Source organism: Pleurodeles waltl, chromosome 2_2 (assembly GCF_031143425.1).
Source record: "Pleurodeles waltl isolate 20211129_DDA chromosome 2_2, aPleWal1.hap1.20221129, whole genome shotgun sequence".
Taxonomy (NCBI): domain Eukaryota; kingdom Metazoa; phylum Chordata; class Amphibia; order Caudata; family Salamandridae; genus Pleurodeles; species Pleurodeles waltl.
Window position 1 is genome coordinate 1,101,211,697 of NC_090439.1, and position 72,089 is coordinate 1,101,283,785.

The following is a 72,089-nucleotide window of genomic DNA, read 5'->3' on the forward strand; positions in this document are numbered from 1 at the left end:
GTGCTCACATCTGCACGCGAGACCTACGCACTTAAGATGTCAAGGTCATCAGCAGAGATACAGTCCCTTTTAAGTACTAACTTTCCGAGACACTTTGGTGAGCTCGTGGGACGAATATTTAATGCATCCAGTGCTACTGGAATCACAAATTTCTTTAAGGCTGTTGGTTCTGGTTTCATTAACACCTTCTCCTCTATGTTCGGTTTAATACCATCAGCCATCCACTCAATATTTTCCAGTATTTTCGGGGGATTTCCAATAACTTTGGCTATGAAAGGTGGCATTTTGCTATTGCTACTTTTTCTGCACAATGGCTGTCCCGCCGCAAAAAGGATAAATGAAAGCGCTCCCACCAGCACAGCTGTGTCGTGAACCCATGATGCAGTACTTCGGAGCAACACTCCTGGAGCAAATGGAGTGTGACTGGTCTCTGTCATTCAGACCGGTTTTGCATTGAGTGCAGCCCGTGTTTCGGTTTGTCTGGTGTCCTTCGAACATGCACTGAAAGTTTGTCTTTCTACGCAGTGCTTGCTTTCATTAGACGCTGATCTGTTGATGTTCTCGCTGAGGGTTCTTTACCGGACATGCGCGTTGAAGGTGCATTTGCTACGGGAAGCTGCTTATGAGTTGCCTTTCCTGGAGGATGCAGCTCTGAACTCATTATTGGGCACACCATGGAATGCTGCTGCCTTGGCTGAAGCTCAGGCTGTGGAACATGAATGCTCCTTGGTCCTTCTTGGCGATGAGCTTCCTACTTTATCACCTGCCGAAGTGGAAGATTTCCTGTCTTTAATTATCCCGGATTCTATTGGCAACTTCCAAAACGACTCTGACTCTTGAAATTCATCCTTTTTACGCCACAAGTTAACATTTTTAAATTGCCCTTTTATTTATGCTCAGGTGTCCTCTTTGAACTTGTCATTATTGACATGTTTATATATATATCTTAGATTGCATTTTATTAGCTTTTATACATAATTATACTTTGAACCACCTTCAACCGGCAAGGGGAGGGTGTTTTGTAGCCCTTTTAGTTACAGCTCCATGCACGTTATTTTAGCACACTAGGCCTGCCACTGCGCACTTTAACCTAGATGAACGAGTTACTTACCTTCGGTAACGACTTTTCTGGTGGATAAATTAGCTACCTGTGGATTCCTCACCTAATGAATACTCCCATTGCGCCAGCATTCAACGGAAATCTTCTTCCTAGCTTCTGCACGTCGACGAGGACGTCACAATTGCCCACACGATGCCGTCTGACTTCATACAGACAATAAGAGGTCCTCGCCGACGTGCCGACGTCAGTACCAACATTTTTTTACGTGCCTGAGAATAATAGGCCATTGAAATGAAAGAACAAATATCAACATTTAATGATATTCCAAATAAATACATCATTCTAATAACTCAATTCTTCTTTTTTTTTAAACAAATAAACAAATATATGAACAATATATATCAACATGAATATATATACAGAATATATACAAGTCCTCAAAACCAAGAGGAGCACACTCAAGAATTACTTGGCTAGACCAGACAGGCAACGGGGAGGCGGGTGGGACCGTGAGGAATCCACAGGTAGCTAATGTATCCACCAGAAAAGTCGTTACCGAAGGTAAGTAACTCGTTCTTCTGATGGATACAACTACCTGTGGAATCCTCACCTAATGAATAGAGTCCCAAAGCAGTACCGCACTCGGTGGAGGGTGCCTGAATGGTCAAACCAAGAAATCCTGCAGCACCGACCGTGCAAAATGGCCATCCCTTCTGACCTCAGAGTCCAAGCAGTAATGCTTCGCAAAAGTATGAAGGGATGACCAAGTTGCGGCCTTGCAGATGTCAACCACAGAAACACCCCTAGCCAAGGCCGAAGAGGCCGACTTAGCTCTGGTGGAATGAGCTCTTATACCATCAGGGGTTCTTTCTTTGCTAAAGAGTAACACATTTTAATGCAAAGAACAACCCACCTGGAGAGTGTTCTCTTGTGGACTGCCTTTCCTTTCCTCTTTCCCACGTACCCGATGAAGAGCTGATCCTCCAGCCTGAAATCCTTCGTTCTGTCTATATAAAAGCTTAGCGCCCTCCTTGGATCTCAGCAGTGAAGTCTCTCTTCTTCCTTTGAAGGATGAGGCGGAGGATAAAACGTAGAAAGAGTAATCGTCTGGGACATATGAAAGGGTGAAACAACCTTTGGTAGGAAAGCAGCCTTGGTCCTCAACACCACCTTATCCCCATAAAAAGATGTATAAAGGGGTTTTACAGATAGAGCTTGCAACTCACTCACTCTCCTTGCAGAAGTAATTGCAACCAGAAAGACCGTCTTTAGGACCAATAATCTCATGGGGCAAGAGTGCATAGGCTCAAAAGGGGACCCCATAAGGAAAGTTAGAACCAAATTCAAATCCCACTGAGGCATAACGAAAGGAGAAGGAGGGAATTTAATAATAAGACCCTTCAAGAACCTAAGTACCATAGGGGATTTAAACAAAGAAGGCTGGTCTGGAAGACAAAGAAAGGCTGAAAGGCCAGACAAGTATCCCTTAACCGTAGCCACTGTACAACCCATCTGTGCTAGAGACAATGCAAAAGATAAAACATCCGACAAGTGAGCATGTAAGGGATCAATCTGCCTCTCTCCACACCAAACCACAAATTTAGACCACCTATTAGCGTAGATAGATTTAGTGGAGTGTCGCCTGGCCGCTAAGATAACATCCACTACATCAGGCGGGAGAGAGAAAGAACTCAGGTTGCCCCGTTCAATCTCCAGGCATGAAGGTGCAGGCTCTGGAGGTGGGGGTGTAAAACCTGCACCTGCGACTGCGAGAGGAGGTCTGCCCTGAGAGGGAGACGGAGCGGAGGGCACAGTGAGAGTTGGAGAAGCTCTGTGTACCATACCCTCCTTGGCCAATCCGGAGCTATTAAGATGACTTGGGCCCATCTTGGCGTATTTTCCTCAATACTCGAGGAATCAAGGGTAATGGGGGAAACGCGTAAAGCAACTGGTCGCACCAGGTCATCTGAAAGGCATCCCCCAACGCTCCTTGTACCGGATACTGGAGGCTGCAGAATAACGGGCAGTGCGAGTTCTCCCGGGTGGCAAACAGATCTATCCGAGGAAACCCCCACATCTGGAAGATTAGACGGACTTGATCTGGATGGAGCCGCCACTCGTGATCGGCCGAGAAATGGCAACTGAGATTGTCCGCACGTACGTTCAAGACTCCGGCCAGATGATTTGCTACCAAGCAAATCTGATGGTCCTTTGCCCAGGACCGTAGCCGAAGAGCTTCTCTGTAGAGAAGGTACGACTCTACCCCTCCCTGTTTGTTTATATACCACATCGCGGTAGTATTGTCCGTCAGGACCTGAACCGACTGACCGTGAAGGGATGGGAGGAAGGCCTTGAGAGCCAGACGTACAGCACGTAACTCCAACAGATTGATATGAAACATCTGATCTACTGGAGACCAAAGACCTTTGATTTCCAGGTCCCCCAGATGAGCTCCCCACCCTAGAGTGGAAGCATCCGTTATTACTGTGGCCACCGGTGGAGCTTGCGAGAACGGCCTTCCTCGGGAAAGATTGCCGTCCGCAATCCACCACTTCAAATCTGTGGCAGCATCTCTGGAGATCCTCACCAAGCCTTCGAGATCGCCTTTGTGTTGAGACCACTGCCTTCGGAGGCACCACTGAAGAGCCCTCATGTGCCAGCGAGCATGCGTGACCAACAGTATGCAAGAAGCAAACAGACCGAGCAGACGTAGGACCTTGAGGACCGGAATAACCGCTCCAATTCGAAACATTGGAACCAACGCCTGAATGTCCTGAATCCGCTGATGCGGAGGAAAGGCTCGATTCAATGTTGTATCCAGTACTGCCCCTATGAACAAGAGGCGCTGAGAGGGCTCTAGGTGAGATTTGGGCACGTTCACTGAAAAACCCAGGTCGAACAACAACTGGGTTGTCGACTGCAGGTGATGCAACACGAGCTCCGGAGACTTGGCTTTGATCAACCAGTCGTCCAGATAAGGAAATACTGCTATCCCCTTCCTTCTCAGCTCCGCTGCAACCACCGACATCACCTTCATGAAGACTCGAGGTGCTGAAGTAAGACCAAACGGGAGGACCGCAAACTGATAGTGCTGCGACCCCACCACAAACCGGAGATACTTCCTGTGCGGCTTGAGTATCGGGATATGAAAGTAAGCATCCTGCAAGTCGACAGACACCATCCAATCTCCATTGTTCAGCGCCAAAAGCACCTGAGCTAGGGTCAGCATCTTGAACTTCTCCTGTTTGAGGAACCAATTCAAGATCCTCAGGTCCAGGATTGGTCTCAACCGACCATCCTTCTTGGGAATCAGGAAGTATCTTGAGTAACAACCTTGACCCCTTTCCTGCTCTGGAACCACCTCCACCGCGCCCTTTGAAAGGAGGACTTTGCCTGAATGGTCAAACCAAGAAATCCTGCAGCACCGACCGTGCAAAATGGCCATCCCTTCTGACCTCAGAGTCCAAGCAGTAATGCTTCGCAAAAGTATGAAGGGATGACCAAGTTGCGGCCTTGCAGATGTCAACCACAGAAACACCCCTAGCCAAGGCCGAAGAGGCCGACTTAGCTCTGGTGGAATGAGCTCTTATACCATCAGGGGTTCTTTCTTTGCTAAAGAGTAACACATTTTAATGCAAAGAACAACCCACCTGGAGAGTGTTCTCTTGTGGACTGCCTTTCCTTTCCTCTTTCCCACGTACCCGATGAAGAGCTGATCCTCCAGCCTGAAATCCTTCGTTCTGTCTATATAAAAGCTTAGCGCCCTCCTTGGATCTCAGCAGTGAAGTCTCTCTTCTTCCTTTGAAGGATGAGGCGGAGGATAAAACGTAGAAAGAGTAATCGTCTGGGACATATGAAAGGGTGAAACAACCTTTGGTAGGAAAGCAGCCTTGGTCCTCAACACCACCTTATCCCCATAAAAAGATGTATAAAGGGGTTTTACAGATAGAGCTTGCAACTCACTCACTCTCCTTGCAGAAGTAATTGCAACCAGAAAGACCGTCTTTAGGACCAATAATCTCATGGGGCAAGAGTGCATAGGCTCAAAAGGGGACCCCATAAGGAAAGTTAGAACCAAATTCAAATCCCACTGAGGCATAACGAAAGGAGAAGGAGGGAATTTAATAATAAGACCCTTCAAGAACCTAAGTACCATAGGGGATTTAAACAAAGAAGGCTGGTCTGGAAGACAAAGAAAAGCTGAAAGGGCAGACAAGTATCCCTTAACCGTAGCCACTGTACAACCCATCTGTGCTAGAGACAATGCAAAAGATAAAACATCCGACAAGTGAGCATGTAAGGGATCAATCTGCCTCTCTCCACACCAAACCACAAATTTAGACCACCTATTAGCGTAGATAGATTTAGTGGAGTGTCGCCTGGCCGCTAAGATAACATCCACTACATCAGGCGGGAGAGAGAAAGAACTCAGGTTGCCCCGTTCAATCTCCAGGCATGAAGGTGCAGGCTCTGGAGGTGGGGGTGTAAAACCTGCACCTGCGACTGCGAGAGGAGGTCTGCCCTGAGAGGGAGACGGAGCGGAGGGCACAGTGAGAGTTGGAGAAGCTCTGTGTACCATACCCTCCTTGGCCAATCCGGAGCTATTAAGATGACTTGGGCCCATCTTGGCGTATTTTCCTCAATACTCGAGGAATCAAGGGTAATGGGGGAAACGCGTAAAGCAACTGGTCGCACCAGGTCATCTGAAAGGCATCCCCCAACGCTCCTTGTACCGGATACTGGAGGCTGCAGAATAACGGGCAGTGCGAGTTCTCCCGGGTGGCAAACAGATCTATCCGAGGAAACCCCCACATCTGGAAGATTAGACGGACTTGATCTGGATGGAGCCGCCACTCGTGATCGGCCGAGAAATGGCAACTGAGATTGTCCGCACGTACGTTCAAGACTCCGGCCAGATGATTTGCTACCAAGCAAATCTGATGGTCCTTTGCCCAGGACCGTAGCCGAAGAGCTTCTCTGTAGAGAAGGTACGACTCTACCCCTCCCTGTTTGTTTATATACCACATCGCGGTAGTATTGTCCGTCAGGACCTGAACCGACTGACCGTGAAGGGATGGGAGGAAGGCCTTGAGAGCCAGACGTACAGCACGTAACTCCAACAGATTGATATGAAACATCTGATCTACTGGAGACCAAAGACCTTTGATTTCCAGGTCCCCCAGATGAGCTCCCCACCCTAGAGTGGAAGCATCCGTTATTACTGTGGCCACCGGTGGAGCTTGCGAGAACGGCCTTCCTCGGGAAAGATTGCCGTCCGCAATCCACCACTTCAAATCTGTGGCAGCATCTCTGGAGATCCTCACCAAGCCTTCGAGATCGCCTTTGTGTTGAGACCACTGCCTTCGGAGGCACCACTGAAGAGCCCTCATGTGCCAGCGAGCATGCGTGACCAACAGTATGCAAGAAGCAAACAGACCGAGCAGACGTAGGACCTTGAGGACCGGAATAACCGCTCCAATTCGAAACATTGGAACCAACGCCTGAATGTCCTGAATCCGCTGAGGCGGAGGAAAGGCTCGATTCAATGTTGTATCCAGTACTGCCCCTATGAACAAGAGGCGCTGAGAGGGCTCTAGGTGAGATTTGGGCACGTTCACTGAAAAACCCAGGTCGAACAACAACTGGGTTGTCGACTGCAGGTGATGCAACACGAGCTCCGGAGACTTGGCTTTGATCAACCAGTCGTCCAGATAAGGAAATACTGCTATCCCCTTCCTTCTCAGCTCCGCTGCAACCACCGACATCACCTTCGTGAAGACTCGAGGTGCTGAAGTAAGACCAAACGGGAGGACCGCAAACTGATAGTGCTGCGACCCCACCACAAACCGGAGATACTTCCTGTGCGGCTTGAGTATCGGGATATGAAAGTAAGCATCCTGCAAGTCGACAGACACCATCCAATCTCCATTGTTCAGCGCCAAAAGCACCTGAGCTAGGGTCAGCATCTTGAACTTCTCCTGTTTGAGGAACCAATTCAAGATCCTCAGGTCCAGGATTGGTCTCAACCGACCATCCTTCTTGGGAATCAGGAAGTATCTTGAGTAACAACCTTGACCCCTTTCCTGCTCTGGAACCACCTCCACCGCGCCCTTTGAAAGGAGGACTTTGCCTGAATGGTCAAACCAAGAAATCCTGCAGCACCGACCGTGCAAAATGGCCATCCCTTCTGACCTCAGAGTCCAAGCAGTAATGCTTCGCAAAAGTATGAAGGGATGACCAAGTTGCGGCCTTGCAGATGTCAACCACAGAAACACCCCTAGCCAAGGCCGAAGAGGCCGACTTAGCTCTGGTGGAATGAGCTCTTATACCATCAGGGGTTCTTTCTTTGCTAAAGAGTAACACATTTTAATGCAAAGAACAACCCACCTGGAGAGTGTTCTCTTGTGGACTGCCTTTCCTTTCCTCTTTCCCACGTACCCGATGAAGAGCTGATCCTCCAGCCTGAAATCCTTTGTTCTGTCTATATAAAAGCTTAGCGCCCTCCTTGGATCTCAGCAGTGAAGTCTCTCTTCTTCCTTTGAAGGATGAGGCGGAGGATAAAACGTAGAAAGAGTAATCGTCTGGGACATATGAAAGGGTGAAACAACCTTTGGTAGGAAAGCAGCCTTGGTCCTCAACACCACCTTATCCCCATAAAAAGATGTATAAAGGGGTTTTACAGATAGAGCTTGCAACTCACTCACTCTCCTTGCAGAAGTAATTGCAACCAGAAAGACCGTCTTTAGGACCAATAATCTCATGGGGCAAGAGTGCATAGGCTCAAAAGGGGACCCCATAAGGAAAGTTAGAACCAAATTCAAATCCCACTGAGGCATAACGAAAGGAGAAGGAGGGAATTTAATAATAAGACCCTTCAAGAACCTAAGTACCATAGGGGATTTAAACAAAGAAGGCTGGTCTGGAAGACAAAGAAAGGCTGAAAGGGCAGACAAGTATCCCTTAACCGTAGCCACTGTACAACCCATCTGTGCTAGAGACAATGCAAAAGATAAAACATCCGACAAGTGAGCATGTAAGGGATCAATCTGCCTCTCTCCACACCAAACCACAAATTTAGACCACCTATTAGCGTAGATAGATTTAGAGGAGTGTCGCCTGGCCGCTAAGATAACATCCACTACATCAGGCGGGAGAGAGAAAGAACTCAGGTTGCCCCGTTCAATCTCCAGGCATGAAGGTGCAGGCTCTGGAGGTGGGGGTGTAAAACCTGCACCTGCGACTGCGAGAGGAGGTCTGCCCTGAGAGGGAGACGGAGCGGAGGGCACAGTGAGAGTTGGAGAAGCTCTGTGTACCATACCCTCCTTGGCCAATCCGGAGCTATTAAGATGACTTGGGCCCATCTTGGCGTATTTTCCTCAATACTCGAGGAATCAAGGGTAATGGGGGAAACGCGTAAAGCAACTGGTCGCACCAGGTCATCTGAAAGGCATCCCCCAACGCTCCTTGTACCGGATACTGGAGGCTGCAGAATAACGGGCAGTGCGAGTTCTCCCGGGTGGCAAACAGATCTATCCGAGGAAACCCCCACATCTGGAAGATTAGACGGACTTGATCTGGATGGAGCCGCCACTCGTGATCGGCCGAGAAATGGCAACTGAGATTGTCCGCACGTACGTTCAAGACTCCGGCCAGATGATTTGCTACCAAGCAAATCTGATGGTCCTTTGCCCAGGACCGTAGCCGAAGAGCTTCTCTGTAGAGAAGGTACGACTCTACCCCTCCCTGTTTGTTTATATACCACATCGCGGTAGTATTGTCCGTCAGGACCTGAACCGACTGACCGTGAAGGGATGGGAGGAAGGCCTTGAGAGCCAGACGTACAGCACGTAACTCCAACAGATTGATATGAAACATCTGATCTACTGGAGACCAAAGACCTTTGATTTCCAGGTCCCCCAGATGAGCTCCCCACCCTAGAGTGGAAGCATCCGTTATTACTGTGGCCACCGGTGGAGCTTGCGAGAACGGCCTTCCTCGGGAAAGATTGCCGTCCGCAATCCACCACTTCAAATCTGTGGCAGCATCTCTGGAGATCCTCACCAAGCCTTTGAGATCGCCTTTGTGTTGAGACCACTGCCTTCGGAGGCACCACTGAAGAGCCCTCATGTGCCAGCGAGCATGCGTGACCAACAGTATGCAAGAAGCAAACAGACCGAGCAGACGTAGGACCTTGAGGACCGGAATAACCGCTCCAATTCGAAACATTGGAACCAACGCCTGAATGTCCTGAATCCGCTGAGGCGGAGGAAAGGCTCGATTCAATGTTGTATCCAGTACTGCCCCTATGAACAAGAGGCGCTGAGAGGGCTCTAGGTGAGATTTGGGCACGTTCACTGAAAAACCCAGGTCGAACAACAACTGGGTTGTCGACTGCAGGTGATGCAACACGAGCTCCGGAGACTTGGCTTTGATCAACCAGTCGTCCAGATAAGGAAATATTGCTATCCCCTTCCTTCTCAGCTCCGCTGCAACCACCGACATCACCTTCGTGAAGACTCGAGGTGCTGAAGTAAGACCAAACGGGAGGACCGCAAACTGATAGTGCTGCGACCCCACCACAAACCGGAGATACTTCCTGTGCGGCTTGAGTATCGGGATATGAAAGTAAGCATCCTGCAAGTCGACAGACACCATCCAATCTCCATTGTTCAGCGCCAAAAGCACCTGAGCTAGGGTCAGCATCTTGAACTTCTCCTGTTTGAGGAACCAATTCAAGATCCTCAGGTCCAGGATTGGTCTCAACCGACCATCCTTCTTGGGAATCAGGAAGTATCTTGAGTAACAACCTTGACCCCTTTCCTGCTCTGGAACCACCTCCACCGCGCCCTTTGAAAGGAGGACTTTGCCTGAATGGTCAAACCAAGAAATCCTGCAGCACCGACCGTGCAAACTGGCCATCCCTTCTGACCTCAGAGTCCAAGCAGTAATGCTTCGCAAAAGTATGAAGGGATGACCAAGTTGCGGCCTTGCAGATGTCAACCACAGAAACACCCCTAGCCAAGGCCGAAGAGGCCGACTTAGCTCTGGTGGAATGAGCTCTTATACCATCAGGGGTTCTTTCTTTGCTAAAGAGTAACACATTTTAATGCAAAGAACAACCCACCTGGAGAGTGTTCTCTTGAGGACTGCCTTTCCTTTCCTCTTTCCCACGTACCCGATGAAGAGCTGATCCTCCAGCCTGAAATCCTTCGTTCTGTCTATATAAAAGCTTAGCGCCCTCCTTGGATCTAAGCGGTGAAGTCTCTCTTCTTCCTTTGAAGGATGAGGCGGAGGATAAAACGTGGAAAGAGTAATCGTCTGGGACATATGAAAGGGTGAAACAACCTTTGGTAGGAAAGCAGCCTTGGTCCTCAACACCACCTTATCCCCATAAAAAGATGTATAAAGGGGTTTTACAGATAGAGCTTGCAACTCACTCACTCTCCTTGCAGAAGTAATTGCAACCAGAAAGACCGTCTTTAGGACCAATAATCTCATGGGGCAAGAGTGCATAGGCTCAAAAGGGGACCCCATAAGGAAAGTTAGAACCAAATTCAAATCCCACTGAGGCATAACGAAAGGAGTAGGAGGGAATTTAATAATAAGACCCTTCAAGAACCTAAGTACTATAGGGGATTTAAACAAAGAAGGCTGGTCTGGAAGACAAAGAAAGGCTGAAAGGGCAGACAAGTATCCCTTAACCGTAGCCACTGTACAACCCATCTGTGCTAGAGACAATGCAAAAGATAAAACATCCGACAAGTGAGCATGTAAGGGATCAATCTGCCTCTCTCCACACCAAACCACAAATTTAGACCACCTATTAGCGTAGATAGATTTAGTGGAGTGTCGTCTGGCCGCTAAGATAACATCCACTACATCAGGCGGGAGAGAGAAAGAACTCAGGTTGCCCCGTTCAATCTCCAGGCATTCAAGAAAGGAGGACTTGAACCTCCTGTTCTAACAACAGGAGGTGTTCTTCTGAACAATAAGATGGGCGGGGCGGAAAGGGGGGCAGAAACTCCCGAAAAGGTAGGGTCTAGCCTTTTCTCACAATGCTGGTAATCCAGGAGTCTGATGTTATGACCTCCCACTTGTGGAGAAAATTCAGTAACCTCCCCCCTACAGGAGTGGAGTGAGAGGGAATTGGTGGAAGCCTAAGGCTGCTTCCCCTGCTGCACCCCTCCAGAGGATGAGGAAGAGGCAGAGTGCTGCTGAGTGGCTCCCCTGGTACAGACCCTACCCCTCCCCCTGAAAGATCTATAGGAGAGAGCAGAGGTGGGTTGCTGGAATTTCCCTCGAAAGGAGGAGGAGGAGGAACCACGACCAAATCCTCGAAACCTCCTAAAAAATCTGGAGGAAGTAGAAGAAGTGGCTTGCAAGCCCAGCGACTTGGCCGTGGCCCTACTCTCTTTGAACCTTTCTAAGGCCGAATCTGCCTTGGCACCAAACAGCTTGTCACCATCAAAAGGAAGGTCCAATACGGTCGACTGCACATCAGAGGAAAATCCAGAGCTACGAAGCCAGGCCTGCCTCCCCATAACCACAGCAGTGCCCATTGCTCTAGCAACCGAGTCAGATGTATCCAACCCAGACTGAATAACCTGGGTTGCAGCTGCCTGAGCGTCAGAGACCAGGCTCAATAATTCCCGAGGAACCTCTGTGTGCGTCGATTTAATCTCGTCCATCAGGGCATAAATGTATCTTCCTAAAATGCATGTAGCATTGGTGGACTTCAACGCCATGCTACATGACGAGAACACCTTTTTGGATGACATGTCCATCTTCTTAGAGTCCCTATCCGAGGGTACAGCTGGAAAGGACCCAGGAGCAGATCTTGCTGAGCACCAAGCCTGGACCACCAGGCTTTCAGGTGTTGGATGCCTGGAAAGAAAACCTGGGTCAGCCGGTGCAACCTGATACCTCCGAGCCACAGATCTATTGACGGCTGAAAAAGACACTGGCTTCTTCCAGACCTCCATAATGGGGTCCAGTAGTGCTTCATTGAAAGGCAAAAGTGGCTCTGCAGATGTAGAGGCAGGGTGCAACACTTCCGTCAAGATGTTCTGCTTGGCCTCAGTCACTGGCAAAGGGAGGTCCAGAAAGTCAGCTGCCTTTCTGATGACAGAATGAAAAGTGGCCGCCTCCTCTGTGTACTCCCCAGGTGATGACAAGTCCCATTCAGGGGAGGTATCCAGGCCACTAGCAGTGTCAAGTCCATGGAGACCCTCACGAGAGTCCTCGATCTCCCCATCCTCCAAGGCTTGCCTCTGGTATTCCTGCTCTTCAAGGAGGCGAAGAGCAAGCCTCCTCGAGTGCAGCCTCGCCTCTATCCTCGGCGTCGACATGGCGTCAGCGGACATCGAACAATGACGCCGATCCTTGGATCCGTCAGTCGCCGGGTCTACAGGCACCAACAGATCCACGAATGGGAAATTCATCCCCAAATACTAAAAACTTACTTCCAAACATGGGGAACACTGCAAATAGACCTATTTGCAACAAAAGAAAACGCAAAATGCCAAAACTTCGCATCCAGGTACCCACAGGCTCACTCTCAAGGCAATGCGTTATGGATGAGTTGGTCAGGGATATTTGCATACACTTTTCCCCCTCTCCCACTCCTTCCGTATCTAGTAAACAAATTGAGTCAAAACAAACTCAAACTCATACTGATAGCACCAACTTGGGCACGACAACCTTGGTACACAACACTACTAGACCTGTCAGTAGTGCCTCATATCAAACTGACAAACAGACCAGATCTGTTAACTCAACACAAACAGCAGATCAGACACCCGAATCCAGCATCGCTCAATCTAGCAATTTGGCTCCTGAAATCTTAAAATTCGGACACCTAGACCTTACACGAGAATGCATGGAGGTCATAAATCACCAAGGATTCCAAGTTAACTATGAATGCCCAAGTAGACAAATTAGCACGCACAAGCTTCATCACCTTAAAGACTTTACGACGCATCTTCCCCCACCTCGGATTTCCACACAAGGTGCAAGCTACTATCTCGCTTGTACTATCCAAACTGGATTATGCCAATAGCCTCTACCATGGATCATCTCTATCTGTTATGAAAAAACTACAACGTATCCAGAATTCCGCAGCCAGGCTACTACTACATATAAAGCCGCAAGCCCACATCTCCCCTGCCTTGAGAGTACTACACTGGTTACCCGTTGCCAGAAGATGCACTTTCAAGCTGCTTTGTATCACCCACAAAGCTATACATGGAACAGGACCGCTTTTTATCAGAAAGAAAATTACCAAATACATCCAACAAAGAACCCTCCGCTCAAGATTGGCACCCGGCCTTAGAACACCACCATACAAGAAAAAGACTATGGGTGGTACATCCTTCTCCGTCCAAGCAGCCAAACTATGGAATTCATTACCCCAACTATAAGAGCCACAGATAACTTTCTTGTCTTCAGAAAACTACTCAAGAGTTGGCTCTTTCCTTCATAACCACCTTTTTCAAACAACTATGAACTGCATATGCCTATGTGGATAAATATTTTTTTCAGATTATATGTATATTTCTATTTATTTATAGTTTCTTTGGAAAATATGTATTGCTACTATGTCATAACAATAAAATACACACACACTCTTTAAACCTGTCTGACTAAGTATTTTTTACCCATGATTCTAATTATGTATTGTATCTGCATATGTGTGTGTATTCGTGTGTGTGTGTGTGTATATATATATATATATATATATATATATATATATATATGTATATGTTGTTTCTGTGCTTGGCATGTTCGTGGATCATTGCATGGCTCCTGGGTTTTGGGTTGTTATACTAGATATCTATGAATTCCTGCTCTCATCTTATCACACTTATCTACTCATCACTCTTATGTCATGTCTCTATCAAACTATCCTCCATTCTCACTCTGACTCATCCCAAATCCCTTCTACCACTTTCATTTCCTAAATATCTCTGCCTAAGCTCTTCCCTCCACCTCCACATCTAACTCAGCAAACCTCACTCTAACTCTGTGACCTCCCACACAACCCTACTAAATTCTCCTGCATTCATCTCACCCTGCCACTATGCTCTCCCTAACCCTTCCACATACTCTTCCCCATCCGCTCCCCTTTACTCATCCCAAGCCTTTGGGTTGAGTAAATGAAGGATATACTCCCAATTAACACTTCTGGATTTCTTTCCTCCTCCACCGCTCCCTTACTCCAGTCAATCTAACTAACAAACTCTCATATCCGCGGCTCAAATTAACTCATAATAATACTAAAACTGTACTCATTATTTAACGATACTAATCCATCACTAATTCTTGTTGGGTTCCAGAGTAGCGTGCTACTCATCAAAAAGCGCTTCAACGCCTCGTCAGGGGTAGTAAGCGCTATATAAATACGATTACAATACAATACAATAGTTCTCTTCGGTGCCGAACGAGGAGCCGGACGGTGTGAAGACTGTCCCGGAGTCGGAGGAGGTCTAGTCGGCGTCACTGGATGAGACATCGAAGCCGCAGGAGCCGAAGCCGTAGCAGCCGAAGCCTCAGGAGCCGAAGCTACCGGAGCCGATACCGGCGCCGAGCCCACGTTCCCCAGGGGGAGAAAGGGCATAAAGGGTGCCGGTCGAAGTGGAGCCGGAGCACCCATGTTGAAGGCCAAAGGGCCCGAAGGACCAGCCGGTCCACCACCTGGAGCCACCTGTTGGAAGATGGAAAACATCGCATTCAGGAATGCGGTACTATCAGCTGCAGGGGCCGGGAAAGTTGGGTACTGGGGTGCCTGGTTCGAAGGCGATACCGACGCCGGTCTCGACGTCTGCAAAGACGGAGAAAACATCTGAGGCTGCGGAACCTCGAACACTGAAGGAGGATGGCCCGATGACATGGGTGAAGTCGGTGAAGCCGGAGATGGTAACGGCGTCGTCGGCTGGGGAGTGACAGTGGGACTGACTTCCCAACTCTTCTGACGTCGAGTTGATGGAGACCTCGATAGAGACCTCTCCCTACTCGACCGGCGCCGTGATTCTCGACGACGCCGGAGTCCCGATGACGCCGATGAGACTTCGGTGACAACGACTTTTGGTGATGTCTCTTCTCCTTCTTTTTCGATTTTGCAAGAAAAAGCTTGGCCTCACGCTCTTTCAAGGCCTTAGGATTCATATGTTGACAAGAATCGCACTTATCAACATCGTGGTCGGAACTAAGACACCACAAGCAGTCAGAATGTGGGTCCGTTACCGACATTTTGCCACCACACTCACGGCAGGGCTTGAATCCTGACTTTCTTTGCAACATTGTAATGTCCCAAAGTAAAAATTGCCAAAAACACACTGTAACTGTCGATACAGCAACAGTAGCTCCCTCGAAGATAACCGTTTCGAATGGCACGGAAAAAAGGGAACTGACGTCGGCACGTCGGCGAGGACCTCTTATTGCCTGTATGACATCAGACGGTGTCACGTGGGCAATTGTGACGTCCTCGTCGACGTGCAGAAGCTAGGAAGAAGATTTCCGTCGAATGCTGGCGCAATGGGAGTATTCATTAGGTGAGGAATCCACAGGTAGTTGTATCCATCAGAAATATTTTATTCAGATTTGTTTATTATTTTATCAATAACCACATTTGCAGTCTTGTTTTATTTCTTTCTATCTAGCTGTTCTTTGCTTAGGCCAGCACAGTTCTTAAACAAGCACTCTGTGCTTCTCTCAAGGCTGCAGTGAGATAGGTTGCCGGTAAAACGTGGTAACGCTTTGTCTCTGGTATTCATAGAAACACACACATCCTTATGTAGGGACATTTTCTCAGAAAACCAGTTGTTTTATTATAAAATCACTTCCCTGTCCCATACACATTAGAGGAAGATTCCAGCCAGATGACAACGACTGTATGCTGATTGCTGAACGCTTCGCTACATCTGCTTATGCAGACTTCAGGCCTTTGCTCAGGTATGGGGGATGATGTCTTCCAGGGGAACCTGAAGGGCAGAACTAGAGCTTAACATGCTGTGCTCTAATATAGCCTAGGTAGGAATTAGTCTATTGACTCTAGTGACAATATGGTAGCGTTATTTCTATGCTTCACCACCTTGTCACAATTTTAATCCTGTCATGCTTTATCATCCTGGTTATTGCAGTACATGCTTTATTATCTAAGACGCAGTTGCTTCATTAAAACCTTATTGAAACATATACTGCCTCTGCTTGTCATTGTATATGTGAGACTAATGTAACTGAGAGAAGCAGATGAGATCTGAGTGAACACAATTTCCCTGAGGACTCAATTGTGTCATGCACTTGGCTGCCCAATAATCCCTGCTCTCTGGTAGAGATGAGGCACTGCTAGTTAGCTGGAGCAAAAAACCCAGATTGGGCCGACAGGTGTCACCTGTAGTGGGTTAAGACTCAGTCTCCCACACCGCAGGCGATTCTGCCGCTCAAATCCAGTAGTCTCATTAGAATAATGAGACCCTACGCAACACTACCACTGTTGTTGCTAGTGCTAGAGGTGCTAGGGGTACTAGTGGTAGTAGTGGTAGTAGTAGTTTTAGCAGGCTTAGTGTTACATTTAGGACAAGTGCTGTCACCTGCCCTGTGGCCTGGTTACCTACAGATGTAGCCCAAGGTTTCTTGTTGGAAGTGGAAGATCACTTAGTCCCACCTCCAGAAGAGTTTTGTGGGCCAGATGAAGACTCTTTTGTTTTATCTTTGTCCCCTCTTTTGTCCTGATGCTTACCTGCTTCTTTCTTTCTGTGGTCACCCCCGTGTGAGTTTTCCTTCTCACTCTGGTGCGGACCCATTTGTCTGCCTTCTTTCCCAAATCTTGGGGAGAGGTCAGACCAGAGTCCACCAGGTACTGATGCAGCTGATCAGATGTACAAGTATTCAAAATGTGCTCTCTCAAAATCAAATTGTATAAGCCCCGGTAGTCACTCACTTTGCTTCCATGCAACCAGCTTTCCTGAGCTCTAACAGAGCAGTCCATAAAATCTATCCAGTCTCGGGAGGTCTCCTTTTTGGTGTACCTGAACTTAAATCTATATTGTTCAGTGGTTAGGCCAAACCCATCTAAGAGTACATTTTTAGTGCTGTATAAACATCTGCATCTTCTTCTCTGACAGTGAGAAGTTTGTCTCTCCCTTTGACAGAGCCACAAGATTGCTGCCCACTGTCTTTGGCGGACCCTTTGCACGTTACAGACCCTCTCCAAAGCAGTGAACCATTTATGAATATAATCTCCCACCTTGTAAGATGGGACTATCTTGCTTAGGTTCCTAGAATCATAGGAGTCCTCTGTGACCCTGTTGTCCCTAAAGCTAAGATTGCTGCCACCATGGGGAACTAACCCCAAATCCTTTCTCTCCCTTTCCACTGCTAAGGCCTCCTTATCTAGGGCTAGCTGCTGCTGCAGCTTCAGCTTGGACTCCTCCAACCTCAGCTTCCTAACCTCTCTATATAAGTTCTCTTCCTCTGAGTTGGAGCAGTGGGTCCCCTCAGACACTGAGGAGACATGGGTATTGACAGATGAAGAACTACCCCTCCTTCTGGGAACTCTCTGAACTAACCCCCTAGGAGTAAAAGTGGGCCTACTGGAATGACCCCTCTTTTCACTACCTGCAGTGCTCCTAACAGGGCTGTGGTGTTCCCCAGATTCTTTCTGACCCTCCTCAGTGTAGCCTAAATCTACCCTGTCTAAGATGGGAGGGTCCGTTTCTACTTCCTCCTCCTCCTGGCTACCTGCATTAACCTGGTCAGCCGGGAGTAGTAACCCCAGAAGTAGACTTTTATTGGGATTTCTCCCTGTCTTCAGCTTCCTGGAAGCACACATCTCCCTCAACTCGTGGAAAGTAAGACTCTCATAGTGAGAGTATGGGGCCTGAGAGGTGTGCTCTACTGAAGATATTATTGCTAGAGTGGTGTGGGTGCACCTGACTACTCTAACAACGAGGCTCCTTAGAAAGGTTTGGAGCAAGGGCTCTGCTAGACCCCTAACATACCCACACTAGAATACTTGAAATCCTGATCCCTAAGTGCAGTGTGTACCTACCAACTAGTAATGGTCTTTCCTGTGGAAAGTGACTATTGACAAAGTGGTAAGGCAATTGCAAGTGTCTTGTCCCACCGCTGCACCACCAATGTAGGAAGCAGGGCTGGTGTGTGGTGAGCACCTATGGTGTTATCACCTTATACCAGGTCAAGGTATCCCCTATTAGTGAAGTGTGGGCAGTGTCTAGGAAGCCTGTCTAGGAAGCCAGGGCGGGCTAGGTGTTGCTGTGGATGAGCAGCCAAGACTTATCTAGGAGACATGCAAAGCTTATGCAATACCACTGTAGTCACACAGCACTATCACACATGAAAGAACTACACAGTGTTACAAAAATAAAGGAACTTTTTTATACCAACACAAATACTAGAATAATGAATAGCCAATCCCCCAACTGGAGGTAAGTAAACACCCTATTGTATACACATTAGCAATCAGTAAAGAGCATAGAAAGAAAAAAGCATTGGCAAAAGTATAGGTAAACAGTGAGGGCCCTAGGAGAGGGCCAAACCATATACCAAAAAAGTGGAATGTGAAAGGCAGTCCCCCACCCAAGGAAGTAGAATCAGTAGAGGGGAGCTAGAGGAACTAGGAACCCCAAGAGGTGGGTACCAGAGTGACCCCCAGCGACCAGGAGAGCAGAGGTAAGTACCTGTTTTCCCCAAAACCAACAGGACTTTGGAAAAGGAATATGCAAGACCCAACCAAAACTGGAAGAGTCCAAAGGTGGATCCTGACAGAAGAGGACCTGCAAAAGAAGGGGGCCAAGACCAGTTTGTGTAAGAGAGTCCAGTTCTGGCAGGAGCCACTACCCACCCTTGTGTGGATGCAGGACCATGTCGGTGGTGGACAAAGAAAGTCAGCAGTGTAGCACAAGAGATGAAGAGATGTCCCAGAATTGATGCAAGTGATGCTGCATGTCGGCGGTCGAGATGCAGTCGGTTAGTGGTGCTGGAAAACCACCAACAAGCCTTGGCAAATGCAAGAGACAGAGTAGAAGGTTTGTGAAGCTGAAAGGACCAGCAAGGTCCAGGGGACTCGACCCAAGGAGGGGAGTTGAAGTCACAGTTCACAGGGGTATTGTCCTGTAAGGAGGGGCAAAGGTTTACCATCCCCCAAGTTGGATAACTGGTAGAGAGGAACAAGGGGACCACTCCAGACCACCACCTGTGATGCAGGATCCACGCAGTTTTGGAGGAGAGCAGAACCACACAGCCAGTCGTCGTTGCAGTTGATGACTGCAGATGCAGGGGAGTGACTCCACTCCAAGAGAGATTCCTTCTTACTTCTTGAGCAGACTGAAGACTCGCCAGCCTTCAGAGGATGCACAGCTGGGGAAATGTTGCAGTTGCTGGAAGGAGCCAGAGAAACAATGTTGCAGAGTGGAGTCGTCGCTGGAGTTGCGGATTCTCAGTTCTTGGAGGATCCAGTTGCAGTCCCAGAGGCCAGAAGATGAAGTACACTATGCAGAGGAGTCCTGCTGGAATCTTGCATGTCGAATCTGAGGACCCACCCAAGAGGGAGACTCTAAAGAGCCCAGGATAGGGGATTGGTCACCTAGCAGTATGACCACCTATCAGGAAGGGGATGTGATGTCACCTACCTGACCTGACCACGCAGATGCTCCCAGGGCCCTCTGTCCACTTTGGATTCAAGATGGCAGAATCAAGTGGCCACCTGGAGGAGCCCTGGGCACCACCGCTAGGATGGTGATGGACAGGGGAGTGGTCACTCCCCTTTCCTTTATCACGTTTTGCACCAGAGCAGAGACTGGGGGTCCCTGGAATAGTGCAAACTGGTTTATGCAAGGAGGGCACCAAATGTACCCTTCAAACCATACTGGTGTCTTGGGGAGGCTACCCCTCCCAAGCCATGTAACAGCTATTTCCAAGGGAGAGGGTGTTACCTCCCTCTCCCACAGGAAATCCTTTGTTCTGCCTTCCTCTGCCTGAGCTGGTCAAGCAGCAGGAGGGCGGAAACCTGTCTGAAGGGTGGCAGCAGTGCGGGCTGCCCGGCAAACCCCAGAAGATTGGTGGGAGCAATACTGGGGGTCCTCTAAGGAGCCCCCAGAGTGCATGGAATTATACAAACAATACTGGCAGCAGTATTGGGATAGGATTCCGAAATGTTGTTACCAAACATGCCCAAGTTCGGAGTTGCCATTATGTAGCTGGACACAGATAGTCAACTGTATTCAGTACAGGGATAAAATGGCTTCCCGCACTTACGAAGTCCAGTACAATGGAACTGGAGTTTGTAGGGCCACCTCTGCTCATGCAGGGGTGGCCTCACATACAGGGACCTGCACCCTGCCCTCTGAGCTAGGAGGGCCTACCATAGGGGTGACTTACAATGACCTGGTGCAGTGACCTGTGGAGAAAGGGTGCATGCACCTTTTCACGCACGCTGCAAAGACAGGCCTGCAGACACATTTTGCAAGGGCTCCCATGGATGGGGAAGAATGCATGAATTACTTTTGCAGATCACTTGATGGTTGGTTGAGGGGCAGTAATGTCACAGATTGTCAGGGGCTGTACAACTTAATTGCATGGGAGCACTTGTCTAGTCTGTGTTTTGCAGTGGTGTGCCAGCATTTGACTGATAGTAAGCTGACTGATCCCAGGAAGCTAGCTATAGAGGCGGACCGTTGAATGAGTACCAGGGTCCACAAGAAGTTGTATGTGGGAGACTCAGCCAAGGGTGGGCAGGGTCCCCAACAGAAGAAGGAGGGGGAGGTCAAGGGAGACACAGACAGGTCCCAGGATAAGGGGGGAGAAAAAGGGTCCCAGGTCCCTCCTGACAGGAAGGAGGGAGGTTCTGGTGGACAGCGGCCCAGGGCACCCCATTTTCAACCCCACTGCTTTGAGTGTTCCCAGTTAGGACACAAGAAAGGGGGCTCTGTTTGTCCTAAGAAAACCCCGACTGGTGGCCCCTATACAGGGGTGCCCAATGTGGCCTTAGTGAGAGGTAGTCCCCAGGGGCAGGTCATAGACTATGCCATGATATCCCTAAGTTGGGAGGTGGACTCAGAGGGTGAGTTGGTGATCCCTGAGGGTGGGAGGTGTCACTTCCACCAGGTGACAGTGAATGGGGTCCCAGTCACTGCTCTGAGGGACAGTGGGGCTAGCCATACCATGAAGGTGGAAAGGCTTGTCTCCCCAGAGCAGTACACCAGCCAGGTGTGTAGGGTGACACCAGCCCTTGGGCAGGACTTCTTCTGCCCTATGGCCCTGGTATCTCTAGAGTGGGGTGTGGAGGTGACCCAGAGGAGGGTCATAGTTAGTCCCCAGATGGCCATACACTGCCTTCTGGGAAATGAGTTGCCCCAGGTGTCAAGGGAACTGGGAGGGGCGGCCCCCAGAGGTGCCCTCACAGTTCAGTTGTCTGGGGGTACCCCTTGAAGGTGGAAGGTAAAGGAGCCCAGCAAGAGGGACAGGAGGAGGGAGAGCCCACCCTTGTCCCCTGCTCAGCCTGAGGGTATTGATCCTAAGATGAGTGACCAGTCTCAGGATACCACCACTGAACTAGTGGGAGGTGAAGTGGAAAAAGAGTGCAAAGCACTTGGGGCTACTGCCCCCCACTTTTCAAACCCACAGAGGCTAGTGGCCCCAAGATGGCCTGGGGTCTGGCTCTTGACACTGACAGCTGTCAGTGGCCTCTGTTGGTTGTTGACCTTGTAGTCAGAGTTTTTCCTGGGGTGGGGACTGAGGTCCGACCCAAGGGGTGGAAGGGGCCACATCACACTTTTGGCCATGGTGGTACTGTCTACCTACTCGGATGCATCTGCGACTAAGGTAAGGTTAGGTGCTGCACAGATGGAGTTCTCAGAAGAGGAGAAGGTTTCCCCCTGGGTGAGTTCAGTAGACCCCGAGAGTGTTGACCGAGGTATCTACCTGGAATAAGAGAGGCGTAGAACTGATAAGAGCCCCTACAGTTGTGGGCCATTGTCCAGGTTCTATCCCCCTAAGCAGGGAAGTCTAGCAAGGTACTGATTGGCCTACCCTAGCTTTAGGCTGGGAGGGGGTTGTGTTGGAAATAGTCCTTTATGCAGGGTTATCCCCAAACGTTTTGCCTTCTTCTTCCTATTTTTTCAGATCTGTTTTGCTGGTTTATTGTGTTTGAGCATTTTACCACTGCTAACCAGTGACAAAGAGCAAGTACTCCCTGTGTAAATTGTATTGGTGATTGGTTTATCCATGATAGGCATATTTAATTTACTAATAAGTCCCTAGTAAAGTGCTTAAAGGTGCCCAGGGCCTGTAAATCAAATTCTACTAGTGGGCCTGCAGCACTAATTGTGCCACCCACGAGTAGGCCTTTAAACATGACTCAGACCTGCCACTGCATTGTCTGTGTGGATAGTTTTGAACTGCTATGTCAACCTGGCAAGTGTACCCACTTGCCAGGTCCAACCCTTCCATTTTTGTACATGTAAGGCACCCCTAAGGTAGGTCCCAGGTAGCCCCATGGGCAGGGTGCAGTGTATTTAAAAGGTAGGACATGTACTCGTGTGTTTTACATGTCCTGATAGTGAAATACTGCCAAATTTGTTTTTCACTATTGCAAGGCCTATCTTTCCCATAGGTTAACATGGGGACTGCCTTTAAATATCTATTAAGTGTAATTTCCCTTTGGGAGCAGATGAGATGTGGAGTTTAGGGTCTCCAAACTCACAATTTAAAAATACATCTTTTGGAAGAGTTCGTTTTTAGATTGTCTGTTTGAAAATGCAAATTTTAGAAAGTGGGCATTTTCTTGCTGAATCATTCTGTGCCTCTGCCTGCCTGTGGAATCCACGTCTCTAGACATGAACACAAAGGGAGCTGAGGTGTGTACTGCATATCCGGATGAGTCTTCCTGGGCTAGAGTGGGGAGGGAGGAGCTGACACCTGAACCTGAAAGGGCTGTGCCTGTACTCACACAATACAGTCTTCTCCCCTTGGAGTGTGCCTGGGGCCAGGCCTGGGCAAGGCAGGATCTTGTCAACAACAGAGTCTTTCCTTTGAAGTTTGGCTACTTCAAAGGCATAAATGACTATAAGTAGTGGACCCAAAACCCAAGGCTTTTAGAACACCTGTAGATCAAGAGAATCCTCTGCCCAGGAGAAGAGCTGAAAAGCTGGAGGAGGAGTACTGTCCCTTTGCTGTGTGTGCTTTGTTGGGTTGGCCTGCAATTGCTGTTTCTGCCTTAAAGAGGACACAGACTGGGCTTTGTTATGTATCCTGCTTGTGAAGTTTCTCCAAGGGCTTGAAGTAGGGCTTGCCTCCTGTTGGAAGTCTCAGGGATATCAAAGACTTCAGATTAATCTGCCTACAGCACTGGGACTGTGCGTTTTGTGCTGCAAAAGAAGAAAAACCACCATGACACTATCAGCGATGCCGCTGCATGCACCGTGGCCTGACGCCGCCGCACGGAACCGTGCCCAGCTTCTCACCTCAACCCTGGTCTCACCAACACCATCACTGGGCCTCTGCTTGCACCTTGACCTGTGGACCCTGCACTCCGCATTGCCTTGCTCACATCTCAGCCTTGGTATCCCTGACAACGATGCTCTATGCTGATACCAACGCCTTTACCGTGGCCAGAGGACACCGCTCGTGAGGCACATGAAGCACCGTCCCGTACCACAGCCCCAGTCCACCAATACCAGCGCCATCGACTCCAGCATCGTCAACAGATGCCCCTGTCTGCACAGCGACCCATAGGCACTGCACGGAGCCCACCCCTCTTTGTACCGCCACCTTGGGCCTACTGACGACAGCGCTTCAGCAACGAAGACGCCACTGTCTGCACCACCCCCATTTCACACCACAGCCCTGGTCTCACCAACGCCGCAGGATGCCGTCATCGAGCTGCTGCCTGTGCCGTCTCCTGTGGGCACTTCATGTCGCATCCTCCTGCTCTGCACCACAACCCCAATGCCATCAACACCAGCACCCCTGACTTCATCATCAGTTCAGAGTTCGACCCGGAATGGATGTGACTTCAATGGCCCCACGACCCCTGCACCATCCCTTGGAACTGACACCCACTGACTCCAGCGATGCCACACTCCAGATCTCTGCACGAGGATTACGACGCCCTACATTTCCAAGGTTCTGTTTGCTGGTCTTCCCAACACCTTAGCTAGCCCGCGAATCAGCGGTTGGTCTGAACTGTTGGATTTGTTGTTCACTGCGCCGTGATAGCCCCAGATGGAGCTGTTGACTTCAAGGAACTGTATCTTTAACTAAACTCTTGCAAAATGCATATCTTTATTACTGTATGTTGAATATTTTACGTTTTGATCTTGTTCTACACAGATAAATATTGGCTATTTTTCTACAACTGGTGGTGTGTCCTTTGGAGTGTTTTCACCGTATTACTGTATGTTATGTGCAAATGCTTTACACATTGCTTCTCAGATAAGCCTGACTGCTCGTGTCAAGCTACCAAGGGAGTGAGCAGGAGTTTTCTGAGCTGGGTATCTCCCTTACTTGGACAAGAGTGAGGGTCCCTACTTGGACAGGGTGTAAACTGACTGCCAACTAGAGACCCTATTTCTAACAGTATTTAATTCACGGCCTCATATTTTCAGAATGTAAACATTTTCAATTCTTACTATTCACAAGAAGGTTATTGATGCAGTTGTCTGATACTGCTAAAAAGCACAAGCAAAGACAATAGATGTGGCTTGTTTTTAGGTGCATGTTATTTACTGTGCGATACATCATGAATCCTTTTCTGAAGGTGATGAGCGGTGGGCTGTTCCTAGGCAGGGGTAACATGCTGAGAAAGAAGCATGAACGTTCATAGACAAACTCAGATGTGCCAGTCACTCTGAGTTAAGTATAAGAACTCTTCATTCAGAAGATGTAGGTGAACCGATTCGGCATATAATAACAGACCCCAGCAGCAGCATGATGGCTTCCTACTCAAATCATGGTTTAACTGCTCATACCACTAGTGGCCATAGACAAGTCACCAGATTCTATACCATGGCAGGCACTTTTTTAAATCAAAAGGGCAGATTGATGAATGAGGCTATGTGTGAGTCTGCCAGAGACAAGAGCTCTAAACACAATCATAGACGTTACACAAAGAGCAAAATTATCCCCCTGAGGAAAATCCACATAAGAGAGGACAAACCATAAACGTTTATTTAAAATTGAGGATTATTATAGAAAACAAAAAGAATATGGTTAGTCAGTTAATTCAAAATACTCATAATGCAAATAATGAAATATATTGCTGGAAACGGAAACCATGCCCTAGTAGCCGGTACCAGTTAAGGTCTAGCACATGGCAAATGTGAGTCGAGGAGTATTTGTCATATGGACTGCTCAATAAAACAGGAGAAAAGTTTGAAAAATATTCCAAGTGCAAAGTGATAAACATACTCTCATGGAGCCTGCTCTATAAGAGGGCTAGAGGAAGACCTGCCTCATTTCCCAAATGGTGAGTTTTTATACACTTTTAGACACAGAAACCATACACTCACTGGGTGTGACAAAGAACGTTATATCTTGCAACTTAACTTAAAATAGAAAACACATCACATGGTGTAGGAAAGTACCCTCTTTTTGGTATGATTACCCTATGTTTTGCTTGCTATCAGTATGCTTAGACTGTTTTCACAGGGATCCTGCTAACTAGGACCCCAGTGATTGTGCTCTCTCCGTCTACATTTGGTTGCTTAGGACTGTGCCCACCCCACAATTGGCATACTGGTGCCTCCATATAAGTCCCTATTATATGGTACTCAGGTACCCAGGGCATTGGGGCACCACAGGTTCCCCGTGGGCTGCAGCAGGTATTGTGCCACACAGGCAAGGCCATGCAAAATGTGTCTGCAGGTCTTCCATTGTAGCCTGCGTGAAAAGGTACATGCATCCTTTCACTTCAGGTCACTGTTCCAGGTAACTGTAAGTGAACACACCATTGACACAGGCGACAACCTGCCTGTCAAAAGTAACATTTACAGGCAGCCTGATCATGTCAGAGAGTTCATCAAAGCTGAGGTGCAAAAGATGACCTAGCAGTTATTGAGCCTTTAGACAGCCCTTGGGCTAGTCCTGTAGTCCTTATCCCAAAACTACACTCTCAAAATCGTAAAAGAGAGATGAGGTTCTACGTGGACTATAGAGGTCTCAATACTGTAACTAAAACAGATTCTCATCCTATCCCTAGGGCAGATTAACTAATAGATACACTGGCCTCTGACAAGTATCTAAGCACCTTTTAGCTGACTGCTGGCTACTGGAGATCAAGTTGTCAGAGGATGCCTAACCAAAAACTACATTCTTCAGTCATAGTGGGCACTATCACTTTACAGTGATGTCCTTTGGACTGAAGATTGCCCCTGCAACATTCCAAAGGCTGGTGAATAAAGTTCTCCAAGGCTTGGAAGGCTTGGAAAGCTTCAGTGCAGCTTACCTTGAGGATATAGCTGACTAGCTCCACCTGGGAGGATACCCTGGTCCACCCTGGGAGTGTATTAGAGGCCCTGCAAAAAGCAGCCCACAAGCCCCTCCTATGGTCAAAACAGATGAAAGGTGAAAATCCCAAAATTGTGTGGTGGTCCATATCCCTACAGGGAATGGACTATACAGTGGAACATAGACATGTGAGTAACCACTCCAAATCAGATGGACTCTCCAGATATTTCTACTTAGACAATGAAGACTCAACTGGGCAAGGTTAGCCTTATTGTCCTTCATTTTGGTGGGTGAGGGGTGTTATGTAGGAAAGTATCCTCTTTTTGGTATGGTTACCCCCACTTTTTGCCTGCTGTCAGTGTGTTTTGACTGTTTTCACTTGGATCCTGCTAACTAGAACCCCAATGATTGTGCTCTCTCCCTCTAAATCTGGTTGCGTAGGACTTTGCACACCCCGCAATTGGCATACTGGTGCCCTCATGTAGGTCCCTAGTATATGGTACCTAGGTACCCAGGGCATTGGGCCACCAGGGGTTCCCCACGGACTGCAGCATGTATTGTGCCACTCAGGGGAGCCCATGCAAAATGTGCCTGCAGGTCTGCCATTGCAGCCTGCGTGAAAAGGTGCATGCACCCTTTCACTACAGGTAACTGCACCAGGTCACTGTAAGTCACCCCTATGGTAGGCCCTCTTAGCCCAGAGGGCAGGGTGCAGGTACCTGTGTGTGACGGCACTCCTGCATGAGCAGAGGTGCCCCTACGAACTCCAGCTCCATTCCACTGGACTTCGTAAAGTGCAGGGAAGCCATTTTACCTGTGTATTGGACACAGGTCACTTACCTGTGTCAGCTACATAATGGTAACTCCAAACCTGGGCATGTTTGGTTGCCATTATTGGTTGTATGATGCCATACACTCTGGGGGCTCCTTAGAGGACCCCCAGCATTGCTCCTACCAGTCAGCTGGGGTTTTCCAGGCAGCCGGCGCTGCTGCCACCCCTTGGACAGGTTTCTGCCCTCCTGCTGGCCACCTGTAACTGCCATCCTGAATCCAAGGTGGGCAGAGGCCCCTGGGAGCATCTGAGTGGCCAGGTCAGGTAGGTGTCGTCACAGCCCCCTCCTGATAGATGGCCACCCTGCTAGGTGACCAAACCACCTTCCTGGGCTATTTAGGGTCTCTCACTTGGGTAGGTCCTCAGACTCAACATGCAGGATTCCAGCAGGACTCCTTTGCATCGTTCACTTCATCTTCTGGTCACTGGGACTACAACTGGACCCTCCAGGAACCAACAATCTGCAACTCTAGCGATGAATCCGATCGGCAACATTGTTTCTCTGGCTGCTTCTAGAACTGCAACATTTCCCCAGCTGTGCATCCTCTGAGGGTGACAAGTCTTCAACCTGCACAAGAAGTAAGAAGGAATCTCATTTGGAGTGAAGGAGTCACTCCCCTACATCCGCAGGCACCAACTGCAATGACGACCAGCTGCGTGGATCTTCTCTCCTCCGGAGCTGTGTGGATCCTGCATCACAGATGGCAGTCTGGAGCAGTCCCCTTGGTCCTCTCTACCAGCTACCCAACTTGGAAGACAGAAAGCCCTTGCTTCTCCTCGCAAGACAGTACCCCTGTTCACCCCAACTCTTGCAGCTACCAAGGCTTGTTTGTTCCTCCAAGAGATCTTCAGGCTCTGTATAGCTGCTGCTCCCGGCACTTCTTCCTGCAAAGCACAGTCTCCTGCCTGCTGCTCCAGCGACGTGGGACTCCTGTTCAGGTGTGCTGCTTGGGCCTTACTGCAACTCCTGTGCCTGCTGCCTGTGGGTTGCCTGTTGGGGCTGCCTCCTCTTCTTGTTACTCTCCCAGCTGCTGAGGGTCACCCCGGACTCCCCTCCTTGGGTTGAGTCCCCTGTACCTTGCTGGTCCCCTTCAGCCTTGCAAACCTTCTTCTACATCTCTTGCATTTGCCAAGGCTTGTTGGTGGTTTTCCAGCACCACTAACCAACTGCATCACAACTGCTTGGAGTCCTCACTTGCACCACTCCTGGGACTCCTCTTTGGCTCCTCTGCTGCACTGCTGACCTTCATTGACTACTGTCAACCTGGTCCTGCATCCACAGAAGAGTGAGTACTGGCTCCTGTCACAACGGGGCACTCTATCTCTAACAGAACTTGGTCCCCTTCTTTTGCAGGTCCTCTTCTGTCAGGATCCCCCTTTGGGTTCTTCCAGTCTTGTTTGGGTCTTGCACAATCCCTTTCCAAATCCCTCCTGTTAGTGTTTGGGAAAAGCAGGTTCCTCCAGCTCCCTTCTACTGATTCCACTTCCTTGGGTGGGGGACTGCCTTTCACATTCCACTTTTTTAGTATATAGTTTGGCCCTCCCCTAGGGCCCTCACTACTTGCTATTGTTTTACCAATACTTATTGCCTTCTATGCTATTTACTGATTGCTAATGTGTATGTAATAGTGTGTTTACTTACCTACAGTTGGGGGATTGCCTATTCAGTATTCTAGTATTTGTATTACTATAATAAAGTACCTTTATTTTTGCAACACTGTGGGGTTCTTTCATGTGTGAGGAAGGGTAGGGCCTGGCAAGTGGGTGCACTTGCTCAGTCGACATAGCTGTTCAAAACTACTCACACAGACACTGTAGTGGCAGGTCTGAGACATGTTTACAGGGTTACTCAAGTGGGTGGCACAATTAGTGCTGCAGGCCCACTAGGAGCATTTGTCCTACCACCTTCGACTAGATACCTAATAGCAGGATATAAAATTATTCTTGTTCAAGCAAAAAAATTGTCTCTAGCTAAGGGAAACATAATACAGGTGCTTCTAAAATTCAAAAACTCAAAAATTCAGAATTGTTTCTTCAGCACTCCATCATCAATAATAACTTGGTTCCCCAATCACATTTCAGAGCAAGTTCATAGTAGTTCTTCAGAAATTAATCATTAGTCTTTCAAGTCAATGTCTCTCTGCTCTGGCTGGGTTTTCACCAGGCACAACCATTATAGTGCTTTGTAATTATTTTCCTGTATTTTCACTCTTGTTGATCTCTTGACCACTGGTTGCAGTGACTCTTCTCTCAAAGTTATCCCTGTTTGCACTGTTTCTTGATGACTAATTCTACAATTACTTTCAGATAGCACTGCCTTGTAGCACTCCCTTACTTCCCCTCACACTCTCAGGCAAACCATCTAGGAGCCAGCTTTCATCTTCTGAACCACTTATGACAACTTATGATCTGTGTAGTTTGAGAATGGAACAGATTGACTTTCCTAGGGTTTTTGAAACTCAAAATGTCACCTTTTGATTTTCTTGAGTTTTGTGTTTCCTTAGTATGCTGTGCTTATTTTCTCTTGCACAATCTCTCCTCTGCCCCACTCTGCATCCAAGTAGTGAACTTGAGTTTGACACTGTGAATCAATGGTGGTAACACCACTTCTTCATCCGCAGCCTTCATTTTCTTCATGTGAGATGTGTGGATCCACCATGAAAAGCCTACACACATCACAGCATTATTCGCCACAAGGATCGCCTGGTGGGGTCTGTGGCACCTTATATCCAGGCACATGTTTCTTCACCACAACCCAGTCACCAGGAACTAGGTCATGGCCCAGCTCTTTACTTGGTCACCTGGTGATAAATAGAGCATTCCACATCAGCTAAACCCTTGCAGTAGTCTTCTACAAGATCATGGGAAATGTTCACAAGTGCTGCAGCAGGAAAACTAGGAACTCACATCACTCCCCCATTAGAAGTTCATTTAATGAGAGTCCAGTCATTTTATTAGGTGTGCATCTTATACTCCTTAGTGCTAATGGCAAAGCATTTGGCAATTTCAGAGACATCTGTTGAACTTGGCTCTTTTTTCAGGCTACACCCTAGATTTTTGCCTACTGTTGAACCCGTTTTTGTTGGCATTAGGACTTTGGCAACTTTACAACTGCTAACCAGTGCTAAAGTGCTTGTGCTCTCGCCCAAAAATGTGGTAAATGGCCCTAGACCTAATTGGCACATTTAATGTACTTGTATGTTCCAAGTAAATTGTACTTCATGTACCCAGGGCCTGTAAATTATATGCTGCTAGTAAGCCTGCAGCACTCACTTCACCACCCACTAAGTAGCCTTTTAAAACATGTCTCAAGCCTGCCACTGCAGTGCAGCCTGTAGTGCAGTTTTAAACTGCCATTCGAACATGACAGAATAAATGGCAGAATAAACTTTTTGCCAGGCCTAAACCTTTCTTTTCAATACATACTCCTAAGGTAGACCCTAAAGACTCATAGGGCAGGGTGCATCATATTTAAAAAGTAGGATATGAGTACTTACATTTTACATTTCCTGGCAGTAAAAAAACTCCTAAAGTAACTTTACACTGTTGAGAGGCCTATTTCTTCTATTAATTAACACTGGGTTATCTTATTACATATAATAAGTTATAACTTTGGCTTGGGATTTTAGATTCAAACTAATTGTAATTTAAAATCCTACCACTGTGCCTTCTGCCAGTATCCTGGGGCATATGACAGTTAATAGCTCTGCTGTTTGGGTTTGTGTTTTCCTTCCACACAGTGACAAATAAAGGGACTAAGTGTGGACAGGATGGATGGGGCAGAGCGTCCTGTCAGGATGACTGGGGACAGAGTTGTGCCTTGTCCCACTTACACATCAAAGGGCTTTCCTCCATCTCACACAAAGGAACCTGACCAAGGCTTTTGTCAAACCCAAAGTTCTTGTGGCCTTGACAGGGGAAGGGAAGACCTTTCCAGAACCAGATGTGTGTGTAGTATAAGGTATACCCTCACTTCACAGGCTGGCACAAGGTATAACTGTTGCACTGCCAGTGTCACTCTTCAGTACACTCATGGACCTGTGGACATTACAGAAGGACTGTCTGGTTCCCCAGAGGTCTGCCCTGCTGCTTGAGGCCTGTTTTGTTCCACAGAGGACTGCCCTGCTGCTTGAGGACTTCCCTGCCACTTGAGTACGTCCTTGACCCCCAGAGGGCTGCCCTTCTGCTTGAGGCCCGCTCTCCTCTCTGAGAAGGAAGACAGGACTCTACTTTTCTAAATTAGGTTGGAATTTTCATGTGATGAGTATTCACTTTATTACTATTTGTGTTCTGCATTGTGACAAGCGGCCAGAGGATTAGCACAGATTATTTTAGTGACTTTTGTGTTTCACATTGACAAGGATTCTGCTTGTTATCTGAGAGGGGTTTCTACTCCCTCAACCAATAACCCAATTTTTCACAACATCAAATTGCAAACCTAGCATTCATTCTCTCAACCACTCTGGATGTTTCTAGTCAGTAACTACCACGGAAACGCTGATCTACCTTCAAAGTGGTGCACAACATTCTCATCAAATTATTCTTGAATGAAGTGGGCAAACCTAATCTAGGGATCAATTCCCTGAGTAAGAGCTTAGCTCTCCCTTTCGGAAAAGCCTCTACCCATCTTAAAAGCAGACAGACAACAACCAGAATGTAACATTAGCTATTACACTTGGGTATTGCAGCGCCTTTTATCTGTATTCTAATGAAGGGCCATGTGACTGACCAACATGGCTTGAAGTCACTAGTCATTTTTGCCAAAAATTTAACTGCTGATAAGTAACACAACATTGACAAAAATCTTCAGTTGCAGCTCGGAAATGAGGATTGCACCAGCACTTTCTGAAAATGTGCAACGTGGCATCACCCCCACCATGTATAGCTCCATGAAAACACATAACCATAGGACTTGAAATGCCATTTGGCAGAACATACTTATCAGGTGACTTCCATATGCCTCTTTGATCCACAGTACAACCCGCTGCAATCCAGCTTTTCCTTTCATCATCAGATACATTATTTTGTAAAATTCTCAGCTCTTCTTTTGTCTGAACTGTTTTGACAAGAAACAATTTCACTCTCTTTTCCTGAATTACATTCTTCAAGTGGTTATAATGTACTGGACATAAGAGCACAGTATTGTGCAACTACATCAACATATTGGTTGCCAAAAGTAACCATGTCATTTCCACTTTTATGTGTGCACATTCTACAAAAAAACTTCCTTAAGTTACTGTAACACATGAAGCAAATTCAAAATTCGTAGTCCGGTTCTCATAGGACTATCAGAGGACATTAGGAAACCTGTTTCTGACAAAAGATGTCAGATCTAGTGGAGCCCTCCTTACCCATAGTGACTCTGAATCCATTGACTGTACAGGATGGTCTTGTAAGGGCAAGTTATAGCTAGATTTTGAAACTAGAACTGCTGAATTTTAGTGTGTTTTTGCTTTTTGAACATAGAAGAACAAATTGTAACATCATGTTAAACTTCCTTTTTTTCAATGCATTTCTAGGACTTTTTGTTTAAATGTAAGCTAAAATATGATTACCTTACCTAACTGTAGCTTCGCTTTAACCATATATATGTATGTGCATATACACACATACACATACACACAAGTAAGGTTAAGTCATTTAAAATCATAAAAAAATGTCATAACTGCAGACTTCTAGGCTCCAAGCACGGTCCTGCATTGTAATGTCCCCCGATGTAAAAACGTAGATTTGATGGTAATATATAGATTAAGACAATAAAGTATTAGGCACTCACTGAGGTGTGTGAATCCTTTATTTAATAATGCACAAATCACAGCTATACAATGTTCCTTCAGGTGCTTTCCATTTTTAGCACTACTTGCAAATCAGCCAGAAACACCCCCGGAAATGTGACCTGCTTGTATCGTGCTCTACGCGCACTGTGGAGAGAAAACAATAGGACAATTTAGACAGCAACACTTAAAAACACTCTAGTCTTCTGTTACATGAACCACTGAGAGCAAATACACCCACGTCAAGGTAACCTCAGGAATACAAGGTTTTCATGGTGGAACCCACAATCTCCACTGAAAAGTTAACCAAGCTCATGTCCTACTTGCAAGTGTGACTGTGGATCACATTGCATAAATCAGGCTACAAAGCAATGGAGCGCTGCACACTAGACGTGGTTTATGGTGAGTAGTGAAAGGGAGAGTAGAGCAGAGAATGGGCACATCAAGGGGTTTACGGTGTGCAGGATACAGGTGAAGGTTGAGACTGCCAGGCGAGGTTGACCACTAAGGGCGGTGGCAGGGCTGCGGGTGGGAGAGATGCTTGGGTGGGAAAGACTCAGACTAGAAACACTTAAAGGGTGGCCCTGCTTCGAGGTGTCACTCTGTGGTGAGGTGTTTCTTGTAGATATAGTAAATCACCTTTATATAGAGAGCTGGAATCCTCCTATATGCCCTCCTCTCATTGCACAGCATTAGCACTACCATCCACACTCAAGGAACCCATAAATCATTCAGACATTAGCACAACATGAAACCCACCTACGGTATTGGATCAATACCCCTGATTAGGACTACAGGCCCGCTACTTACATCCTTTCTCTGAGGGCCCATACCCAGTATGTGGGAGAATAGGGCACTGGCAAACCAAGTGGGAAGTTAACAATCAGAAAAAACCTGATGTGAACAAGGCCAATTGGAAAACACTCACATTCCACTGTATTTTACCAGAATTTATTGTATTTAATATTATCACAGTATTGTACCCGGAATATCAAATATCGCCAAGTAAGCACAGACAGGTGATAATTGTATCATGGATTTACACTGTTAACTTCGTTCATATATACTTTGATGCTAAACATAGCATCCTCTAAAATATAAGCAGAATATGGAGTACCACCTTATCATGAAAGTAAGAATACACTGGTAAGTACAAATGTACTATTTTAACTCCACATATATGCATCCTGACAATACATAAATGTGTAATATTAGACAAGAATATTGTGAAGGAAAGTATGCACAAGTGTAAATTTTACTATATATATGTATATATAAATATACATATATAGTCAGCCGACTATTGTAACCACAATATCCACTGCCACAATATTTTGTGAGAGTAAGAATATCTAAGCAAGTATAGATTTACTATTCTTAACTCCACATGTGTATTGTCTATAATCTGACATACAACCGTATCTCACCTTTCTCTCCTTGGCCTACAGCTTGTCTCTCATCAGAAGACCAAGAACGCCCATGCAGGCGGCCAGAAGCAGGTAGCTCGTCTTCACGCTGGTCGCTCCGCTGACATTGCAGAGGTCGGTGCTGCAGCAGCTGGTGGTAGTACCGACCCCAAGTACAGTAAGGCTAGTTGGAACACATGATGAGCTACATGTCTTGGTAACTGTGATCCCCACTGCAAGCAAAGAGAAATATGATGTTCAGGAGCAGTGCCTGGAAACGCTGAGCTTCGAAGCATCATAGCTACCTTCCATCCTTACACCTGAAGCACACCTTTTTGCGTTTACCACTCCAAGTCAGATCGGTGGTGCCTCATGTAAAATGCACATCAGTATTTGGAACAGCAAAGAATGAAAAGTAAGCTGTCAGGCCTTTAATCCAAGTTTGGGGAGCTGTGGAGCAACTAAGCAATGCTTGTAACGAGGAACAACACTGCTCCCTGGTCAACGTAATGCAAGACAATAGGGTGCCCCGCTAAACGAGGTGAGGGGCCCCTGAGATGTTAGATTCTCAGAGAGATACATATGTCTATGGTCGAATGGGGACACCCTAAAAGTGTCCCTAGCAATGGGTGCATGGGCCTACGTCACTGCCATGCCTTGACCCTCAGGGGAGGGAGTTTGTCCTCGGAAAATGGATTTATTTGTATAATGAAAAATGGCTTTATGAATAGGACCACACATCGCTAGTACTGATGTAACCAGGTTTCAAGCTATAGGGGCGCTAGATTGATCACACCTCAGCAGAATTTGAGATCCATACCTGTAAAAAATGCTAGTATTCCTTCAACAAAAAGGTGAACACATGAAAGGATAAGGGCCCTGTTTCTGAGTTGCTAGGAGTTTTGTGACCCTTTTGCAAACCCCTGGTAGAGCAGAGTTCTAGATTCAGCGTTGGGTAGTTTGTTTTCTTTGATGCAGGTTAACATCTGAAGAAAGCTGCGTGCTCCATACACTTACCAAGAAAGGATTCAGTATGAATTGCTCTATAGCTTGCTGGATTTGCCTGGACACTCCCTATTTCTTTAGTTTTTAGGTAATACGGAATGTTTTCAAGTCACTGGGGATTCACCATTTCATGGGGAGGAGTTAGTGATCTCTCTCGCTGGTATAATAGAGGATTCAAGGTGAATGGTTTTGAAAAGAAGTTGGAGGGAAAGAGCCTGCTATGGGGCCTGTCATGCCTAAGCCTTAGATTATGTGTTTTTCCCATTACTAGAGTGAAAGGGCAGAGTTTGGATGGTGTGTTCAAGGAAACCTCTTTTGTGTGGGAAGGGTGCGCCAGGCTTTCTCACCTGCGTAATAGAGAAAGTAAGATTCAAAGTTAGTTTCTGTTTCAAGGAAGTATTTTGTTAAGCCTTTGCAAAGTAACTGAGAGTGTTTTATGTTGTTATGCTTTGGGTGGTGCATGTAGCGCCAACAATGCGTTACATGTAGTGAATGTTTTAGTTTTTTTAGCTCGTGGTTCAATAATTTCTGAACTATTTTTGAAGATTTAATGCTATCGCTGAGGTTATGTTTTTCACTCTACGGTCATTCAAGGGATCTGGTTTCTGTTTTTGTAATTTGAGATCTTAGTTGAACCACCCTGCCTTATGTCTGTTAGGATGTAGCCATGTTCTTTTGATTGTAGCAGATAACTAATGGATGTGCTGTTTAACTTTAGCAACACAAAAGGATGATGGATGGAGTGTTGAAACTTTTTAAACACTCACCCCCTAGTCACAGATCTGGGTTTAATCCATTGTTCTTTTGCTCACCATATGCCACCCCAGTTTGGACCCAGCCATATGCAAATCAGTCTTGACCCTGTTCCCCATGGGAGCAGTCTAGCCCAAGTTTCCAGGCTAGGAGCTCCCTGGACCGGAAACAAGCATCCTGGGACCGGTTTCAGGGTATCACCCATCCTTAGCAAGGCTGGCTTGAGTACAGTGGCACAGTAAGCAAGGGAACCAAGTCTGGGCACACCATGGCCACTTAGGGCAACTTTAGCAACACAAAAGGATGATGGACAGAGTGCTGAAACTTTTCAGACACTCACGCCCAGTCACAGATCTGGGTTTAATCTATCATTCTTTTACTCACCATGCTTCCTCAGTTTGGACCCAGTGATATACAAATCAGGCTAGACCTTGTTCCCCCTGGGCACAGTCCAGCCCGAACTGCCAGGCCAGGGCTGGTGTCGGGGTATCACCCCTCTTTGGCCAGGCTAGCTTGAATCCAGTGGCACAGAGAGCAAAGGACCCACGTCTGGGCACACCCTGGCCACTTAGGTCAACTTTAGCAACATCTGGGTTAATTAATTGTTCTTTTGCTCACCATGCCACCCCAGTTTGAAAGAGCGTTTTAAAAGTTTCAGCACTCCGTCCATTATCCTTTTGTGTTCCATTTAACTGACATTTTGAGGTAGTGGGACAGTAAGTGGAGAGTTATTCTTGTAATGAGTTTAGGTCAAAAAAATTCAAAAGTCTCATAGCTGTGGTTGTACAAGATCTGTAGGTGCCTGAAATGCTGAAGGGAGGTTGAGCATGGAGTAGATGTCACTCCACATAGTGTGGTTGTTTCCTGAGACTGAAATTAGACTTCTTGCAGCAAAAATAGTATTGACTGTCAGCCTGCTACGTGGGTTGGTCCAGTGACCAATTTGTGGAAGTCAAATGCTTCCATGGCAGCGAGTAGCCATGATGTCTTGTGTAATGCAGGTTTATCAAACTACATGTTAAGTGATCTTAGAGACCACAAGTACTAATTCCAAGATATCCTTTAATGTTTGGCGGTGACAGTGTGTTTTTGAGGACCAATGCAATCCCTCCAACATCCTTCCATTTGCTTGATTTCTGAAGAGAGTTAGGTATCCAACAGGGATTGCTTCCTGCGTTATAGGTTCTACATTGTCACTCAGCCCTGTTTCTGCTACAAAGAGTTTGGCTTAAAGTATGCTGTTAGGGTGTAAATGTGATTTCTGCTTTTGCTTAGTGATTTTTCACTGCTACTATGACTAATTTGTATCCCATGTGACAAACGTTGTACTATCTGCTCGGTAATTGAATATGAAGTCTTTTGACTGAAGTATGTTTCAATAAATTGAATTATTTGGCACTGATTAGCATGCACAACATATGATTGTTATTTTGAACAGAAAACTGGTTGTTTATAACCTGCCAATGATAGGTCTTGTTAGGGGGGTAGTTGGCAGCTATTGACACTTGTTGATGTTACTCCTGGCTCTTTGACCTCTAGAGAACACTCTGCCAATTTTGTCTAGCTGGCATTTCAGGTAGGAGGGCATTATTGTATCATTATTTAGATTTTGTAGGAGAGTACTTGTAGGTGAGTATTCGCGTCGGATATTTAAAAATTCTCCTTTCAATACTGTTGCCAATCTAGATATTGGCCTGATGTATTAGACAGAGGTGGTAGGGGGTTTTGCTTTTCTTTTTCTTAGCTGTGCAAGACGAGGTTGATAATTCCGGTGACTGGCTGGACATTGCTCAGGAGACAGCTTCGGCTGGTGTTGTAGCGGAGGTGGACAGCAAGGTTTAGTGGTAGGTACGTCCAGTTCATCCAGTATGCAAAGCAGTGACTTTGGTGGGTTTTGTCAGGTGGAAGAGATACAAGCACTAGGAATGCTCCCAGGGTATTGGATGTAGGAGTGAAGAAAAAAAATAGCTGGGGTCTAGTGTAAATAGGAATATGTCTGAGGAAGAGCGATGGAGGAAAGGAGAAAAGTTTGAAGTACTGTAAAGGTATTTGAGAGATTTATGGTTTGAGTACTTCATTGTTTCTGACAGCCATTTTGTATGATGGCTGACGTGTTTGGGATCAAAAGTAGGTGGAGATGAGACTTAATGATTAGGAAGGTGATTTGAGATTTGTAGATGTAGACAGAGCACAAGACAGAGGAGGGTGATTATTGACCGGGTGGAGGTGAAGGGTTTAGCTAGGAGTGGAGCATTAGGGTATCATGGGAAGCACAGTGTTATAAAATGATTTATTTTACGTTATGATATAAGCACATGCTCCAACTATCACATGACAGTGCTGGATAGGGAGTACAGCATGAGAACTGGGATTCAATATAAGCTATAAATAAACTAGACTAACTGACCTCTAAAGCTCTCTTGAATGATACAGTCATAAGCACTATCCTCAAACTATAGTTGTTCTCAATTTTACAAGCCAGTTTGAAAACATATTTCAGAGTTTGTTCACTGCCAGCCCACCATACTGTCACCTGCTCACATTCCTGTACATCTTGGGATGGCCTCTCTACCCTTGTGGTCTGATATTTCCCAAGGGGTCTTGTTAATAACTTGTGAACCTTGCCATCCTGGAATGTAAGGCAGACTTAAAAGTTCATCCCTGAGGTTAATTTCCTCCAGCTAGCCAAATCAATAAAAATGACTTTGAAAAATGGCACAAACCTTTCCTGCATAGGAAATATAGCCATGGCCAAGATGAGGATCCTGCCCTGAATCCTTTTCTGATTCCAAACAGTACCCATATGGACTGAGCATAAGTAGATAACCCAACTACAGCACATGTCTACCACATGTGTCAAGGTAGGTCAGAAGATGAGATTTCTGGGAAAGAGGAAGAGCAGTATACACCACAGGAGGCTTGGCCACGTCAAAGTTGATATTATAAAACCAGGTGGCACATTTCCAGTACATAGTCATTCAGTTAGGATTGTCTGGACCTGGATAACGCTGAGTCCATACCATGGCTTGGGTATATTAAGTGCACTTACAGAGGGTTTGGAGCCATAGAGCTTTTGAATAACACTGCCCCAACTTCCCGCTCAGCCAGAGACCAGACAAAGATGGCCTTTTTAGGTCGAGCATAGCAGTGTGCAAGTGCTACTTTTCCGACGTATTGGTACGTATCTGGTCTTTTAATCACGGCCATCACTATCACTTGTTCATGGGCTTGCCCTTCAAAAATACTTTATGTTTGTTGGTAAAAGCTTTACGTTTGTCCCTCCTTGGACATTGCCTCTGCTACATGGCTAATTGCACTTTTGCCGATACATTTGACTGCGAGCGAACTTCTTTTTCCTTTTGTGTGCTGTCTCACGCCGATTCCGTGGTGCTTTGAATCGGCTCGCTTATATAAAACTGTATTACTTTTCACTTTCAATTTATGTGGCAAGAAAAGTCTGGTTAGGAGTTTACAACGCTAATAGCTCTAACTCCAGCAAATGCGAGACCCATTGCATTGCAAATGCTTGTTTTAAGCAGGTGTAGACAACAAGCTGCTCAGCTTACTCTGGCAAATGATCATGTCCTAGAACCTGTCCATGAGATGAAATTGTACCTTTCTTATATAGAAAAAAACTCAACGCAAGTTTTCATTTAAGTAGGCTCTGTTTGGGGACATTGCATTTTCTATTAGCTTTCCCACAAGAAGGGGCATGGCTTCAGAATCTCCCTTCTTCCCCTCGTGACAATATTTCTAGGCAAAGCACACTGCACGTTTTGCTTTTTTGTGCACTTTAATCATCATAATTACATGTTAGCAATTTCAGCACCGACAGAAGTGTAATAAACACACACTACAAACATTTGCAATAGCCGCACATCCCAACAAGTTATCCAGAAGACAAGCTTTCTGTCCTCCTCATGAAATAGAAAATGCCTTTGCAGTCAACAAACATCCACAAATCCGAACAGAAAACAATAAAAATCTCTTAATTGGATGATTCATGTTGGAACCAATTCCTACTCACAACTCAGACAAGTTATGCCTACTTTAAGGAAGATTAATTGTGTAACACAGGAAAATACCCCTTTCTTTAAGATCCAGCCACATTTTGGGACAAACCAGCATGGAACATTCGCGCCATCAAGTGGCGAACTGACAATTAGCAAAGCACTTTCATTTCTTAGAAGTCATATGAAGAACTGAGAGTCCCATCCTGCACGGATAGAAGCACGGTGTAAAGTGGGTGTGACATAAAGGCTCAATTTTCTGACTTTATGTCTGAAAAAAACAACTACTCCTGCCTAACCAGTGGCGGGGTTTAATCTACCTATACACAAATGCCATGCTATGGTCAGGCCCGTGCTGAACACGGAGAGAAAAACATTCACACACGCCATTCACGGAACGGAGAAGGAATTCGGCATTGTGGGGAAGTTGTATGGGACCAGTTTGTCAGAGGCTGCAGAGTCCTCATGTGCTCAAGAATCATCAGGGCTCTTCAGATTCGTGGCCCTGATAATCGTCCCGTCGACGGGAGGACACACTATAGAAATGTGTATGATGGCAGTCCTATGGGAGGGGGGAGGTTCGGCCCGTTTGCCAGAGGGTGGGAGCCAAGAAGCAGGAGACGGGACACCAGTGGGTGCTTGATTCTAGGAGAGGAGATGAGACAGGGGTAGGTCCTGACTGGAACAACAATGAAAGTGGTCCCCTTTATCAAACGAGATAGCTAAACAAGCATTTGCAATGCAATAAGTCTCGCATTTGCTTGAATTAAAGCTATTGGCATTGTAAATTCATAACTGGACAACCCTGCCTCATAATTTCGTCTTTTCCTGCCATATAATTCCAGTGGCCCTGCATATAACTAAAGCACTTACCTTCTTTCTCTATCTGCAGCAACAAATGAAAATGTTGCCTCTCACCATCCTAATTTAAATCTGCCATGGTAATTCCAATAGAATACCACTTTCACCACCCCACCATCAGAGTTGCTGGTCAGCTAACACGATTCCCCAAAAAAAGATACAAGACAGCACGGAGGAGAAATAAACTAGAAGGGTCACCCAAACATATCAAGAGTGTTCAGTCATAGTGTAATAAGGATGTTAAGTTGGCCTGAATCATGGTCATAATTGTAATAAGGAGATATTATTAAAACATATACAATTATCATATCAACCTTTATCAGAAATATACTTTTGCCATTAGACTGTAATGCTCAAAACAACCCCTAGAACGCACCATAACAAAAATATCATTTGTAAGAAACATGGTCATGTAACAATATTATTAGCCCCAAAAGGGCATAAACCCATGAAAAGAAAACAGGAGAAAGTAATGCTCTGTAACCGTATACTTAGCCCCTAGACGGCATTTTAGGGTTAGCAGACCTACTGCAATGATATTACAAACAAGGTCTTTAAAGTAAAACTTCTCCCAGCTGTAAAACAAAAGTTCTAGCCATGAGAAAGCTTAGAAGACACTGAATAGTGGGAGTAGTTAATATTTTGGGGTCCCCACTACCCTAGTGTGGGGACCCAGAGATGACATAGACAGAAAGAGCGTTTTGAAGGTGGTCCCATTGTCCTAGGACCACCACAGGCTGAGTTATGAGCAAAACTGTTTTAAGTAAGTAATACCCTGCAAAGCATTATGGGGCGAGTTTTCGTGACGTGAATATTATAGTATGTTGATTGCAAGGCTCAGAACAGCCCCTAGAGGACGCCACAGTAAAAATAGCATTTGGAAAAAAACATGGTCATGTAACCATTCAGTGAGCCCTTAGAGAGCATAACCAAATGAAAAAAAAATAGGAGAAAGAAATGCAGTGTATCCAAATATGTAGCTCCTTGAGGGCGCAGTACATTACACATTTTCAAGTATAACTGGCCTATTGCAGTGATATTACAAACAGGGACAATGAAACATAACTTTTCCCAGCTGTAAAAAAACATTCCAGCCATGAGAGAGCTTAAAAAGATAATGAATGGTTGTAGGGGTTGTTATTTTGGAGATACGCACTAACATAGTGTGGGGACCCAGAGATGATGTAGACAGAAAGAGCACATTGTGGTCAATGTTTTGAAGGGGGTCCCACTGTGCTAGGACTCCCACAGGCTGAGTTATGAGCAAACATGTTTTATAAAAGTAATGCCCTGCAAAACATTATGGGGCATGTTTCTGTGCCACAAATATTTTAGGAAATTGATATCTTGACTATAATGTTTAGAATAGTCCCTTAACCCCAATGGTGCGGGTCACGACCAGTTCCCGATGCCTAGGAAAGGTTTTAAAATTGCACTGGAGGATTTATTTTTATTTTTTTTCAACCCGGGAGACACGGAAGAACTTCTGCGTCACCCCCCGCTCATCTGTGACATTAGCGCACCTCGAAGCACGCAGACGTCACAGTTTTCCCCACCGAGCATCGGAGGAGCAGGTGTGCGAACTCTCCAAAACGGCCTCCCCAGATGCCAGTAATGCATCGATGGAAAGGGGAGAGTCTCTCCTTTCCACTGATGCTTCCTCACACCGTTTCCTGGCCATGGATCGCAGCCTGTCTGCGATCCATGGCCAGGAAATGGCCCTAGGCACCAGGGATCTTGTTAGGGGGGGTTGGGGGGGGAGTTGCCCCCCCATTTAAGTGTAGGGGGGTTTAATCAAAAAGAAAAAGAAAAAAACATGTTGGGGTTCTCCTGGGGGGTGCCCACAGATACTAAAATGTATCTATTTTTTTTAAATAAAAAAAAACAAAATGGCGGGGTCGACCCTTTCTACACGAAATTATGTTGTTTTTTTTTAAAATAGTTTCCACAGGGGGGTGATTGCGCCCATCCACCCCTCCCCCCTCCACACCTCCCTAATTCCATTGGGATATATGTATTTTTTTTTTAAATGAAAATGTTGGGGCCAGCCCTTGGGCTGACCCCCTATTGGGGCTTTTTTTTTTTATACATGTGTGCTTTGCCATGGGGTCACGATTAGCCGAAGGGAAAGCACACATGTATAAAAAAAGAAGTGATGTAGAGAGTCAGTCTCTCTCTCTCTCTCGCTATATACATATATATATATATATATCTATATATATGTGTGTGTGTGTAACAAGAGACAAATCTCTCTATAGATATGTATATATATATATATATATATATACATACATATCACTTTTTTACATGTGTTGTTTTCCGGGAGCCATGATCGGCACCCAGGGAAAGCACACATATATAAAAGTGATACATATATAAATATATATATATATATATATATACACATATATATAAATATATATATATATAGAGAGAGAGAGTAGAGAGAGATAGATTCTCTCTATAGATGTGTTGTTTTCCAGGAGCCACGATCGGCACCCAGGGAAACCACACATATATAAAAGTGATACATATATATATGTGGAGATTATTTATATATATATATATATATATATATATATATATATAGAGAGAGAGAGAGAGAGAGAGAGTAGAGAGAGAGTAGAGAGAGATAGATTCTCTCTATAGAGAAATAGATCTGTCTTTTGTCTAGTGGCAGTTTTGATGCCACTAAGTAGAGCAGATGGTTTTTTATGCCTGCTGCAAAGGATATACAAGTATTTAGCTGGGTGGATTAGTGAAGCCAGGCGTTACCTGCGCTTTAAAACAAATGAAATGTATGTGGAGGGGGGCTATGGAGATATGAGGGGGACTTTTGCTGGGAGGTACTGAGGGAAATTAGAAGAGGAGTTCATGGGAACAGAGCACCAAAAATGACTGTCGCGCTGGGTGCCACCAGCGCTAAAGGCTGAGATGATGGGTATGTGGTAAGGTGAAGTAATAGTGTGTCTTTTTTATTTTTTTTCAGTGTCTTCAGAGAATCTTCTGAATCAAAGAAGAAGTGAAGGTAAGGTGACGACATTTACTATTGGACACAACACACACACCCACAAGAAGTTTTGTGACTCTATCTGCCTTCTACGTAGGCTAGTACTTCAGAGGGACAGTTTAGCCAGTAGCAGAGATGGTGTCTTGTTGGATGACGTGGCAAGCCTGCAGGAGCAACACTTTGCTGATCACATTCCTAAAACACCCAAAAAGGATCGTCCATGTCGTCGCTGTAAAGTGTGCTCAAAGCATGGAAAGCAGCAGGAGAGTCTGTATTACTGTTCCCAGTGCCCATCCCAACCAGGCCTCTGTGTCCCTACTTGCTTTTACGTTATATCATACTAAAGCAAAGTTCTGGGAAATCGACTGAGGTGGAGCTGCTGTTGGGTAATCCTTTCAGTGGCTGTGCATGGATACTGAATGTCCATGGGCCACTGCTTCGTTAGGCAAGCAGCCTCAGAATTTTATTTCATCTACTTCAGGAAATCATGGACTTCCTTATGTCCTTCTTAACACCTATATCCACTGTCAGAATGTGGTAGGTGTCCTGTTCAATTAAGGTGCATTATAGTCCCCATACTGCACATACTAGTGGACAGAACATATGCCATATTGTCACGGAGTACCCTGTGTGGCAAAATGTTAAAGGCATGACTGAATTTTGAAGTGCTTGTTAGGGAACTTATGTATGCTGAACAAGGACCACCATGACTGCCAATGAGAACCAGAGTAAGTGTAATAAGTCAAACAAATGTCCTGTCAGACATATTCCCCAACATTTCTACTTGTTTGAAAGTGTGCAAACCCAATTTGTAGCTTCACTTTTAAAGCAAAAGTAAAAAATGTTGGTGAATTAGTCCCAAGGGATATTTGTTTGACTTTTTACTTTGGAGACCTTAGGATTTCTTTACCAGCATGTCTGCCTTTGTTTCAATGGTAGATATGCTCGGTCGGTTCGAGGAATAGGCCTCCCAAGGCATACTCGGAAACCCCCAACTTGCATCCACAAACTAGTATAGGTTGACTTGGCAAATATACAGGATTAGTCAGGACTCTAAGCGGGTAATGAAAGCTTATGGTAGGTGTGCTTTCACAGGGATATTGCACAGGTTGAATATTGCACAGGTTGAAGGCAGATAGTAATGGAAGTACAGATGTACATCATCTACACCTATGGATTCAAACCCATTGGTGCAATCCCAGCACTGAAGGACAATGGCACGTATGAGTCAGTGTTTGACCTGCTTTTCATGTTCATCCTCCATCAGAACTTAGTAGATGTTCAATTTGCTGTACGATAAGTGCATTACAAACACAGCACTGCACATAATGTTGGCTGGGACATATGCTACGTTCTCACGGACTCCCCTGTGTGCCAAACACTACCCTTCTTCATAGGCTATGACCTTCTCTTTAGGGAACATCATGAGAATTCCCCAGCATGTCTGCCTTAGTTTCAAAGGTAGATGTGCTTGCTCAGTTCGAGGAATTGCTTTGCACGGCACACTCGGACACCTCCAACTTGCACCCACAAACTGGAAGGAGTTGGATTTAACACAGTGATGGCGCTAAAGGCACATGAAAAACATGTCTTCCTGAGCCTCAGGTGGCTGTCATGGGAGTCATTAGTAAAGATTTGCTACGCATGCCTTCGGTAATGTTCAGGAAGAAGGAGGTGGTTACTTGACAGGTGGCAAAATGTAGTCAAACGTACTCCGTCATGTGGTGGTATGAATGTGATGGGCTATTGTCTGGCAGCGGTAAATTAATGTGAGTGCAGTGATTGGTTGGATTGGGCCCATGGCCGGCGGTATGAATGGGTTGTTTGTTGTGCCTGAATGGCGTGTGAATGGACTATAAAGAGGTTGGTGACTGGACGAGGCTTTATGGCCCACCTTCAGAGGGCTTGGTTTCAATATTCATGCCTTGAAACCATAATTTCTGGGAGTGCTAAAACCAACCAGTGTGAGTGGTGGATTAACTTTAACATACTAGTTCCAGGGGAGTCCAAAGGTGCAGAACTTGTGTGGCTCTCACCAGTTTTCCTTCACCCAGAAAACCCTTGAAATTACAAACTTTGCTTAACAAACACTTTAGCCTTGCATTTCAGTGAGGGGAAGTCCTGGAATCTGCAGATAGCCACAAACTTTCTACCACCCAGCGTTCCACTAGGTCACCAGAGAAAAACATTGCCTCACTTTAGTGGGTGGGCAAGTGACCGCAACAGGGAAGTACCCAAAACAGATTGTGGAGACATCAAAATTACTTACCACAAAACAGCCTGGTGTTGTAAGACAGTCACCTGAGTATTTGGTCCTGGGCTCGGGAAACCTACCAAACCCAGACATTTCTGAAATCTAGACACCCGGGGCAGTCCACGGAAGTGTGGCGTGTTTGGATTTCACAAAGATGTCTTACCCAGAATACCTTGCTAAAGTGAAACGTTGATTAAAAACACTATTTTCCTTGCTTTTTCATCACGGAAACTATAGGAATGTGAAGGGATCCACAAAATTTCTACCACCCAGTGTTTCCCCACTTGTCCTGATAAGAACACAACCCTGCTTGTGTGCCTGTGCCTAGTGCCTGCGTCAGGAATGGCTCACTCCAGGGTTGACGGTAGCCTTCATGCAAGTCTACCATTGACCCTTGTGTGATCCATTCCTGTCGCGGGCACTAGCCTACCCACACAAGTGAGGTACCATTTTTACCAGGAGACTTGGGGGAATGCTGGGTGGAAGGACATTTGTGCCTCCCCTCAGATTCCAGAATTTTCCATCACCGAAATGTGAGAAAAAAGTGTTTCTTTTTTGCCAAAGTTTTGTTTTTGCAAAGGATTCTGGGTAACACAACTCAGTGAGAGCCCCACAAGTCCCCTCATTCTGAATTCCCCTAGGTGTCTAGTTTTAAAAACTGTAAAGGTTTGCTGGGTTTCCTTAGGAGCCGGCTGAGCTAGAGGCCAAAATATACACAGCCAGGCACCATGCAAAATACAGGTCAGTTTTCATAAGAAAAATTTGATGTGTCCAAGTTGAGTTTTGGGGCTTTCCTGTAGCGCGGGCACTAGGCCTACCCACACAAGTGAAGTACCACTTTTATCGGGAGACTTGGAATAACACAGAATAGAAGAACAGTGTTATTGCCCTTTGTATCTCGCAAGTTTTTTTCTTCCAAATGTAAGACAGTGTGTAAAAAAGAAGTCTATTTGAGAAATGCCCTGTAATTCACATGCTAGTATGGGGACCCCAGAATTCAGAGATGTGCAAATAACCACTGCTTCTCAACGCCTTATCTTGTGCCCATTTTGGAAATACAAAGGTTTCCTTGATACCTATTTTTCACTCTTTATATTTCACCAAATGAATTGCTGTATACCCGATTTACAATGAAAATCCATTTCACGGTGCAGCTCATTTATTGGTTCTTGATTAACCTACAAGCCCTATATATCCCCCCAACCAGAAGAGTCCAGCAGACGTAACAGTATATTGCTTTCAAAAATCTGCCATAGCTGGAAAAAGTTATAGAAGTAAATGTGGACAGAAATGGCTCTTTTTTCACCTCAATTTCAATATTTTTTTATTTCAGCTGTTACTCTCTGTAGGAAAACCTTAAAGGATCTACACAAATGAACCTTTGCTGGATTCAGAATGTTGTCTACTTTTCAGAAATGTTTTGCTGTCTGGGATCCAGCATTGGTTTCATACCCATTTCTGTCACTATCTGGAAGGAGGCTGAAAGCACAAAAAAAATAGTAAAAATGTGGTGTGTCCGAGTAAAATGCCAAAATTGTGTTGAAAAATGTGGTTTTCTGATTCAGCTGTAAAACAAAATTCCCAGTCATGAGAGCTTAAAAAGACACTGACTGGTGGAAGGGGTCATTATTTTGGGGTCCCCAATAACCTAGTGTGTGGACCTAGGACCACCATAGGCTGAGTTATGAGCAAAAATGTTTTGTAAAAGTAATTCCCTGCAAAGCACGATTTCCCTGAGTGCTGTGAATATTGTACTATTGGCTCTCCTGCTGTGCTGGGAGAACAGCCTTTACTTTGAGGGTTTCTGTTTTACATAAGACATGTACCAATTTCAAGTGTTTTAAAGGGAGAGCCACAAGAAATTACTCTGATTAAGTAACTGTGAACATGTGACCAGCGCTCCAATGCCCCAGATCGAGTTCACGCTGTTATGCCTGTTCGCACTGTGAGCGCCATGGCGGCCATGCAGCACAAAGGGGAGAGAAAAGAAAACAAGCATTTGCCATGCAATTAGTCTCGTGTTTGCTCGAGTTAGAGCTATTAGCGCTGTAAATTCCTATAGGAAGTTGGCTCTGTATATACAATCTCAAGGTGAGAGATAGTGTGCACAGAGTCCAAGGGTTCCCCTTAGAGGTTGATAGTGGCAAAATTAGATAATTCTAATGCTCTATTTTTTGGTAGTGTGGTCGAGCAGTAGGCTTATCAGAGGGTAGTGTTAAGCATTTGTTGTACACACAAAGGCAATAAATGAGGAACACATACTCAAAGACTTAACTCCAGGCCAATTGTTTTTATACAGAAAAATATATTTTCTTAATTTATTTTAGAACCACATGATTCACGATTTGAGGTAAGTACATAAAATGCAAGGTGCTTCAGACAGGTAAGTAAGGAACTTTGATTTAAAACAGTAGTACCCACAGTTTAGGTTAAATTGGCAATAAGCTATTTTAAAAGTGGACACAGTGCAAAAATCAACAGTTCCTGGGGAGGTAAGTTTGGTTAAGTTTTTCAGGTAAGTAGAGCACTTACAAGTTCAGTCTCCTGGGCATAGGCAGCCCATTTTTGGGGTTTCAAGGCAACCCCAAAGTCACCGCACCAGCAACACAGGGCCGGTCAGGTGCAGAGGTCAAAGGAGGGCCCAAAACACATAGGCGTCTATGGAGAACAGGGGTGCTCCGGTTCCGGTCTGCTGGCAGGTAAGTACCTGCGTCCTCCGAGAGCAGACCAGGGGTGTTTTGTAGAGCACTGGGGGGGGGGACACAAATAGCCACACAAAACACAACCTCAGAGGCACAGGGGCGGCCGGGTGCAGTGTGCAAAGAAGGCGTCGGGTTTGCTATCGGAAGCAATGGAGAGACCAGGGGGGTCACTTAGGCGATGCAGGCAGGGCACAGGGGTGCTTCTCGGGCCAGACCCCGACTGGGCAAGGAAGAGGGCCGCCTGCTGGTCACTCCTGCACTGGAAGGTGGTTCTTCTCGGACCTGGGGGCTGCGGGTGCAGTGTTTGGTCCAGGCGTCGGGTTCATTATTACCAGGCAGTCGCGGTCAGGGGGAGCCTCTGGATCCTCTCTGCAGGCGGCGCTTTGGGGGTGCAGGGGGGTCGACTCAGGTTACTCACGCCGTCGTAGTCGCCTGGGAGTCCTCTCTGCGGTGTTAGTTCTCTGGAGCTCGAGCCGGAGGCATCGGGTGCAGAGTGAGAAGTCTCACGCTTCCGGCGGGAAGAGATAATTCTTTAAAAGTTGCTAAAAAGTTGCAAAGTTGTTGCTGTTTTTGAACAGTGCCGCTGTTCTCGGGAGTTTCTTGGGCCTTCAGGTTCAGGGCAGTCCTCTGAGTCCTCAGAGGTCGCTGGTCCCTGTCAGATGCGTCGCTGTGCAGGTTCTTTGAGTCTGGAGACAGGCCGGTAGGGCTGGGGCCAAGTCAGTTGGTGTCTCCATCGTCTCTGCGGGGCTTTCAGGCCAGCAGTCCTTCTTATTTCTTCAGGTTGCAGGAATCTGATTTCCTGGGTTCAGGGTTGCCCCTAAATACTAAATTTAGGGGTATGTTTAGGTCTGGGGGGCAGTAGCCAATGGCTACTGTCCTGGAGGGTGGCTACACCCTCTTTGTGCCTCTTCACTGACGGGAAGAGGGGCACATCCCTATACCTATTGGGGGAATCCTCCAATCTCAAGACGGAGGATTTCTAAAGGCAGGAGTCACTTCAGCTCAGGGCACCTTAGGGCTGCCCTGACTGGTGGGTGGCTCCTCCTTGTTTTCCTCATTATCTCCTCCAGCCTTGCCACCAAAAGTGGGGGCAGTGGCCGGAGGGGCGGGCATCTGCACTAGCTGGGATGCCCTGGGGTGCTGTAACAAAAGGCATGAGCCTTTGAGGCTCGCCGCCAGGTGTTACAGTTCCTGCAGGGGGAGGTGAGAAGCACCTCCACCCAAAACAGGCTTTGTTCCTGGCCACAGAGTGACAAAGGCACTCACCCCATGTGGCCAGAAACTCGTCTGGTGGTGGCAGGCTGGCAGAAACTGGTCAGCCTAGCACTAGGAGTAGGACTGGTATTCAGGGGACATCTCTAAGATGCCCTCTGGATGTATTTTACAATAAATCCCACACTGGCATCAGTGTGCATTTATTGTGCTGAGAAGTTTGATACCAAACTTCCAGATTTCAGTGTAGCCATTATGGAACTGTGGAGTTCGTATTTGACAAACTCCCAGACCATATACTCTTTATGGCTACCCTGCACTTACAATGTCTAAGGTTTTGCTTAGACACTGTAGAGGCATAGTGCTCATGCATTTATGCCCTCACTTGTGGTATAGTGCACCCTGCCTTAGGGCTGTAAGGCCTGCTAGAGGGGTGACTTACCTATGCCACAGGCAGTGAGAGGTGGGCATGGCACTCTGAGGGGAGTGCCATGTCGACTTAGTCATTTTCTCCCCACCAGCACACACAAGCTGTGAGGCACTGTGCATGTGCTGAGTGAGGGGTCCCCAGGGTGGCATAAGACATGCTGCAGCCCTTAGAGACCTTCCCTGGAAACAGGGCCCTTGGTACGAGGGGTACCATTTACAAGGGACTTATCTGTGTGTCAGGGCTGTGCCAATTGTGGGAACAAAGGTACAGTTTAGGGAAAGAACACTGGTGTTGGGGCCTGGTTAGAAAGGTCCCGGCACAATTTCAATCATAACTGGCATCAACAAAAGGCAAAAAGTCAGGGGGTAACCATGCCAAGGAAGGCATTTCCTTACAATTCCTAACTGGACTTTTCTTGCCATACAAACTAAAAAAATAAAAAGTAAAACAGTTGACATAAGCGAGCCGATTCAAAGCGCCACACCGGCCATGCGGTGTGCACGAAGGAGAGACACAAAAGGAAAAAGAAGTTTGCTCGCAGTCAGTTACCTACAAAAGTGCAATTATCCATGTAACAGGGTCAATGGCCAAGGCAGTAACAAAACTGCCCCAAGGAGGGAGAAACATAAAGCATTTACCAATGATACCAAAGGATTTTTGAAAGGCAAGCCCATGAACCAATGAAAGTGATGGGCGTGGTTAAAAGCCCAGTTACATACCAACAGGCTGGGAAAGCAGGCTTGCGCACTGATATGCTCGACCTAAGAAGGATACATTAAATCTTACCTTATGTGATATTTTTTTTAGTTAGGTTTTGTTGCAGTCCCTTCTGGGTGCCTCACTGGCATGGTAAACATTTTTTTTTTTCCTAAACAAAAATGACTATATTTACGCTAGCGTGATTTTTAGGTGTACTGACTTCCTGTTCATGTACAAAATTAACTAGTCCACTAGAGAAGTGTCATGTTTTTGAAGACTAGGAATGGGGGACAGAAACCTTATGTGCTCAAAAAGTGGACGATTTCAAAAGTTAAAGATCTAATACCCCTAAATCGCTTTATTTATTAGAAACACATGTTGTGCAGACCTACACCTTCAACGCAATGAAAGATGTACGTTTATTTTTCAAACGACACATACAGTAATCTGCATGGCAGTGTCTGAAAGAACAAGTCGGCAGATCTGCAGAGGCCTCTGCACGTTCATAAATGCACCACTAGTGCGTGCCCAGTGGAGGTACGTGTCTGAAAATATCGCCCACTGATTTAAACGAGCCTGTCGCTGGTGCAAAAGAGCCCAGTATGTGCACACGCCTCAAGGCATTCAGCATTTGAATCAAGGTGTGCGGCAGGGCCCTCCCGAACACACCCTATCGCCGTAAGCCATAGAGGGCCAGGCATCTGCCTGGACACAGTGGCACAACCTTAGAAGCCCTCAACTAGGTTTGACTAGAAATACAAACATAGAGGCGTAGCTATCAATAGTGTAGCAACTGCAGTGGCCCCGAGGCCCTGGCTGTGGGGGGCCAACTGCACTGCAATAAGTGCTTTTTGATTACAAATCTTTGGATTAAGGACAATTTCCTTGTTTGCACCTGAGCCCACTACACCCTTGCTAGGTCAATGTGTGAGCACGTGGTCACAGCAACACAAACAAGTGGGAGCAACCAATACCCAACAGTGCAAATAGGAGGACCCAGCAAAACGAGGACCCCAGCAGCGCACCCAAGCGAGCCACAAGCTACTTCACTCCATATCTGAATTAAAGGAGTATGTTGAAGAGTCTGGCACTTGGAACAGAAGTGGGGGCGGCCAGTGCGCGGGATCAAGGTGATATGGGTGGCAACAGTTTGAATAGCGTCCTGCCCAATTTCTCATAAATCAAGGTATTCAGGCACAGAAAGCATATCATTTTCAGGTTAACAAAAAAGAAGTACATGACAAAAAATAGTAGGTCACTGAAATTTCGCAAGTCTCCGACTGCCGAAAACATGATGAATAATAACGAGTTAGAGCTATTAGCGTTGTAAACTCCTAACCGGACTTTTCTTGCCACATAAACTGAAAATGAAAAGATAAACAGTTTCACATAAGCGAGCCAACGGCCGGCATGAGCGCGAAGCAGACACAAAAGGAAACAAAATTTTGCTTGCAGTGAAACGTATCGGCAAAAGAGCAATTATCCATGTTACCGGCAAAAGTGCAATTATCTATGTGACAGAGTCGATGTTATGCAAAGTGCTCGACTTCTTCCCAACGAGATTGTGCTGCCAACGATGTAAAGACAAAAAATAGTCCAGAAACCATACCAGAAACATGGAGCCTCGTATGTTTTCAGTAGTTGTCCGGTGCACTCGAGAAGGGCTAAACACCGGAAAAGGCATGACGTATGCATGCCACTCACTAATTATATCAAGTGAATTTTAAAAGGCAAGCCCACAAACCAACCAAACTGATGGGCGTGACATGGGTGTGATTACAAGCCCGTAGAGAGATTACAACAGTGACAGAGCGATTTGCGTGTATGACCATAAAAATAGCTCACCCACACTGAAGTATATCGGCAAATGTGCAATAATCCATGTAACAGGGAAAGTCTGCAAGGCATGAGAAAAACAGCCTCATGACGGCACAAACATAAAGCATTTACCAATGACATCAAGTGATTTTTTTATAGGCAAGGCCAGGAATGGATGAAAGTAATGGGCGTGATTAAGGGCCATATGTACTAAAGCATTTCCCCATAGACACAGAAAGGGTAAAATTCTTTGGTACATCTGGCCCTAAAAGCCCACAATACTTATAACAAGAGCTTGCATGCTCGACCTAAAAATGGCATATGGAGAAATCCGTCCCAGGTAGGGGTTTGAATGGGGAACAGTAAAGCCAGTGTGCCCGCTCAAAGCTATTCATCTTTCCTTCAAAATGTAATAAAATAATACTGAACTTTAACATTCAGGAAGTAGAAAGTTACAGGGCAGTGGCATGGAGTAAAACATTAATGGATGCACGCGTTCTAATCTCATCTTTCCACCTTGACCAAATACTGTGATCCTGGCCAATTATTTAGAATGCATCAATCCCCATGTCTCCCGAAAGTGGAGCGCTTCGAAACAGGATAGAAGCAGTTATGTAAACATTTAAAATGGCACCTGCAGAGTGTAGGAATCAAGCCTGAGGTCAGGGACGTAATGAAACTTGAGGCGGGCCTCCTGCAAAGTACCTGGAGAGCGCATCCTCTCCCCTGTACCCAGTCAGGGGCCGGCCGCCCGTGTACACACCCCCTCATCGCGGGGTCTGGGGGGGGGGGCTTTGTTACACCACCGGCTGGGGTGGCGCGCTTGGCACGCTGTGATTCGCACGGGAACCTGAGGGATTACAGTCAGTAGGAGCCGGTACTTACCCAGGTAATTACCAACCACCGTTTGACAGGCGGTGGCGTCCGAGGTGCAGTTGGTGGCCGTCATGCATTTGCTGTTGCTGCCCTGATTGGTGCATGTGTAGCACGCCAAGGAATGCACTGGAAAGAGAAAAAATCATCAGTCAGGCAACTTTACTTTTCATACACGCTCAACACAGGACTTTGCCAAAATAATGCAATAATCTGATAGCTACCTTCACAGACTATTACAATACACCAGGGCGCCCCAGGGTGGTCCAAGAGGTTCAGAGAGACGCCTAATTGTCAGTCTATCGACATGGAATACAACGATATTCAGGGGCTAACCTGAAAACCTGGCATGGACTGCTATCAGTGGTTCGACACTCATTGTTTATAAATCTTTAGGATTTTGGGGGCCCTGGGCCAAGCTATTTTGGGGTACCCTGTTTGGAACATTTTTGAATTTATGATCCAGTTTCATCTCTTTCATGCCCTCTTTGCCCAGGTGACAACAGTGCACAGGTACACTCGTCCAAATTCTAAAAGTGTTTACATCTAATATTCAGGGATAGTGATATGTGTTTTCAATATTGTAACACAGCAGCAGCTCACGAATATTACTAGAAATAATCTCTGTGACCCCTCACATTTCTCACGTGAGGTCTGCTTTGATCTAAAAGAAACTTTTTTTATGGTTGTTGCGTGCAATTTAAACACGACTTTTCTCTGCAAAATATCTGTAATAGACTCTCACGCATCACCCACATTAAAAAATATGTCAGTCAGTGCCAGCGTTTTAAATGGGCAGGTACTCAGTAGCTGCACTTCTTTATTTTTTAAAGAGACAGTTCCGGCACTTCTCAGCGCTGCTACACCGCTTTTAATGGGAGAGTAGAGGCGCTTCTCAGTAGCATACTAAAGGCACTCTGGGAAGGGAGTACATGCACGTCTATAGTTCCCTTTCAGTCACTGGTCAGTAAGTAATCCATTGGTTCAGAGAGGAACATAACTGCCAAGTGGACCTGCTTGTGCTGTGGACTTCTTGATTTTTTTTAAACAATGCCAGTGTAGGCTCAACAAGTCCAGTGAGCAAAGTGCTTTTAGGTAAAAAGCAAGCAGTAGTATTGGCTGAAGCTGGCACACATGTAACGGGGCAGCCTAAGATGCTATAGTGAGAGAGTAGGGACTGGTAAATGAGGGACCAGAGCTAATCTGAATCCATAAAGAGGCACTGGTATGAAGCTGGTGGGTCCCATGGGCCCCAAACACCAATGATCTCTCTCAGCCTTTCAGATGCCAAGATTCCCAGGTCCATGCGTCACTGGTTAGGTCAGTACTGTTTTTTAATTAGAATTCTGGGGCCTGTAGTGGCACTTAACCCAGCATAAAACAAGGCCTACGAGTCCCAGAGTTCTACGAAAAATCCGGGACAGGACTAACTAGTGAGGCAGAGGCCTGGTAAAGTCGGCAGCCGTGCAGTCTAAGCTCTTGCCTGTTTGAAGCGTTCTTAAAAGAAAGGTTTCCTCTACTTCTCATCCACGGCTGACGCTTGGCTAATAAAGCCGATCTCACAATTTCAGTGTCTAAGTTCACGATTAGAAACTTGCACTTTTCATAAATGTCACTCAGTGTAGTGATAGAGTCTAAGGTACTAAACCAGAACAGTACAAAATGTCAAAGATTATGCCATGCAGCGTGGTTCAATGTTCCTTCCACTCACCATGCCTTTAAACATACCCACCCCAACCCTCCCCTCGCTATACTTTCATGCCACCACACTCCCCTCTCCACCGTCTCCCCCCTCCTCTCAGTATGCCTCAATGCACCACACCTAACCCCTTCAACCTCGTCTCCCCGTATCATCCTTTTCTCGTCCCTCCTTTTACTATTCCTTCCTCATCCCTCCTCTCACTGCACCTCTTACCGAGCACCTGTTCTTTCATCTCCTCTCTCGCCAAACCTCCTGCAGCCCTCCTCACCACACCTCCCTCAGCCTTCCCCTCACTACACCCCCTCACTACACCTCTTACCGAGCACCTGTTCTTTCATCTCCTCTCTCGCCAAACCTCCTGCAGCCCTCCTCACCACACCTCCCTCAGCCTTCCCCTCACTACACCCCCTCACTGCACCTCTTACCGAGCACCTGTTCTTTCATCTCTTCTCTCACATTAACTCCCTCAGCCCTCCTCCCACTCCTCCTCTAACCGCACCTCTCACGAGCACCTGTTCTTTCATCTCCTCTCTCGCCAAACCTCCTGCAGCCCTCCTCACCACACCTCCCTCAGCCTTCCCCTCACTACACCCCCTCACTACACCTCTTACCGAGCACCTGTTCTTTCATCTCTTCTCTCACATTAACTCCCTCAGCCCTCCTCCCACTCCTCCTCTAACCGCACCTCTCACGAGCATCTGTTCTTTCATCTCCTCTCTCGCCAAACCTCCTGCAGCCCTCCTCACCACACCTCCCTCAGCCTTCCCCTCACCACACCCCCTCACTACACCTCTTACCGAGCACCTGTTCTTTCATCTCCTCTCTCGCCAAACCTCCACACTTCCCTCGTGTTCTCCTCTCACCCCTCCTCTCACCATACCTCAATACCATACAACTAATGTCTCATCTCTTCTCCCACCAAATCTCCCTTAGCCTTCTTCTCACTATTGCAAGCATACACCAATACTTCTCTCACAAAAACTTCCTTCACCATACCTCTCACCCCTTTATCACATATGCATCCAATCACCATCTCCAACCACACCCCCTCATCCCTCGTCTTCCTACCACCGTATTCCACCATAATTCATTCACCCCTCAGCTCACTTACATTTTATACCATCATCTCCTACCACACACCTCTCACCCTTCCTGTCACATGAACCCCATACCACCATCTCCTACCACACCTCTCACCCGTTCTTTCTCACACACACCTCATATCACCATCTCCTGACACACACGTTTCACCCTTCTTCTTACACGCACCACATACCACGATCTCCTACCACACTTCTCACCCTTCCTCTCACATACACCTCTCACACGCACCCCATATCACCTTCTCCTTTACCACACATCTCTCACCCTTCATCTCACAGGCCCCCATACCACCATCTCCTACCACACCTCTCTCACTCTTCCTCTCATATACACCCCATACCACCATCTCCAACCGCACCTCTCACCCTTCCTCTCACACACATCTCATTTTACCATCTCCTACCACATAACTGACCTTTCCTCTTGCATACACCTCATACATCATCCTCTACCACACCTCTCACCCCTCCTCTCACACGCACTTCATACCACCATCCCTTACCACACCTCTCTCACCCTTCCTCTCAGATGCACTCCATACCACCATCTCCTCCCACACCTCTCACCCGTTCTCTCTCACACACACACCTCATACCTATCCCCACACACAGGGCCGCAGCCAGCAGGGCGACGAGAACCACCTTCATGCTGAGGATCCTGGGAGCTTCTGGAAGTGCTGTTTGCCCCGGCCCTCGCCCTTAAATACCCTCACAGTGTTTGCTTTCCTTTCGCTTGGATACAGTGGACGTCTCTAACAACGTGGAAAACAGGAATGCACCGAGAAGCTTTCCCTCCAGGAACAATAGCTTCTAATTACCCCCCTTGCAGGGTGGGTTCCTAGTCTGTTATTAAATGCGCTTCCTTCCATTCTTCTCTTGTTCTGAACTTCAGACACTGAAAGCTGACTTTAGCATGTGACATGGACACATTAGGTCACCCAAGTGCCCATGTCTTAAGAGAGAAAACACAGTAACCAAATACATGCCCAACACTACCTTAGGAATAAGCACTGACAAAGCCAACAACAGTGTATCCTTTAGTATAAGAATTGTGTGCTTTAGCTGAACAACGGCACAGACCAGGTACCACATGGGCAGCAGCAGTGCAATGTTTGCACACACGCAGGGAGCACAACAGGAGAGACAGGTAAGATGGAAGCGCCCCTTCCACTCAGAGAACAAGTACAACACGTGCAGCTGCAGTGCAAGCTTCCCTCACACAGGTAACAGGCACAGTATAGGCAGATGCAGTGCAGACTTCTATTACTCACAGGTAACAGGTGCAGCACAGGGAGAAACAGTGCAGACTTCTATTACTCACGGGTAACCGGTGCAGCACAGGGAGATGCAGTGCAGACTTCTATTACTCACATGTAACAGGTGCAGCACAGGGAGATGCAGTGCAGACTTCTATTACTCACGGGTAACAGGCGCAGCACAGGCAGATGCAGTGCAGACTTCTATTACTCACGGGTAACAGGCGCAGCACAGGGAGATGCACTGCAGACTTCTATTACCCACGGGTAACAGGTGCAGCACAGGGAGATGCAGTGCAGACTTCTATTACTCACGGGTAACCGGTGCAGCACACTCACGGGTAACAGGTGCAGCACAGGCAGATGCAGTGCAGACTTCTATTACTCACGGGTAACCGGTGCAGCACAGGGAGATGCAGTGCAGACTTCTATTACTCACAGGTAACCGGTGCAGCACAGGGAGATGCAGTGCAGACTTCTATTACTCACGGGTAACCGGTGCAGCACAGGGAGATGCAGTGCAGACTTCTGTTACCCACGGGTAACAGGCGCAGCACAGGGAGATTCACTGCAGACTTCTATTACCCACGGGTAACAGGCGCAGCACAGGGAGATGCAGTGCAGACTTCTATTACTCACAGGTAACCGGTGCAGCACAGGGAGATGCAGTGCAGACTTCTGTTACCCACGGGTAACAGGTGCAGCACAGGGAGATGCAGTGCAGACGTCTGTTACCCACGGGTAACAGGTGCAGCACAGGGAGATGCAGTGCAGACTTCTATTACTCACGGTTAACAGCCGCAGCACAGGGAGATGCACTGCAGACTTCTATTACCCACGGGTAACAGGCGCAGCACAGGGAGATGCACTGCAGACTTCTATTACTCACGGGTAACCGGTGCAGCACAGGGAGATGCAGTGCAGACTTCTGTTACCCACGGGTAACAGGTGCAGCACAGGGAGATGCAGTGCAGACGTCTGTTACCCACGGGTAACAGCCGCAGCACAGGGAGATGCAGTGCAGACTTCTATTACCCACGGGTAACAGGCGCAGCACAGGGAGATGCAGTGCAGACTTCTGTTACTCACGGGTAACAGGCGCAGCACAGGGAGATGCAGTGCAGACTTCTGTTACCCACGGGTAACAGGCGCAGCACAGGGAGATGCAGTGCAGACTTCTATTACTCACGGGTAACAGGCGCAGCACAGGGAGATGCAGTGCAGACTTCTATTACTCACGGGTAACAGGCGCAGCACAGGGAGATGCAGTGCAGACTTCTGTTACCCACGGGTAACAGGTGCAGCACAGGGAGATGCACTGCAGACGTCTGTTACTCACAAATAACAGGCGCAGCACAGGGAGATGCACTGCAGACGTCTGTTACTCACAAATAACAGGCACAGCATAGGCAGATGAAATGCAATGTCACCTAACAGACAGTGAGCAAGAGCAGCACCATCAGCTGAAGTGCAAGCTTCTTACGCTCTAGAACATGTATTACACAGCCTGCTGTAGCACAAGCACCCCCACATAGAAGAGGTACAAATCCAACAGTTGCAGTGCAATTTCCCATTGACACACGGAACAGCAACAACTCCGGCACCTGCAATCCAAGCTCCCTTTATACACAGAGTCCAGGCTCTGGCCAGGCAGCCGCAGAGCAAGCATCTCTTACACAGAGAGAACCAGTACAACATAGGTAGCTTCAGTGCAAGCTCCCTTTACACACACAGCTAACAGGTGCAGGGCAGTTTCCCCTAACACACACTGAGAAGCACAGTCAGCTGGAGTGCAAGCTTCTCTCACACACAGGGAGAGGGTACAACACACTGACCAACCCAGTAATCACACATGCAATCTTCCCTTCCACACAGGGATAGCCTTCAACAGTTAGCTTGGCTGCAAGAGGGTACGGAGAACAGCCACAACACAGAAAGCTGTAATGCAAGATCCCTTTACAAAAAGAGAACATGCATCGCCTTCAGGGACATACAGGCCTCCTTTAGCACCTCAGTCCTTTGTCCCTCAAAACGAGGATGCATATATCTGTACCTCAAGAATAGATGTCTATTGACCCTATGTCATGAGAGTGACATTGAGTCTGTCTTGACTTTTCATCATTGCATTGAGGTTATTGGGACTGGTATGTACATATGTAGAATGTGAAAAGAGAAATTACAATAAGTTTTAAGTACCACATTACTGAGCGCATGTAACTTGATGTCTGTGGCTGTACCTCATCCCGTGATGTAGATAAACGTCCTACTTTCACACCGTTCCCCTGGCGTTTTAATGGCAGGAGTCACACTCATTCTCACCCAAGACCACTGGTTAGATTAGATTCCTGTTCTTCCACACTTGGCCCTGTATTATTTCTTGGCGGTAAGGATACTCTGTCGCAGCACTGACGGAGTATCCATACTGCCAAGACTGTGGTCCACCTGCCCAACTTAAACGCGGACAGACTTTTGGTTTAATCATGGCGGGGACTACTCCATCTCCACTGTGATTAAAAGCCACAGACAGATCAATGGAATTAAAGGGTGTCAGAGATTGACCTCTAATTCCACCCACCTAATTTAGATAACTGGAATTAGAAGTCACTTTTCACTGCTCACCACCGCCAGGAAAACTCTAGAATTAAGGGGCAGTGTAAACTACAAAATGCTCTCCTCACCATAGGAGAAGACTCCGATGGTAAGAGGAGCAATGTCTTTTTTATTTTCAAAAAGAAAATACCAGTCCAGGATATTCATTTTGAAAATAAAAAAGAAACCAGTTTGCCATATGGCCCCATCATGCTTGATGGAGGCATGTGTCAAACTGCAACACAGGAACAGCTGTGATAGCGGTTCGTAGTAGTGCTTTAAGAAAAGACCACCGGCTTGGTAGTTATTTCATGATTTGATGGGCAGAGGTGAAGTCAGGGGGATGGAGTAAATTTCTCCATCGCCCTGACTAAACAAACGTCCAACCGCCAACTTATTAATCGGCCCCTTAGTAATAAAAATTGAAACATTTTCTCCAGTAGTACACAAAAAGTACAATGATGAGGAGGACCTTTAATATCTACTTGAAAAAATATGTATTTTCCTCAACGAATCCAGCTTTATTTATGCCATTTTAAACAAGTGTTAGCAAAGCCCATGGGTTTGGCGTTGGTCGCCAGTCTTTTGGCAATTCTTGTCTTGTTTTGTAATGGTTTTTACATTTTACAAAATTTTATTATTCGAGAAGCTGCCTGACAAACACAAAAGACATTGGATAGGGACACAAATGTTTTTTGGTCTCAAAAGAACAAGTTACTTACCTTCGGTAATGCTTTTTCTGGTGGATACACTAGCTACCTGTGGATTCCTCACCTTATGAATTCGTCCTTGCGCCAACATCCAACGGAAAGTCTTCTTCCTAGCTGTCCACGTCGACGAGGACATCATAATGGCACGGCTCCATGTGACTCCGTCTGACTTCACCGTGCCAATAAGAGGTCCTCGTCGGCGTGCTGACATCAGTTTCACCCCATTTTTTACGTGCCTTTGAGGCGAACAGGTGAGAACCGACCCATAAAAAAACGTAAAGAAAAATACATATAGACAAGAACACTTCCCATAATTGCATATATTCAAATGAAATATAAATATCAGATTACACACATATATACAAAAATATATATACAAATGTTTGCAAGATATCTGTGCAATCAGGCAGGCAACGGGGAGGTGGGAGGGACCGTGAGGAATCCACAGGTAGCTAGTGTATCCACCAGAAAAAGCGCTACCGAAGGTAAGTAACTTGTTCTTCTGATGGATACAACTACCTGTGGATTCCTCACCTTATGAACAGAGTCCCAAAGCCGTATCACACTCGGTGGTGGGTGCCCGCCTGATTACACCAAGAAGTCCTGCAATACCGAGCGTGCAAAATGGCCGTCCCTCCTCACCTCAGAATCCAAACAGTAATGTTTTGCGAAGGTATGGAGGGACGCCCAAGTTGCCGCCTTACAAATGTCCACTAATGGAACCCCTCTTGCTAGGGCCGAAGTGGCCGACTTAGCCCTAGTGGAATGGGCCCTGATACCCTCAGGGGGAACTTTCTTCGCCAGTGAGTAACAAACTTTTATACAAAGGATGACCCACCTGGAGATAGTTCATTTCTGGACCGCTCTGCCCTTCCGTTGTCCAACATACCCCACGAACAGCTGATCATCCAGACGAAAGTCTTTTGTTCTCTCCAAGTAGAAACTAAGAGCCCTTTTAGGGTCCAATCGATGGAGTCTCTCTTCATCTTTAGAGGGGTGTGGAGGAGGGTAGAAAGAGTGAAGGGTAATAGTCTGTCCCATATGAAAAGGAGTGACAACTTTTGGCAGAAAAGCTGCCCTGGTTTTCAGCACCACTTTATCAGGGAAAACATGGTAAAGGGGGGTTTAATGGAAAGGGCTTGAAGCTCCCCAACCCTTCTAGCAGAGGTAATTGCAATCAAGAAAACAGTCTTTATGACTAAATATCTTAACAGGCATGAATGCATGGGCTCGAAAGGCGAACCCATCAGAAATGTCAAAACCAGATTTAAATTCCACTGAGGCATGTGAAAGGGCGTGGGAGGAAACTTATTAACTAATCCCTTAATTAACCTATTTACAATCTGAGATTTGAATAAAGAAGGCTGGTCCGGAAGGCAAAGAAAAGCCGACAGAGCCGCTAAATAGCCCTTAACTGTAGCTACCGCACAGCCTTTCTTTGCTAAATCAAGTGCAAACAAAATAACATCTGAAAGGTGGGCCTTTAAGGGATCTTTTTGATTCTCTCCGCACCAAACCACAAATTTTGCCCACCTACCGGCATAAATGGATTTAGTGGAGTGTCACCTGGACGATAGAATAACATCCACTACATCCGGTGGGAGAGAAAAGGAACTCAGGTTGCCCCGTTCAATCTCCAGGCATGAAGGTGCAGGCTCTGGAGGTGGGGGTGTAGAACCTGCCCCTGCGACTGTGAGAGGAGGTCTGCCCTGAGTGGGAGACGGAGCGGAGGGCACTGAGAGAGTTGAAGAAGGTCTGTGTACCACACCCTTCTCGGCCAGTCCAGTGCCACCAAGATGAGTTGGGCCTGGTCTTGACGAACCTTCCTCAGAACCCGAGGAATCAAGGGTATGGGGGGAAACGCGTAAAGCAACTGGCAGCTCCAGGACATCTGAAACGCATCCCCCAACGCTCCTTGCATCGGATACTGGAGGCTGCAGAACAACGGACAGTGCGCGTTCTCCCGAGTGGCGAATAGATCCACCTGAGGCGAACCCCACATCCCGAAGATGTAGAGGACCAGGTCCGGATGGAGATGCCACTCGTGATCTACTGAGTAGTAACGACTGAGACCGTCCGCACGTACATTCAGAACTCCGGCCAAATGATTTGCTATTAAGCAAATCTGATGGTCCTGAACCCAGGACCAGAGTCGCAGAGCCTCTCTGCAGAGAAGGTACGACCCTACCCCTCCCTGCTTGTTTATGTACCACATCGCGGTAGTGTTGTCCGTCAGGACCTGAAATGACTGACCGCGAAGGGAAGGGAGGAAAGCCTTGAGCGCTAAACGTATTGCCCGCTATTCCAACAGATTGATGTGCAACATCTGTTCCGCTGGAGACCAATAACCCTTGATCTCCAGGTCCCCCAGATGAGCTCCCCACCCTAGAGTGGAAGCATCCGATACCACTGTGACCACCGGCGGTGGTAGCGAAAACGGTTTTCCTTGGGAAAGGTTGCCGTCCACCGTCCACTAATGAAGATCCGCTGCAGTGTCCCTGGAGATCCTTATCGAATCCCCGAGATCTCCTTTGTGCTGGAACCACTGCCTGCGGAGGCACCACTGAAGAGCCCTCATATGCCAGCATGCGTGAGTGACCAACAGAATGCAAGAAGAAAACAGACCTAGCAGGCGTAAGACTTTGAGGACTGTAACAGCCGCCCCATTCTGAAACATTGGAATCAGCGCCTGAATGTCTCGAACCCGCTGAGGCGGGGGGTGGGCCCGAAACAATGTTGTGTCCAGTACTGCCGCTATGAACAGGAGGCGTTGAGAGGGCTCCAGGTGAGATTTGGGTACGTTTACCGAAAAACCCAGACCGAACAACAACTGGGTTGTCATCCGCAGATGAGACAGCACAAGCTCTGGAGACTTGGCTTTGATTCACCAATCGTCCAGGTAGGGAAATACCGCTACTCCCTTCCTTCTGAGATGTGCTGCAACCACTGCCATCACCTTCGTAAAAACTCGAGGTGCTGAAGTAAGTCCAAACGGAAGGATCGCAAACTGGTAGTGTTGCGACCCCACCACAAACCGGAGATACTTCCTGTGCGACTTGAGTATCGGAATATGAAAGTACGCATCCTGCAAGTCGACAGACACCATCCAGTCTCCTTCGTTCAACGCCAATAGCACCTGCGCTAGGGTCAGCATTTTGAATTTCTCCTGTTTGAGGAACAAATTCAAAATCCTCAAGTCCAGGATCGGTCTTAGATGACCGTCCGCTGTGGGAATCAGGAAATATCTTGAATAACAACCCTGACCCCTTTCCTGCACCGGCACCAACTCTATTGCGCCCTTTGATAACATGGCCAGAACTTCCTGTTGTAACAACAGAAGATGGTCTTCTGAACAAAATGAAGGACGGGTGGGAAAGGGAGGAGGGGACTCCTGAAAGGGTAGAGCATATCCTTTTTCCACAATCTTTAACACCCAAGAGTCCGTTGTTATCGACTCCCACTTGCGGAGAAAAAGACTCAGCCTTCCCCCTACAGGAGAGGTATGAACGATAAAGTGGGGAAAACTAGGGCTGCTTCTGCTGTTGTACACCAGAGAAAGAGGATGATGATGAAGGCTGCTGGACTGCCCCTCTAGATCTACCCCTACCCCGCCCTCTAAAGAAACGATAGGGTGGATTGGCAGGTTGTTGGGCCAAGTACTGGGGCCTCCGAAAGGCAGAACCACGTGCAAACCCCCTGAATCTGCGAAAAGGTCTATAAGAAGTAGCAGTGGTAGTCTGTAACCCTAAAGACTTAGCTGTTGCCCGACTGTCTTTAAACCTCTCAAGAGCAGAATCCGCCTTTTTTCCAAACAACTTCTCACCATCGAATGGCAGATCCAACAAGGTGGTTTGAACGTCCGAGGAAAACCCGGAGGACCTCAACCAGGTGTGCGTCCTAGTAGCCACAGATGTCCCCATGGCCCTGGCTACCGAATCCGTCGTGTCCAGGCCAGACTGTTTAATCTATTGTGCAACCGCCTGCGCATCCGAAAAAAGAGACCCAAAGGACCTCTGTACATCCTGCGGTAGATCTCTGACCATCTCCTTAGCAGAGTCCATAAGGGCGTGGACTTACCTGCCCAGCACACAGGTAGAATTTGCAGCCTTGAGCGCCATGCTACACGATGAAAAGATTTTCTTAGAAGACTGCTCCATCCTCTTGGACTCCCTATCAGTTGGGACCACAGGGAATGTTCCAGGAGCAGACTTCGCGGAGCAAGACGCCTGGACTACCAAACTTTCAGGAGTCGGATGGCGTGACAGGAATCCCCGGGTGCGCCCCTATGTCTCCTCGCTATTGCCCTGTTCACTGCTGCAGTCGTAACCGGCTTCCTCCACAGGTCCAGAATGGGCTCAGTCAACGCCTCGTTGAAGGGCAGTAAAGGATCGGCAGCGGACTTAGAGGGGTGCAACACCTCAGTCAGCAGGGTGGTTTTCACCTCCGCCACACACAAGGGCAAGTCTAAAAACTCTGCTGCTTTCCTGATCACTGTATGAAAGGATGCTGCCTCCTCTGTAAACTCCCCCGGAGATGCAATGTCCCACTCCGGGGAAGTATCCAGGCCGCTTGCAGACCCCAAACCTTGGTACTCATCCAAAGGCCCAATCACACCCTCTTCTAACTGCCTGTACTCTTCCTCCTCCAGGAGTTGTAATGCCTGTAACCGTGTGGGTGTGGAGGAACCACTCCAGACTGCGTTATAGACTTAAAAACGAAGGAATTTTATTGAAGATATTGAGTATGGCGTAATACAGGTAAGTTTGTTTCAGTCTTGCGATGCTGGGTTTTAGGTGGTGGGATGTTCTTGAGGTTTGGTCTTTACTCGTCTCTTTCTGTCTCTCTTGTTCACAGGTCGTTCCCCGGGAAGCGCATGTGGAGAGAAGAGAATAATATCTGTAAGTGATTGTGATACTGGTATCTCTTTTCCTTTACAATGTCTTTGTGGTCCCTGTCTTTCTGTTCTTGGCAAGGTTACATTACTCTCATTAGCTCAGAGTAGCACGTACTTTCCCTTCTGTTTCTTAATTGTCTGATTCATAATCTTTCTGTCTTTATATATTTTCTTTTAGCGCTCAACCGTTTCTGTGCTCGGGTTTTGGCTGGCCCCTTAAAGGTGACGGTGGTCTATGGTGCCTGACGGTAAGTTTTTGTGTTTCTCCCTGATCCTTGTTCGCTTCCCTCTTTCTCCTTCCCTTTTCCCTAGTGCTCGTGCCTTTCTGTTTCCTCAGTGTTTGTCTGTCCCCCTCCCTACTCCCTGTGTTACCCTTTATTTTTCCTTCCCCCTCCCTTCTCACTCCACTCCTTTATCTCTCTCGTATTTACACTCACTCAGGGACGTAGTCCCACGCACCTGAATGGCCACACTTCTCCTGGAGCGTGGCGGGATGCTGCGTTTCATCCTCCCGGTCGCCTGGAACAGGGTTGTCTGGTAATCGTCTTCCGGTTTCTCCTCCGATACCCAGACGGTACCACCGGTGCTGGTTCACAGGTGGGCTCCGCTCCTCGTCTTCCTCCTTCCGACCTCCGAACGCTGAAAGTGCTGACAGCGGCTCATTTGACCTTCTGGCGTCCCACCACTGCGGAACTACCGACCAATCACGGGCAGAGTGACCAGGAAGCTTCGGGGTAACAGGGGCAGAGTCAGCACAAGTGAGAGCCATGTGCGGGCGAACGGGTTCCAGCCCGTCACATACACTCCCCCTAGAGAGCGGCCTGTCAAGGCGCTCCAAAGCCGGATAACGGGAAAGGAAATCCGCGGCCACCATGTGTTTCCCCAGCAGATGCTGGATCCGAAAGGAGAAAGGCTGTAAGGAAAGGAACCAGCGGAGAACACGGGCGTTAGTGTCCTTATGATGGGCAGGCCAGGTCAGAGGAGCGTGATCAGTAATCAGGGTAAAAGTCCTACCCGACAGGTAATATCTGAGAGATTCAATCGCCCATTTAATCGCCAAACACTCCTTCTCTATAGCTGGATAATGACATTCCCGCGGTAGAAGCTTCCTGCTGATGTACAACACTGGGTGGAGGGAATCATCATCCTGCTGTTGGGATAACACTGCCCCAAACCCCACGTCAGAGGCATCAGTCAATAACACAAAAGGTTTACCAAAATGAGGACAACACATCACAGGTTCAGACGTGAGAGCGGTCCTTAGCTGATCAAAACTACGTACGGCAGACACAGAGGGGGGTCCAAGGGTGTTGGGACAGGAATTTTTCAGCATATTAGTAAGAGGTTCAGCAATTGTGGAGAAATGAGGAATAAAGCGCCGATAATAGCCAATCAAACCCAGGAAAGCCCTAATGTCCTTTTTTCTCTTGGGAAATTCCATTTTAGCGATGGCCTCTACTTTTTCTACTTGTGGGCTAATCCTACCGTTCCCCACAATATAGCCCAGGTACTTGATACTAGTTTGTCCGAGTTTACATTTGTCAGGATTGGTGGTTAAGTGGGCCTTTCGTAGAGCATGTAATATGGTACCTAGATGTGTCATGTGCTCCTCCCAGGTCTTGCTATATATAACAATGTCATTGAGATAGGCAGCAGCATATTGCTGAAAAGGTCGTAGGATTTCGTCCATGAGCCTTTGGAAGGTGGCGGGGGCCCCATGGAGCCCAAAAGGGAGGACAGTAAAGTGATATAATCCCGAAGGGGTAGCAAATGCTGTTTTTTCTTTGTCTTCCTTTCTTAAGGGTATCTGCCAATAACCCTTCGTGAGATCTAGTGTGGATAGGTATTTGGCTTGGCCTAATCTCTCAATCAGTTTGTCGATTCTAGGCATGGGATAAGCATCAAAATAGGTTAAGTTGTTGACACCCCTATAATCTACACAAATCCGTGTACTGCCATCTGGCTTGGGTACCAATACGACTGGCGAGCACCAAGGGCTGGTTGACGGCTCTATGATACCCGCTGACAACATGGTTTGGACTTCTTCTTCAATTATCTTTTGCTTTGCTTCAGGGATGCGGTATGGCCGCTGTCGTGAGACAGTATTTGTTTTCAAGCGGATGGGATGTTGGACTAGGGTGGTTCTACCCGGATATTTAGAAAAGACATCTTGTTTGTGCTGTACTAAACGGGTTAGTTGGTTGTGATACCCTTTAGTAAGATCAGGATTGATCCATGGGTGTACCTGGTTGGACCGATCCTGTGGAGTTATCTTGGGATATGGGATGTCGTCCGTAATCTCATAGTTGATAAAGTGAACAGAGTTGTCTCCTGTGGGTTCTAGCCATTTCTTAAGTAGATTGATGTGATATATCTGCTCCCTACCACTCCCTTGTGGAATGGTCAGCTTATAGGTGGTGGGGTTGATCTGTGCTATCACTTCAAACGGTCCCTGCCATTTGGCCAACAACTTATTGTCAGTGCTAGGGAGTAAGACTAGAGCTTTGTCTCCTACTGATAAGGTGCGAACAGTACTTCGGGTATCATATCTTTGCTTCTGCTTCTCCTGTGCTTCCTGTAGGGACGTATGGGCATCTTCCCATACTGTATGAAGATTGTCTCTTAAATCCCTGGTGTAGGTTAAGAGGTCTTTTACTTCCTCTTCTGTGTCCTCCCACTGTTCTGCTAACATATCTAACAGTGTGCATGGCTGTCGGCCGAACAACATTTCAAAAGGACTATGGCCTAGGGACGCTTGTACATGTGTACGGATAGCATATAAAACCAATGGTAGTTTCTTTTCCCAGTCTTTCCCAGCTTCAGATATACTTTTTCTGAGTAAGGATTTAATGGTTTTGTTGTATCGTTCTACCAGACCATCTGTTTGCGGATGATATACTGAGTTACGGATCTGTTTCACCCCCAGTAGTCGACATACTTCTGCCATTAATCTGGACATAAAAGGAGTCCCTTGGTCCGTCAATATCTCTTTTGGGAAACCCACCCTGGAAAAGAACTCTATCATAGCCTAGGATATAGCTTTAGTGTGTATACTGGGAAGGGGATGGCCTCGGGATATCGTGTAGCATAGTCCACCAAGACTAACACATACTGTCTACCTCGAGTGGAAGGGGTAAGGGGACCGATAAGGTCCATTCCAACCTGGGTAAAAGGAATATCAATAATGGGAAGAGGCTGAAGGGGAACGGGTTTTTGTGGAGAGGGGTTGTACAACTGGCATTTGGGACACTCGGAACAATGCTTACGTATCTCGCCATAAACCCCTGGCCAATAAAATCGTCTAAGGACCGCTTCTTCCGTTTTCTCCCTTCCCAAGTGCCCTTGCCCATTATCCCCATGTGCTAGTTGCAACACTTGTTGACAGTGACTTCTAGGTACTACTAATTGTAGGTCATTTCCTCTTGTGGGCGTGGGATTTCTATATAAGAGATTATTACGAATCAAGAATCGGGGACCTACCCCTTGTGCTGTCCCGGACTCGGCCTGCTGCCATGCATATTTTAAGGTAGGATCCTCATTTTGATTCTGTCGGAAATCTCCGGTGATTGTGCAAACCTTCCCAATGCCAATAGAACCGTTTTAGGATGGGCAGTTCTGCGTATAGGAGCGTTGTTGCTCTCTTTTTTGTCTCCTGCTGAGGGCAATTCGTACCTGTTTGGGTTCCTCTGAGTCCATTTCACTAGGTGCTTCCATCCACCAATTTCTCAGAAGGTGCTCTTGTGCTTTCTCTAACAAGGAGGAAAAATCCTCATAATCTGTCCCGAGGATTATATCCTCATCGAGGCTGGGGAGCACCCCTACCCGGAGGGTCTCACTCTGTTCCCTCCATTTCAACTGTATTGTCGCAAGGGGGTAAAACCGTTGATCCCCATGTACACCGGTAATGAGGACCTGAGCCTCTGTCTCTACCTGCCCTGGCAATACTAAATCGTCCCTGATCACGCTCTGGCTACATCCAGAATCGATTAGAGCCATCCTTTCTACTTCATTGATGATGAGAGGGAGGGTATATTTGTGTTACTTCCCTCCAGCCCAGAATACTCTTCCCTTGGTCAGGCCTATCTCCATGGGCTCCTCTGTATCTTTTTTTTTAGGGCAATGCCGGGCAATATGGCCCCACTCTGAACAGTGATAGCACTGGGGACCATGGCTTGTGTATCCAGAGGGACCTGGACCAGCTGGTTGTGATCGGTCAGTTCCGGGATTCCCTACAGGCCGCGGCAGATGCATTCTAGGTATGGCCGGATGGGCCGGAGGTGGAGGGGCCCGACTAACGGTAGCCCGGAAGTCCGAGCCTCTATGATAAGCACAGGCAAGCTCTATGGCTGTTTCATTTGTGAGTCCAGGATGTTGTCGTACCCAGTTCCGGGTGGTAGGTGGTAGAGCATCTAAGTACTGTTCCAAGACTATGATGTCAAACATGTCTTCTCTTGTGTTCTCTGTGGGATGTAACCACCTCCCGGCTGCATGTTGGACTCGATAATATAAGGTACGGGGTTCTCCTGATGCTGCCATTTCATTTGTCTAAGCCTGGTGCGATAACTCTCACTATCCAAACCTACTCTTTCTAAAATGGTTTTCTTAAGGTCTTTGTATGGAAGAGTACCACTCGGGTTAATAGCTTGATATGTTGCTTGTAAATGGCCGGTGAGTAGGGGGGCGATATACTGACCCCATTTATCCTCGGGCCAGTTAGCAGTGCTGGCCACCCTTTCAAAGTTTGTGAAGAAAGAGTCGGGGTCTTCCTGCTCCTGATATCGTTGCAACACACTACTCGGTACTGTGGGGTGTATTTTTGTATGAGCAATGGTATCGGTAAGTTTACCCAATGCGGTCTCATGTACGAGTTGATTATTGGCCATAATCGTTGCCTGACTCTTAAGGGCTGTTTGCAGCGCCTCTCGTTCCTCTTTTGGCTTCTTTCATTTGCTGTTCCCACATTAACTGGAGATGCCGTTGCCCTTCTGCCAACTGAGCGATTACGTCTGCCATTGTTGCCTTTTCTTCCATGGTGGCGGTGTCTCCACAAATCCCACTTCTGACACCACTTGTAACCGTGTGGGTGTGGAGGAACCACTCCAGACTGCGTTATAGACTTAAAAACGAAGGAATTTTATTGAAGATATTGAGTATGGCGTAATACAGGTAAGTTTGTTTCAGTCTTGCAATGCTGGGTTTTAGGACCTACCCCCGTTGACGTCGTGCTCAGAGCTAAGACACCAGATACAATCCAAATGTGGATCGGTTACCGACATCCGACCTCCACATTCTTTACAGGGCTTAAAACCCGACTTCTTTGGGGGAGACATTGTAACCACCAAAAACGCAACAGTAATCAACGAGCCAGGAAAGAAAACCCGTTGGCGTCGAAGGCACGGAAAAAAAGGAAAACTGACGCCAGCACGCCGACGAGGACCTCTTATTGGCACGGTGACGTCAGACGGAGTCACGTGGAGCCGTGCCATTATGAAGTCCTCGTCGACGTGGACGGCTAGGAAGAAGACTTTCCGTCAGATGCTGGCGCAAGGACGAATTCATAAGGTGAGGAATCCACGGGTAGTTGTATCCATCAGAAAGCACACATTACCGTACTATTCCCCGGTAATGAAAGTATCTACCTTGTGTGTGGATGTGCTTGTAAAAAGGCAGCATGC

General features: G+C 47.0%; 1 protein-coding gene across 1 annotated transcript; it reads right to left on the minus strand.

Moving 5' to 3' along the window:
• Window positions 1-33,129: 33,129 nt before the first annotated feature.
• Window positions 33,130-57,684, minus strand: LOC138282880 (lymphocyte antigen 6E-like). Its single transcript, XM_069220873.1, has 4 exons — window positions 57,562-57,684; window positions 54,173-54,289; window positions 34,555-34,766; window positions 33,130-33,274 (listed from the first exon to the last, which is right to left on the minus strand). The coding sequence occupies exons 1-3, from the start codon at window positions 57,611-57,613 to the stop codon at window positions 34,570-34,572; spliced, it is 366 nt and encodes a 121-aa protein (XP_069076974.1). The 5' UTR covers window positions 57,614-57,684; the 3' UTR covers window positions 33,130-33,274; window positions 34,555-34,569.
• Window positions 57,685-72,089: the final 14,405 nt, after the last annotated feature.

Coding starts and splice junctions, on each gene's coding strand:
- LOC138282880 (XM_069220873.1), bottom strand. CDS start 57,613: ATGAAGGTGGTTCTCGTCGCCCTGCTGGCTGCGGCCCTGTGTGTGGGG. Junction 54,290..57,561: donor GGCCCTGTGTGTGGGGATAG/GTATGAGGTGTG, acceptor TTCTCTTTCCAG/TGCATTCCTTGGCGTGCTAC. Junction 34,767..54,172: donor GGTGGTTGGTAATTACCTGG/GTAAGTACCGGC, acceptor CTTTGCTTGCAG/TGGGGATCACAGTTACCAAG.